The following is a 72,089-nucleotide window of genomic DNA, read 5'->3' as shown; positions in this document are numbered from 1 at the left end:
AACTAGTATCAGAGCCGAGGATCCCACACACCCCACTGCTAAGAAAGCCACCATTTTTTTGTTCCAACCACTGGTTTGATGGGATTGTGGTGGCGGAGCTAATTGTGGTGGCGGAGCTAATTGTGGTGGCGTAGCTAATGGTGGTGGTGAAGGAGAAGTTCCTCCCTCACAAGGCTTGCAGATAAATACTCCTTGACCACAAATGTCGGAAGACAAGCCCAGTATACCGCATGAGCATTTACTACTACATGGCCCTGGCACAACTTTGTCAAACACCATTAATTTTGAGTCAAGAATTTCATTACCCCAACAGAACAAGGAATAATTTGCTTTCACAACTCCACAGAAAACACTGCGCTTTGCTTCAATGGTGACGAAATAAGTCCCTTGCAAACGTTCTGGCAGGCTGAAATTATTTTTCCCCCAACAGACAACTGTTTCATTATGCCATAGAGCACAACTACGGTTTTCTCCTAAAGCCAACGATATGAACTTTCCCTGTGGTTTCTCACCCACCATCTCTCCCCAGCAATCCAAACTATTGTTTTCAGAGATAGCACAAGCATGCCTAAATCCGGCAGAGACCACAGAGTAATTCCCGCGAGGCTCTTTGCCGACAACATTAGTATTATTACCAACGCAGGAAATATTTCCAGTTTCTGATAACCCACATACAAAATTCTCACCCACAGCAACACTTGAAAAGTTATGATCCCTGCTTGGAGGAAATCTTTGCCACTGCCAGCACTCAAGCTGATTGGCCCCATTTACAAGGCCACAAATGTGAGAATTCCCAGCATCCAGATCTTTGATAGCTGCAGGGCCACCATAGATACGCTTGTAGAACATTCTAGTTCCATTGGTAGAGAATCTCCAGCAAACCATAATTGAAGAAGACGGTGAAATTAACCCACAAAGAAATCCGTTTCCAGCTACTATCCCAGAAAATGATGTATTGGGATTCACAGGAACTTGGATTCCTTGAGGGAAACTTGTACAGTTTAGGACAAAAGCTTGTTGGTTAGGGGGCTTAATCAAAGCACAGATTAGTGTATGATCATCAGTCTCTGAAATGGCTACAGTGGATAGTGAATGAACAAATGGAATACAAGAAAAGAAGGATAAGCATATAATAAAAAAGAGTAGGAGATGGGAGTTATTAGCCATAGAAATAATTTGTAGGATTTGATAATAATATCATGTTGGGATGAGAAAGAAGAAGGTGAAATGGGAAATGAGTTTTAAGATAGGTTTCTGGCCAATTTTAAAAGACTGTATAAGTTCCACAAAAGGGCCAAAGAGAAGGAAAACGCGGTTCAAGAGTGTTTTGGGAGGACCAAAGACCGAGTCCTTTGAATCGTTCTATTTTATAAAAGTGGGAGCGTGTAGTCAAGACTCAAGCTCTGAAAGCTACACACACTGCTAATCCTGACTCCTACCATTCATTCAAAAACTCGTTCAAGGCACTTCCAAAACGTAGGCCGAGTCACTAGAACATAATTGATGACATATTTCATTTTTTTGGGACAAAAAAATCACTTTCTATCCCTATATTAATGGTTTTTATTTTTATTTTTATTATTTTAGTCACCGTGTTTTCTCCAGTTTCAAATTTGGTTTTTTTTATTAAGACTCTTTTTATGTTCTTTCGTGTTGGCATGTTTGGTATATTAAGTAGAGATTATGATAGAAGTGGAAATATTTATTATTGCTAATAAAAATTTTTGTAATGTAATAACCAATAATATGTTTGGTTGTAAAGTTAGAATAAAATTAATTGTTATATGTGTATGAAAAGTTTTGCATTTGAAAAGAGAGATTATTTGTTTATGACTTTTTTATTTTTATAATTGTTACATGCATATTAAATGCTTTTGCATTTTTTTTTTTTGGAGAAGGAAATGTTTTTGCATTTGGAAAGAGATCTAAGATTATTTGTTTATAATTTTTTTTTAAATAATTGTTACATGCATATAGAAACTTTGTATTGATAGAAATATTTAATATTTGAAGTTATTATACCTAATAAGGAATAATTATTACAACACTTTTAATGAAAAATAACTATTCCTCAATTTAAATTATTGCTATTACTAACACTTCATTAGTTTTGACATTATCATTTTCTAAAAAATAAGTCATTTTTTAAAAAGTATTTTGTTTTGAAAACTATTCAGTTTTCCCATATTTGGTAATATCTTTTGAAAAAATGAGTCTATATTTGGTAGCGTTTTTAAAAATGAGATAGAGTTGTTTTCAATAATTTCCATATAGAAACTTTGTATTGATAGAAATATTTAATATTTGAAGTTATTATATCTAATAAGGAATAATTATTACAACACTTTTAATGAAAAATAACTATTCCTCAATTTAAATTATTGCTATTACTAACACTTCATTAGTTTTGACATTATCATTTTCTAAAAAATGAGTCATTTTTTTAAAAATTATTTTGTTTTGAAAACTATTCAGTTTTCCCATATTTGGTAATATCTTTTGAAAAAATGAGTCTATATTTGGTAGCATTTTTAAAAATGAGATAGAGTTGTTTTCAATAATTTCCATATTACCTCTTAATTTTCTCTATTTAATGTGGCATGAGATAGAGATGTTTTTCTGGAAAATTTAGCGGAAAACAATCTCTAAAAAATAAGTTATATTTTTAATAATATCTTTTGGTGACCAAAGATAGTTTTTTTACATTTTTTTTAAGCTACCAAAAAAAAAAAAAAAGCATAAAACTATCTTCACAAAGGTTTTCCATGAAAACAAATGAAGTGTAAGTAATAACTATTCCCAGTGAAGATGTAACAAATAACCTAAATATTAAATAGCTATTTCCCATGAATAATTATTCCTATACAGGATCTATTACAACGTACAAGATATGCCCTTACTAAATTAGATGATGTAGTTAATTGATTACTAACTTGACCATTGAAATTTTAAAAGTTAGGACATGTTTGGTAGATTGTAATAAATATTGTAATGTAACAGTTATTATTACAAATAATAATCATTTTTTATGAATAATTATTTTTTAAAATGTGAAATAACTATTCCTATCCAAAATGGTTGTTGATAAGTCCTTGGAAATCAGTGGGCTGAAAGGTCTTCGGGTGTTGATGATCTTGAAAGGTGAGTCCTGAAAAACCAAAAAAGATCAGAGAAGACCGATGGAGGCCGGTCTTGAATCTCTGATGGTAAAGTTAGTGAATTGAAGTAGAAAAGAAAGCACTTCAAAGACTTCACAAATCTTTTTTCAGAATCCAAAAAAGTGTCCATACCTCTGCGTAGAAGGGTCTTTATATAGTGTTAGCTTGACAGTTATTTTTCCTATCGTCGTAGAGTTTGGAGGATTCAGAGGTAACTTCCATAATTGTCATGGAAGTTATCTCATCGGGACTTGTGTTCAACGGTGAACAGATGGCTTGGTTCACAATAACGTGACCCTTGGCTTTTGGAAGAGTGTCATGACTCTTGGTGAACCTCGTCCGTCCATCATTAAGAACGGACGAGGTTCGTTGCTAGTACGTCCCCCATTGGACGAGTGAATGAAGGACGAGTGGTAAAGGACGGTAAGAGAGGGACGAGTGTAAGAGCCCCTCATTCTCCACTTTGAACGTTGTCATGGATGGTCATATGGACGAGAAATCAGCTTGGCATTTTTCTTGCACCATCAGTTGCCCCCTTGTCCATGGGTCGTCCAAGAAAATATAGTAATTTAATTCTCTGGACAGACGAGCTTTTTTCAACAATCGGAAATGCCACGTGTTACAATTTAAATGGTGGTTCATTTCGTCAATTCATTTTTTCGAAACGAAGACCACGTGTCATCATCTGGTTGGTTGTGTCGTTTCATGTGCTTAGGTCAGCCATCTATAAATAGTGGAATGCCTCCACTACCCTCCACACTTCTGAGATTTTCCTCCCTTGACATTCATCATCTAGAGCCTCGTCTAAGAGTTTCCTCGCGTCCATAGTTTCAGTTCGTCCTAGAGCCAAGTACTCCCTCTCTCCTCGTCTTTTAGGTTTTCAAAATTTTCTTTTCAAAAAATGTTAGCAATAACCATCTCCTCGTCTAGCGATAGTACAGAAAAAGCTATAGACGAGTATTACGACGAGAGTAGTGGTAACTCTAGTGATACCAATAGTAGTAGTAGGGGAAACACCACTGACGAGGAGTATGTCTCAGCGGTCCCTGGGCTTCCCTTAGAAGAAGTACAGAAACAACTTAGAAAAACTTTAGGGTCCCAGGCAGGCACCTCGTCTTCCATCCCTCCGTCTGGTCCTTTAACTGTATATAGTTGTGCTGTAGATATTCCTTCCAAGACGGATGAGGAAAGATTAAATAACCTTAGGGAATGGTACCAAATCCCAGACGAGTTCAATCCTAGATTACCCATCCGTGGAGAGTGGTGTTGTAATCCCCATTTTGGGATAGGTGTATATGAAGCCTACCTTCTTGGAGGTCTTAGGTTTCCTTTAAATGCTTTTACCAGAGAGCTATTAGTTAGGTTAGGTTTAGGAGTGTGTCAATTCAACCTAAATGCATGAAGATTAATTATCTCTATGCAAATTTTGTGGAGGGAAGTGTTTGGAGGGGACCGTCCTATTACTGTGGACAAGTTCCTCTACTGTTATAAACCCTCAGAGATTCATCAATCTCCTGGCTTTTATCAATTCACAGCCAGAAGTAAAGATTGTAGATTGGTGAAATCCTTGGCCTCGTCTGACAGAAAATGGAAGACGGAGTTTTTCTTCGTCTCTAGATTCTGGGCTGGAAATCCTATAGACGTTGGCTGGGATACCTTTGGTCGTTTTACCGGGGACCTAGGGAACCTTCGTCCTGAGGGTAAGTCCTTTAGCTTTCCCCCTCTTCTCTCTCTTTCCTTTTATTTATTATTATCATCATTTAACTTCAATTTATTCCATAACAGCTATTGGACGACCTGCCTTGAGCAAGTTGTACCGTGACCACGTCCACAGGGCTTGTCTACACACAGACAGGGATTTCCATTCCTTGGTTAATCTCAGACGACTAGCCAAGTGGGGGTTAGGCCCTAATTCATCTGACATAGCACTTGCACACGAGATTACTGTAAGAAAAAGTAAGTATTAAATTTCAGCATTCCTTGTATCTTTTATTTTCATTTTCCTATATGTCAAAGTGAATTCTCTTCGTTTCTTTATAGGAATGGCAACCATGAGAGGCAATAAGGGAAAGGAGGTAAGTGCTGAGGGGACCTGTCCTGAGCTTGATTGTCAAGCTCATCCTGTAGCTGGAGATAAGAGGAAGACCATATCCAAACACTTGGATTTGGAAAACCTCCCTAGCAGACGTGGCAAGAAGGTCAAGCATGGCTCGTCCCAAGTAGTCAAGCATACTCCGTCGTCCCATCAGCCAACCAAAGTCTATGATATTAACTCGTCTACTCCTGTTGAGTCCACCCCGTCCAAGACTCCACCGTCCAAAACTGTACCCACCTCGTCTCAACCGTCCCAAAAGGCCCCTTCAAATATTATTGAAAACGAGGATCTGGCCTAGGAACGTTTCAAGAACGCTGTTTTGGACGAGGATATAAACGTCTGCTACGATATGTCCCTCAAGGACTTTGAATATTCTGGTGTCCATGACTTTTTCAAGGTAACATTTATCTTCGTCTTGACCAAATGTTCATTTCCCTTCTTTCTTTTTTTTTTTTTTTTTTTTTAAACTTATATTTGTTGTTGACTTTTATAGGGCATGTCCAAGTTTATAGCAGCGTCCAGACAGGCCACAGGGTTGGACAAGAGGAGGATCTTGTTAGAGACAAGGATATAGGAGTTAAAGGAAGAAGCTAAACAATGGGCTGAGGTGGCTGCTAAGACGACGGATGAGGTGAGGGATCTAAAAGTTTTGGTTGAGGATTTGAAGGCTAGTGCTACAGAAAAAGATGCTCGTCTTGAAGACTTGCAGAAAAAGAGCGACGAGCACAGCAATCTCCTTTCCAAGGCTAAGGAAGATGCAGTGGCAGAATTCAAAGCATCTAAACAATATACTGATGCTTTGGACACCAACTATGCAGCAGGGTTTGAAGATTTTAGGATGGACGCTATTGAGAAGTTTCCTGATGTGGACTTTAGCTCCATCGTGCTTAATTTGAATGCTGCCACCACTAGCTCTCTCCTTCATCTCGACTCTGAGGACGCCAATATAGAGGACGATGCCACGACCCTACCTCAAGACGACCCCAACTTAGATGCCTCAGCTTAAAAAACATCTTGATGACTTAGGTTTTTTTTTTTTTTTTTTTTTTTTATATATATATATATATATGTATATGTAATTCAAGTACATTTAGCTCGTCCATGTTTAAGGACGAGTTTTGATAAAACAGTTTTGTAAGGGTGTTTAGGACGTTTCTCGTCCGCCCTTGAAACAATCGAATGAATACTGTTTCTCTTATATATGCATGGACGAGAGTGTTTATTTTTATATACAGGATTTCTTGTTTTGCTCGTCTACATTTCATATACATACTTAAACCATTTTTATTGGAATTCCACTTGTGTGATTTGTCCATGTGAAATGGTAAGTAAAAGCATTACTTGAAATGGCTAAGTAAAAGCATTACTCGTCCTCAGACTTGTCTGTGCATTTGTCTCGTCCTTAGACTTGTCTTTGCATTTTGCTTGTTTGTGGACAGTTTTTTAACAGGTGATTTAAACAAGTTCAAAACGGCCATGCTTTTCCTTGTCCATGGTATAGGTAGGTATTATGTTTTACCTTGCCCATTTAATGGACGAGCATGCCTTGGGCTCGTTTGTAATTTGATCTTAGGCATGGGCTTCATCTCGTCCTTTGCTTTGGACAAGCATGCCTTGATTTCACTTTCTAGGAAATCTTGATATTACATCTCCGCGTCCACAGAATTTTCTCGTGTTGAGCTTTTTAGCTTTTTTCAAGTTAATATGAACAAAAAGTGATACTAAAATCATGGATTCACACAACATTATGTACATTCCACAAATATTGTTCCCAACATAGATATTGTTCATAGACGAGGCATGTTCTTAAGAGATTAATGCTTGCCTTTAAAGAAAAACAAACACAAGCCAAACCATAATTTTGTCCTTAACATAATAATAAGACAAATATAAATAAACAAGTCTTTTATGTAGATAGACAGCCTCCAGACTCGTCCAAAGTTATGTTCATCTAGGCTGGCATTTTACTGGTAGTACCTCTTCAGGTGTTCAACATTCCAAGAATGCTCCAACTTCCTCTCGTCTAAGGCTTCTAAGTAATAGGATCCTTGTCTCTTGCAGTTGACAACTCTGTAGGGGCCTCCCCAATTAGGTCCCAACTTCCCATAAGCTGGGTTCTTTATGGCTAAGGAGACCTTTTTCAGGACGAGGTCGCCTATGTCAAACTGTCTTGGCTTTACCATTGCATCATATTGCCTAGCCATAAGGTTTTTGTATCTTGCCATCCTCTGCTCAGCGTCCATCCTCACCTCGTCTATCAGATCGAGGTTCAAGCGGAGTTGCTCCTCATTATCTTTGTCCTAATAGGCTGCCACCCTATGGTTGGCCACGTGCACTTCTGCAGGTATGACTGCTTCAGTCCCATAGGCTAGCTTGAAAGGAGTTTCTCCTGTAGAAGTTCTTACTGTCGTCCTATATGCCCACAGAACACCTGGTACTTCGTCTGGCCATACTCCCTTTGCTCCCTTAAGCCGAGTCTTGATTATTTTTAACAAGGATCGGTTTGCAACTTTAGCTTTTCCATTTGCTTGTGGGTGGGCGGGTGAGGAGTAGTGATTCTAAATCCCAAAGTGTATACAAAAATCTCTGAAAAGTGCATTGTCAAATTGTCGTCTGTTATCGGATACCAGCACCCTGGCATGCCAAACCTGCACACAATGTTCTTCCACACAAAGTTCTTGACATTTTGTTGTGTGATATTAGCTAAAGGTTCTGCTTCCACCCACTTGGTGAAATAGTCGATACCAACCGCAAGAAACTTCATTTGCCTTACACCTATTGGGAAAGGACCCAAGATGTCTAGTCCCCAATGCGCAAAGGGCCATGGGGCCATCACTAGGGTTAGGTACTCTGATGGTTGTCTGGGGACGTTACTAAACCGTTGACATTGATCGCGGACCTTGACATAGGCCTTAACATCAGCTTGCATGTTTGGCCAGTAATATCCTGCACTGACGACTTTGTGGATAAGTGATCTGGCTCCTGAGTGATTGCCACACGTTCCCTCATGAATTTCTCTGAGTATATAGTTCGCATCTTCCAGAGCTAGACACCGGAGATAAGGCTGGGAAAAACCTCTTTTGTACAGAACCTCGTCCATAAGAACGTACCTGGCTGACCTTACCCTCAGCTTTTTTGCTTCGTCTTTTTCTTTTGGAAGTCGTCCCTCTTTCAAGTATGATACAATGGGAGCCATCCAATTTCCTTCGCTCTGCACCTGTTGCACTTCTAGGATGTCTATACTTGGCATGTACTGAATCTCATCAAACTTGTCAATGGCCTCACTCGCCGACACTTCTTTCGCTAAGGTATCTGCTTTCATGTTATCCTCCCTTGGGATTTGAACAAAGTTTGTTTCCTCAAATTTTTTCATAAGTCGCATGACCCTGCTAAGATACTTCCTCATTCATTCTTCCTTAGCCTCGTACACCCCATTCACCTGGCCCATGATTAGCTGAGAATCTCCCAAGACGAGTATTGACTTAGCTTCCACAGACTTGGCCAATTTCAGCCCTTTGGAAAGAGCTTCATACTCAACTTCATTATTGGTTGCTTGGTACTGCAGGCGAACTTTGTATTTCAGTTTATCCCCTTCTGGAGATTGCAAAACCAAACCTATTCCTCCGGCGTGCTGCGTAGACGATCCATCTACATGGACGATCCATTTCTGGTTGCCTTCCATCTTACTTACATCATCATAACTTGGGGTGAACTCTACAATAAAGTCTGCCAGTGCTTGAGCTTTTATAGAATGTCTGGGTTGGTACTTTATGTCGAATTCACTAAGCTCGATAGCCCATTGAATCAATCGTCCTGCAGCCTCCAATTTGTTCATTGCTTTTTTAAGTGGGTGGTCCGTCATGACGTTAATGACATGAGCCTGGAAGTAATGCCTTAGTTTTCTGGAGGCTGTTATTAGTGCGAAAGCCAACTTCTCTATTAGGGGATATCGTTCTTTCGCTCCCGTCAGTGCTCTACTTGTATAATACACTGGCTTTTGTACTTTCCCTTCCTCTCTTATCAATGCCGAACTCACCGCATGCGGGGTTACTGCCAGGTATAAAAACAGCTCTTCTCCTGTCACGGACGGACTCAGTAACGGAGCCGTAACGAGGTACATTTTTAAGTCTTGGAAGGCTCTCTGGCATTTGTCCGTCCACTCAAATGCTTTCTTTAGAACCCTGAAAAATGGTAAGCACTTGTCAGTAGCTTTAAAAACAAACCTATTAAGGGTAGCAACTCATCCAGTAAGAGACTGGACTTCTTTGATACTCTGTGGAGGCTTCATATCTAGAATTGCTTTTATTTTTTTGGGGTTCGCCTCAATCCCTCTGTGCGAAACCATGAAACCAAGGAATTTCCCCGATGACACTCCAAAAGCACATTTGCTAGGGTTCAATTTCATGTGATACTGCCTTAGTGTGTTAAAAGTCTCCTGCAGGTCGTCTAGATGCCTTCCCTCGTCCTAAGTTTTCACCAGCATGTCATCCATATAAACTTCGACATTCCGCCCGATCTGTAGACGAAACATATGGTTAACTATCGTTGGTATGTCGCTCTAGCATTTTTCAAACCGAAGGGCATTACTTTATAACAGAATAATCCCTGATTAGTGACGAAGGATGTCTTCTCTTGATCGGCCTCATTCATCCTTATTTGGTTGTACCCTGAAAAAGCATCCATAAAACTGAGTAATCTATAGCCTGCAGTAGAATCTACCAGTTGGTCAATGCGCGGCAATGGATAACTATCCTTGGGGCAGGCTTTATTAAGATCAATAAAATCTACACACATCCTCCATTTGCCGTTCGCCTTTTTGACCATTACCACATTGGCCAACCAATCTGGATAGTATACTTCCCTTATAAATTTTGCCGTCATCAACTTCTGAACCTCGTCTCTAATAGCATCATCTCTCTCCGGGGCAAACACCCTTTTCTTTTGTCGCACTGGCTTTGAGGAAGGACATACATTTAGATAATGGGTGATGACACTAGGATCTATACCCGGCATATCCTCATGAGTCCAACCAAATACATCAGTGTTTTTCCTCAAAATTTGAACGAGGTCCTCCTTAATTTTTCCTTCTAGATCCGCCTCAATTTTGGTGCACCTCTCCGGGTTTGTCTCGTTTAAAGAAACATCTTCTAACACTTTAGTAGGTTCTGCCACGACTCTCTTTTCTTCAATATTCATGGCCTGGACTTGTTCGTCCATGGCCAACATTGCCAAGTAACACTCTCTTACTGCTAGTTGGTCTCCATGCACTTGTCCTACTCCTTGCTCTGTTGGAAACTTAACCGACAGGTGATAAGTGGATGTTACAGCCTTCCAACTATTTAAAGACGGCCTTCCAATTATAGCATTGTAGGAAGATGAACAATCTACCACAAGGAAGTTTACCTCCTTAGTAACTTGTTGCGGGTATGCCCTCACTGTCACTGGTAATGAAATACTACCCACAGGTTGTACCTTCATTCCACCAAAATCTACCAGGGGGGAGCTCGCTTGTCGGAGCCGATCTCGTCCTAACCTCATCTACTGAAAAGCTGGATAATACAAAATATCAGCCGAGCTTCCGTTATCTATCAACACCCTTCTAGTCTTGTAGTCAGCAATAAGGAGGGTGATGACAATAGCATCGTCATGAGGGTAATGAATTCTCTCTGCATCCTCGTCTGTGAAGGTGATTGCTTGCTCGTCTGTAGTCTTCTCGCTCGGTGATCATCCAGAGAGTTGAACGTTCTACACTGCTTTCAAGTATGCGTTCTTTGATTTGGACGACTGTCCTGTAGAACTTCCCCCTAGGATGATCCTTATTTCTCTGAGTGGTGGTCATGATGATTCCTCTACCTTCCCTTTCAATTTCTCGTCCTTGTGGTCTCGTCCAAGGAAATTTCTCAGCTTCCCTTGCATGATAAGATTCTCAATCTGCTGCTTCAAATCAAAGCATTTGTTCGTATCATGCCCATGATCTCTATGGAAGCAACAATATTTATTCCTATTGCGCTTGTTGGGATCTCCCTTTATCTTCTCTGGCCACTTCAAAGAAGGCTCGTCCTTGATTTGCATAAGGACTTGCTTAAGTGGCACGTTCAAAGGGGTGTATTATTGATTCTGCACTGAAGGACCTGCTTTCTTCTCTCGATCCTTCATATCTTCCGTTCGCCCCTTCTTAGGACGAGGTCCTTGTTCCGACTGACGCATTGGGTTGGCTTCGACTTTCTCAACTCTCTTCCTCTTCTTGGCTATGATAGCATCCTCCGCATTCATAAAGTTTTGGACTGAATGAACTAGTTCGGCCATGGTTTAAGGCGCCTGTTCATATAACTTGTGGATAAACAAATCAGAATGAACTCCATTATAAAATGCTGCCAGAAGGAGCTTATCATCCACCTCGTCCACCGCCAAGGCATCCCTGTTGAACCGCGTGATGAAGGACTGCAAACTTTCATTCTCCCCTTGCTCTATGGTTAGCAAGCTAGATGAAGAACGTTTGTGTCTCTGCCCTCCAATAAAATTGTTAACAAACAATTTGCTTAACTCTTCGAAGTATGTCACTGTGTTAGGAGGTATTTTGCTGAACCACACTCGTGCAGGTCCTTTGAGGGTAGTAGGAAAAGCTCTGCACATTATTTCATCTGGAACTCCTTGAAGGTGCATAGTAGTTTTGAAGGTGGCAATATGGTTAAAAGGATCTCGCGTCCTATCATACGAATCTAAAGGAGGCATCTTGAACTTAGGTGGCAAAGGGTGAGCATTGATGGAAGCCACAAAGGGGGAATCAGTCCTGTGAACTAAGTCTTCTACAGGGTTCGTTTTCCTCATATTCTCCCTCATCTCGTCCATAACTCTTCTCATTTGATCCATTTCCCTTTCCAAATAAGGTACCCTCCGTGAAGCGGTACCCCTTGACTGGTTTTCAGTTTCAACATTCCTTTCCTCTTCTTGACTTTGGGCCTGTTCTTCGGTGTTCCATTCATGACGCTGCTTCCTTAACTCAAGTTGTCTGACCAACTCCTGGTTCTGGCGAGTTAACTCCGCCATAGCAGCGGCCATGGATTACATGTGTTGGAATGAAAATGGTTGCATGGTGGTTGCTGATTGACAGTCGCGATGAGGGTTACTGGAAGCGTCCCTGCTTTGTTGAAGGCCTGGACTAGTAGTCCTAGATCTTGTCCGAACCATTTCAACCCTTTATTGGAGAGAGAAATTACAGAACTTACTAAACTAAGTTCAAAAGATAACAAATTTCTTACTCCCCACAGACGGTGCCAACTGATGAGTCCTTGGAAATCAGTGGGCTGAAAGGTCTTCGGGTGTTGATGATCTTAAAGGGTAAGTCCTGAAAAACCAAAGAAGATCAGAGAAGACCGGTGGAGGCCGGTCTTGAATCCTCCGATGGTAAAGTTAGTGGATTGAAGTAGAAAAGAAAGCACTTCAAAGACTTCACTATTCTTTTTTCAGAATCCAAAAAAGTGTCCATATCTCTGCGTAGAAGGGTCTTTATATAGTGTTAACTTGACAGTTATTTTTCCTATCGTCGTAGAGTTTAGAGGATTTAGAGGTAACTTCCATAACTGTCATGGAAGTTACCTCATCGGGATTTGTGTTCAACGGTGAACAGATGGCTTGGTTCGCAATAACGTGACTCTTGGCTTTTGGAAGAGTGTCATGACTCTTGGTGAACCTCGTCTGTCCATCATTAAGGACGGACGAAGTTCGCTGCTAGTACGTCCTCCATTGGACGAGTGAATGAAGGACGAGTGGTAAAGGACGGTAAGAGAGGGACGAGCGTAAGAGCCCTTTATTCTCCACTTTGTACGTTGTCATGGACGGCCATATGGACGAGAAATCAGCTTGGCATTTTTCTTACACCATCAGTTGTAATAGTTATTCCTTAATATGTGTAATAATTCCTAAAATAAATATATTTCAAATACATAAACTTTCCATATACAGATAACAATTACTCCTTTCGTCTCAAATTATTGGTCCTCTATTCCATTTTGGATTCCAAAATGAAGTCCTCTTTCCAAAATTAATAAATAAAATTCTTATCTTACCATTTACTTTATTTAAAAAGTCAATATCATTCTTTCTCTGTAGTTTAAAATAATAGTGGTAGTTTTAGAAATTTGTACAGTTTTACTCGATAGACAATGTATTAAATGATATTCTTTTAAAAAGTTGGATTTTCTAAGTAGGACCAATAATTTGGGATAGAGGGAGCATAAAACTAAAAAAATCATTAAAAAATACCATCTCTCTCACAATGACGGCTTTATGAATTCTATTTAGGATGGTCATTAAAAAACTTAAATTATACAAAATCTAATAAAAAGAAAATTTGAATATATCAACATCACAAAAAAATTGCAAATACATGATGTTTTAAATTTTCTTCTACAAATAAAATAAAAAATAAAAAAAGGGATGAATGAGAATGCTAAGATGTGAGTTATAAATAGAGAAAGAGCCCAAAATGATGATAGAGAAAAGAAAATTGGAGAAAGTGAGAGAGAGCAATGAATGATACATGTTGTGATTGCGAGCTAAGCCACTGAGGAGTAGAGCTCTCGACATCACCAAAGAGAATGAGTTACGAATTTGAATTATTAGGGGTTTTTATATTTAATTTTTGTGCTTTTGTTAAATATTTTGTTCATTTGTTATTATTTGGTCTAATCTTGTTTTTTTGTGCTCATTTTTATTGTTATTTGAACTTTTATTTATGATTTTATTTAAGGAGTTAAAGATTATGTTTGGAGTCCAATATTATTTTTGTGAGTAATACTAAGAATATAACATGTTTTACTAATTAAGTTCACTTTAGTGATAAGTTCAACAAGCTGCTGTTTATATATATATATATATACACACACACATACATACATACATACATATATATATATATATATATATAATTCAATAATATTTGTCTCTCTCATTCTATGGTTTTTTATAACTTTCTGTAATTACCTTATTAGGGACCGTTTGGATATAATTTATTTTGTTGAAAAATGAAAATACTGTATCAAAATAATTTTTAAATGTATGAATAGTGCCGTAGGACTTATTTTTAATGAAAAAATTGCTAAAAAGTGAAATTTGTGGGTTTCGAAAACAGTGCACGAGATCTATTGATAGGACTGAAAATGAGTTGAAAAGTGCTGCTACTGTTCATAAACAGTACATAAACAGTAACCACACCTTCAATTTTGCTAAGATAAATGCGTGCCAAAAAAAAAAAAAAAGTAAAACATGTACTTGCGCAAAACGTGAAACGTGGATCCAAACCCACAATTAATATAACCAATCACATAATTGAGTCTTCTCACTTCTTTACGCTTGCAAAATACAAGTGGGAGTTCGCTGAGACTTGCGAGTCGATTTACGTAAGTGCAAATGGCAACACTGATGACCATTCTAACCCCGTCACCTACTTCTACAGTATAATGGGAAGTGCAATACAAATTTATAGTACTTATCATCATAGGCGGAATGAATTATATGATTTATTATTCAGCTAAATAAATAAATAAAGTTAATGGTTTATTCACTTTAATAAACAGATATGGCCCTCAGATTAAATTAATGCAACTTTATGATACTGAGTCCGACATCTTGAGAACAATGGCGTGGAGAGACTTTGTCTATATATGATATATCCTCTAAATTTCAAAGATTTTGTAAACAACCCAATCAATCAAGAGTGATTTAGTTTGTTCTCTCTCTCAATTTTTGACTTTTTCTGTTGAATTAGGTTGAATGCATTCAACATGCTATTTATTATATCTAAAAAACCAGAAATATTGAAACTTTTGTCTCCGATCCAAGTATTTCCTTTTTCTATTTAGCGGCCACCCAAATGAGAGGGTGAGGGTAGGAGGAACTCAATTTATTTTATATATAGATTTAAAGTAGTTTAGAAATATATAATTACTAAATATACTTCACTCCAACCTTCCCAAGTCCCCCCATACCCCATGCACAATAGGGAGGTACCATCCAGACTAAAGAGTCTGGTGGTAAATCTATTTATTATATGAACAAAAAATAGGGGTTGGATTTCATTGGTATGTAATTTTTATATGATATCTTGGAAGCCCTGTTGTTCAGCTCTATCTACAATGCTAGAAAATCAGCTATGGAGGTAGGAAGTTATTGAAGGTCTCTCTCTCTTAAGACCAAACAAAAAAAAAAAAAAAAAAAAAAAGTAAAACATGTACTTGCGCAAAACGTGAAACGTGGATCCAAACCCACAATTAATATAACCAATCACATAATTGAGTCTTCTCACTTCTTTACGCTTGCAAAATACAAGTGGGAGTTCGCTGAGACTTGCGAGTCGATTTACGTAAGTGCAAATGGCAACACTGATGACCATTCTAACCCCGTCACCTACTTCTACAGTATAATGGGAAGTGCAATACAAATTTATAGTACTTATCATCATAGGCGGAATGAATTATATGATTTATTATTCAGCTAAATAAATAAATAAAGTTAATGGTTTATTCACTTTAATAAACAGATATGGCCCTCAGATTAAATTAATGCAACTTTATGATACTGAGTCCGACATCTTGAGAACAATGGCGTGGAGAGACTTTGTCTATATATGATATATCCTCTAAATTTCAAAGATTTTGTAAACAACCCAATCAATCAAGAGTGATTTAGTTTGTTCTCTCTCTCAATTTTTGACTTTTTCTGTTGAATTAGGTTGAATGCATTCAACATGCTATTTATTATATCTAAAAAACCAGAAATATTGAAACTTTTGTCTCCGATCCAAGTATTTCCTTTTTCTATTTAGCGGCCACCCAAATGAGAGGGTGAGGGTAGGAGGAACTCAATTTATTTTATATATAGATTTAAAGTAGTTTAGAAATATATAATTACTAAATATACTTCACTCCAACCTTCCCAAGTCCCCCCATACCCCATGCACAATAGGGAGGTACCATCCAGACTAAAGAGTCTGGTGGTAAATCTATTTATTATATGAACAAAAAATAGGGGTTGGATTTCATTGGTATGTAATTTTTATATGATATCTTGGAAGCCCTGTTGTTCAGCTCTATCTACAATGCTAGAAAATCAGCTATGGAGGTAGGAAGTTATTGAAGGTCTCTCTCTCTTAAGACCAAACAAAAAAAAAAAAAAAAAAAAAAACCTCTGATTTTGATAGTCACCAACTTAGCTCTCTCTTTTACAAGCAATGAAGGAAGTGACTAGCTAGTGAGGGGAAAAACAGAATTTTTTTGGCCCATAGATTTATGGAAGCCTCTTGTATGGCAGGTTTTCTGGGTATATTATGTGCCCTGTTTCAGTTTTTGAAGCATCAAGATTTTCTATCTAGCAGTTGATCGATCTGTTTGGAGACCTTAATGTGATTTTATTCACAGTGCATTAAATTTAAAAATTCATGTACTAGAAATTCGCGAGTATGGTACTCCAGGAATGACATTTTTAAGCAACTTAAACATGAATATGATTTAACATTTACAAATGTTAAAACTAAATCCATTGCAGCAAAAAAGGCAAAATAGGTAGATTTTATGCATAATTTCTACATTATTGTTCTGATTTTTAAATCCTAGAGAAAATAAATCTGATAACAGAATTCAAAATTATTGCATCATATCTGCTTGAAATGATGTAATCTAAACCAGAACAAAGTCGAAGTCTAAACAGTTTTGATCGTGCCATCTGTAGTCAATGTTGTTCCTGAACCAAAATCTAATGTGTACACAAAAATGGCAATAAATAAGCACCCATATCAGATTATAGCAATATGCTTTCTACAACACCATTCTCATATTTAGGTATATAACAATATTACATTCAATCATTAGCATTGGAATCTGATGATTTTTATATAACTACAGTTTGTTCACCAAATTTCGTCAACATGCATGGAAATACCAACATTTGCATCATGTGTTGAACCTTGAAAGTTTGACTATTACTAGGGGAAAAATATTGACTAGAGGAAAACCTTGACATTTTTGTCAGCATTGCTGTCCGGAGACTTGAAGATGGAAGGATCTGCATCAATAAGCATTTTAACAACCTCCCTCATAGAAGGACGCACAGATGGAAGCTTGGTAGTGCAAAGGATGGCAATCTTCAAGACCTTAAGCATGTCATCTTGGACAGAATCATTCACAACTTTATCATCAAGAACCCTGAGCACACTTTCACGGTCATTGAGATGATTTACAACCCAATAAACAATATCTTTTCCTTCTCCATATTCGTCTTCAATAGGTCTTCTACCAGAAACTAATTCTAGCAGCACCACACCAAAACTATACACATCACTCTTTTCTGTGACTTTAAGAGTATATGCCAGTTCTGCATTGGAAAATTGGGGTATATATGTTAATAAAAGTAAAGCGCACATTCAACTTTATATTGAAACATTTTGCAAGAGAGAATGAATTTTTATGAACATCTATTCATAGGTAAGAAAGGAAATCTTGGCCAAATATGTTTAGTAAGTTAAAATTACTCTTGTCATTTGTTTATTATGAATTTATGATTCATTTTCATTACTGGAAATACTAGGGAGAGGTGGAGACATAAGGATTGAACACATAAGAAATCAACACATTCTTTAAAACTAGCAAACTCTTATCTCAACAATTGGACCGGATGTCAGCAATAATATTCTACCATCAAACTTTAACATGGCCACAAATTTATTCATGGGTCAACAATTCAATTAACACCAATAGACTGCCAAATTGAAGTAGAGATTATTCATTACGGAGACAATATTTTCTTCGAACTTCTGGTAATATACTTCCTCAGATCCTTGTCCATGTATACTTCCCAGAAGATAATAAATTGACACAGATACAGCAGAATGTCATGAACATCACAAGTGAATTAGCCATATCCAGTTTGTATTTGTTGGTTGATTTGCAACTCATGATATAAATTTATTTAAAATCCTTTCACGTATGATCTAAATTATAAAGTACAAACACAAGGCTTAAGCATATCAACTGAAACCAGAAGATTAAACAACTATTGGTCCTTTAAGAGGATTGAATTAACATATTAATCATTAAGCAACCAAAGAGAAAATACTATCCTGTGGAACAAAAAATTCATCGCTGCATTGATTATGAACTTTTATAGTCCGCCTTGGGATAAGAAAAAAGAAGAAGATTCTTGAAGACCAGAATACATTTTGGATTAATTGAGAAATGAGAGATTACAGTGGGTCCTCATCTTAGCCCAAGTTTTGAGAGAGATGTGCCCTAAAACCTTTTGGGACTCAACTGCTACCCTCTGAGTCATAAATTGGGGACTCAAAAGGGCCAGATAAAATCATATTATAACCTTATCATCAATGACTAACCAAAAAATTACCAGGCTATATAAATAGTCAAGAAGCAACCATCAAAATTAACTTCTTTACAAAGAGCAGTCAATATAGATTTATCAATTGAAAGAGATGAAGAAGATAAATATTAGATCAGATGGATGAAGTTGAATGCTCAAGTGATTGAAATTAGGCACCTCAAATCATAAGATTCTGAAATTTGAATATAAGAAAATATTAATTGAATTTATAAGAAAAATATGTCCAGTGAACAGATAAAGCACCAGATTCAGAAAAAAGTATCGGCTGCAATTACAAATATAAGAAGTTAATGGATATCATTCATGAATTATTTTTTGATGCTTGAACAACATTATAAAAAAAATAAATAAATAAATAAAAAATTGTTCAAAAAAGTTGTGAAACTCACCAGGAGCAATATAACCATGAGTGCCAGCAAAACAGCTATATTCAGACTCCTTTTGACACTTCTCTGCAATCTTTGCTACCCCAAAGTCTGCAATTTTTGGCTCAAAATCCTCATCAAGTAAAATGTTACTTGATTTTATGTCCCGATGAATAATAGGTGGTGAACAGTCATGGTGGAGATAAGCAATTCCCTTTGCCGCTCCCAAAGCAATTTTATACCTCTGATGCCAATCCAGTTCTGGCAGGCCACCTTTCATCTGTCTGTGAAGAGCTTGAAACAGATTACCATTTCCCATGTACTCAAACACCAAAAAACTGGAGCCTCCTTTAAGTAAAGAAGCATAAAGCTTCAGTATATTTCTATGCCTTATTTTCCCTAGAATCTCCATTTCTGCTTCCAAAATCTTTACACCATCTCCTTTCCACAGTTGCTTTACGGCCACAGTACTACCGTTTTTCTTCAAATCCAATCGATAAACTTTTCCTGTAGCGCCACTTCCAATCAAATTCTCTTCCTCTAGATTACATATTTCATCTGCGTTAATATCTACATGGTTGAAAGAAGCAAATTTCCATTTCGGATCTACTTCCTTCTCCCCTTCCAAATCATTTTCTACACCAGCCACTCTAAGCTTGAAGTTCTTATAACTGACAAGCAGTAACCCAGCTAATAAGATAACCAAGGCAGATGCTATGACACAGAACAGGACAAAATTACCTGCAAAGATCCCACTTTGATGATGATTTGCAGGACAAATATTCATCCTAGAATTCATATGCATTTTAGAATTTTGGACAACACAGAGTCCCTCGTTTCCAAGAAATGCTTTGTCTCCACCCATGATCAAAAGATTAGATGGCACCCCTCCGGACAGCTGGTTTTCAGACAAATCTATGGAGCTTAACTTCAATTTCTTTAAATTTTCTGGAATCAGACCAGTGAGTTTATTTCCCGAAAGATTCAGAGAGTTCAGTGAGCTCATCAAAGAAAATGTTTCCGGTATATTACCAGTCAGAGAATTCAGAGCAAGATTCAAGTTTGCCAGCCTAGCACAGTTACCTAGTTCTGGCGGTATTGATCCAGTTAAAGAATTTTTTTGCAATTGTAATGATGATAATTGCTCCAGAGCACCAATTCCAGCAGGAATTTTACCAGTGAAGTTATTATTACTTAAATGAAGCCTCTCTAAGTTGGTCAGATTGCCAAGTTCTGATGGAAGCTCGCCTGAAAACCTATTGTTCTGCAAAACCAACTGACCCAAGCTCACTGAAGAGAGAATTTCCATGGATATTTCTCCACTAAAGTCGTTATCACCAAAATCAATCATTGTTACATCTGGAAGTGCCCAAACCCCATTAGGAATTTTCCCAGACAAGCGGTTCATATTAATTCTTAACCTTTCCAGAGATTTGCACTCAGCATAAGATTCTGGAAACTCCCCAGAAAAATTGTTTTCCAAAGCAAGCAAGAACTTTAGTTTTCTGTTTTCACACAAGAACTTGGGGAAACCACCTGAAAACTGATTCTCAGAAATGTCAATGCTGTTCAATTGTGAGAACCGCCCAAAATTCACGGGAAATTCCCCGGTAAAGGTGTTACCATAGATTGAGAACCCAGTAAGATTGTGCATATCTCCAAACCCTGCAGGAAGTTCTCCAGAAAAGCTGTTCTCATACAGCTGGAAAACCATCAAATTCTTCAGATTGCCAATTTCTTCAGGCAATTTCCCGTGCATTTTGTTTTGAGAAATATCAAATTCCCGCAGAAAGGTGAGGTTGGCAAGCTCTCGTGGGATTTCGCCAGTCAAACTATTACCATAAAGTTCAATCTTGTTAAGACTCTTCATTTTTGCAATGGACTTAGAGACATTCCCGGAAATATTGTTCTTCGAAATATCCAATGTCTGCAACAACTTGAGCTCGAAAATAGACTCCGGAATCTGTCCTTTCAAATTAGCACCTTGCAGATAGAGCCAAGTCAAGTTGTTCAAATTCCCAAGGCTCTCAGGAATTTCACCCTCATCAAATTGATTATGCGCTAGTCCTAAACAAACCAAGCCAGTCAAATTCCCCACCCAGCTTGGGAACAAACCCGAAAAATTATTCACCGAGAGATCAAGAATCTCCATGTTTCTCAGCCCAGAAAGATCCGGAATGGCTCCAACCATATTGTTTATGGTAAGATTCAACACTCTAAGATTAGTACAACTGCTCAGCTCTGATGGAAGCTCTCCAGAAATGTGATTAGACGGCAATGAAAGAGTTTTTAAACTCTTGAGTACAGAAATGGATGGAGAGATGACCCCTGATAGAGATTTATTGTCTAGTGAGATTTCAATCACTTTCCCAGACACAGAGTCGCATTTAATGCCTGAAAATTCACAGGGAGAGTCTGAATCTTTCCAGGAATGGAAAACATTGAAAGGGTCTTTGAACTGGCTTTTGAATTGAAGAAGAGCTTTGGTTTCGACCGTTAGAGGTGTACATGGCGGGAAAAAGGAAAAGCAAAAGAGCAACAGAAAATGGAGGGAGAGAAGTGGGTGTTTGGCCATTTGGGAAAAAGTTTGATGGCAAAATGGTCAATCCAAGAAGAGTGTGGATCTTGGTTTTTGAGCATACGATATATATCTTATCCAGCCATTATTGCCACTCCTGGAAACCGCTGAGCAGGAGACAAAACACTCATAAATCATTTCATTATTATTTATATATATTATAATAATGATTAATAAAAAAACAACTAGAAATAAATTATTCATGGTACTTTGTTTGTTTTTTAATAAAACTAAGCTGACGTTAAAACGTCAATTTTTGTTTGTAGTTGTGGATTGGTGTTACTGTAAAGAATCGTACTTGGAAGTCACTCTTATTACATCCGTGGGTTTAATTAGCTAGCAAGTCAAGAAAAGAGTTGTTCATAATGATAGCAAAGTAAGAGTTTTTACCAGAAATCAACAAAAGTAAAAAAAACATCATGTACAAATTATGAGTAAATCTGTGGATTCATCATTGAAAACTGGGCTATTGTGCTTTTTCAAGGGTTGGGTATGGCTGCCTTCAAGTATTCAAACCTAACCCAACTTTTGTAAATTAATTTTAAATTGTTATTTTAGTAACCCCACCATAAGGAAAACGTAAACACGAAAAAGTGAACGAAGGATTTTAAGGAAAAAAAAAAGGTAAAAAAAAAAAAAAAAAAAAAGAAAGAAAGAAAGAAAAAGAAACCTGAGAATTGAGCAGCTGAAATCTGATCTGCTACTTGCTCACCTCAGAAAGTAGCCTCTGCAACTGCTTAAGTTTCTGAATTTCTGACTACTAAAAGAGATTCCTCCTATGAATATAATCCCAATAAAAACCAGGAATTCTTCATGCAAAATGGCAATCATGAAAGGAAAACAGTGCTCTCTGATCTCTTATAATGACCATATGGATGCTTTTTCAAGCCAGAACCCAAATATCTTCGGAAAGTTTCTATAATAACTCAGAAAATGATTATGAAGAGAGGATATAGTGAAAGAAAGAGCACCTCTCACCATATCAGTGAGCATAGAGTAGAAGCATGTGAGCTAAGCCATTAGGTGTAGGCCATACAGATATATGAGTAGAGACAAACATGCTGTTGTAAAGTTTTTAAAACTTACCTCACATCACCTCACATCGATAACAGTGAGAAGTGAACAAAGCGTCCTTGTTTTGCTGTGATTCGTAAAATATGAAATGCGTTACTTCTAATCTTCAGTTAGCTCGGGATTTGGAGTGGTGTGCAGTTAAGGTATCTGAGAAATTTGTTAGAAAAATTATGACTTTCTGATTACAATTGTCATAAAAACTTTTGTGTCACGGTTATTGTCATAGTTTTAATATGGTCATCTAGAAGTAATGGAGAAAAAATAATGAGATTCAATACTTCATTTTTAATTACGTATAACGAAGTGAGTTTCATTTAGTTTAATAGATAAAATATTTGATATTGAATAAGAGATATGAAACTTAATTTCTGCTTATATAAAAAATTAATCAGTGTTTTGATCTAATAATAAATAGTTAATATTAAAAATAGACGTTATAGATTAAAACTCTCTAAAAATGAAAAGAAAGAAAAAAAAAACATAATGGGTTTCACTTGAAATTGATTATAGACCGCTCATAGTCAATTACTTTGATAAATTGTAACAAAAGTTGTGGTCGCTAAATGACTAGTTTACATTTTATCATGTTCCCTGTTTCTGTTTCTTCTACACTAATAACTTCTAGATTATGGCTTATGCAAAGGTTTAGAAGTGACTCAAAAAAATCGTGGTACGGTCGTTGTATCGTCCACTTTTTTGCTTCAAGTGTTAACCTACTACTCTGTCAATTGATTTAATCTTTTACTTCATCGAGAGCCCAATTCTTAAACCAACCTCTTGTTAAAACTATAATTTGTGGGAATTTGTGGAAAGCTCGAAACCTGAATTGATAATAATAAAAAAAGAAAAAGAAACGAATATTGAATAAATGAACAAAATCAAATCTTATTAGAATTTGGCTTAACAAGTCAAGATTGAGTAAACCAAAACTTGACTATTATGTTTGTGGATTGGATTTGACAGCTTAACCAGTTAACCTGGTTTAATATATATATATATATATATATTATGCACAGGCATCGACAGATATTAAGAATAATCATCAATAAATAAATAGTTTAGGGTCCAGCTAAAATAAAGGAATTTAAAATGAAGGTTGATGGGGTCTAAACTTCCACACGAAGAGGTAAACAAACAAAATTTTCTTAAACCCACAAGCATAGAAGGAGTTAGGCTCGATGTTTTGTCCTAGGGCCTATGAACGCGCTTTCTTCGCCAATGGTATGGAAAAATAAAATGAAGAGGTTAGCTGAAATTAGTGATGGAGCCAGAAATTTAACGACGGTCGAATAATAAAATCAGTTAATTTTTTATAAACTATGTATTTGTCTAAACTAATACCAAGAAACACAATTTAATATTCAATACAAGTTAAGTACTTTATATATAACTCAATAGTTTTTACTTTTTAACTTGGTCAAAGATCTAAATTTTCAAATTAAATTACAACTTACTAGGTATAAATAATTAGGATAAAAAAATTACTAATAGGTAAAAGATTGTTTTAAAATTAGACAATTTTTGAATGCATAATGTAGGGTATCAATTTGTGGGCTTGGAGTATGAGCCCAACGAACCCAAAACAATAAATTTGTAGAGAGTGGGTGAAAGAGCCAAATTGATAATGAATTAAACAACGCCTAATACTAATTCTCAAGGCTGAACAAGTAAAAAAAAAACACACTTGAAATTCAAATGAACAGTTGTCCAAAGAGATGAATTATTGTTTGAACGGCTAATACAATTCTTAGAGTTACAGTCAATCTTTCTTTTCTTATACCCCCCTCTTGTAAGAGGTCTTTTACACTTATATAGTTTTCTTTTAGACTATCTTGATCGTCTACTTGTTTTCATCTAAACGTTCACTTCAATATACGTCCCATCAGGCATCTTCGTCGATTCTTCATGAGTGGCGGTAGTTGAGATTGTACTGTTCAGAGGTCTTCTCCACATTAATGCGGCCAGAAAAATTGCTGCGGTGCATTTAATGCGGTGGTAGCAGTTTTTTCTTTAGATATTTCTCTATTCTTATCTTCTTCATACATGCTTGAAGTTTATCCTTATCATTAGGATTGCTAGGAAGGTCACTCGAACCTCTCAGGTACTTGCTTGACCGATAATTTTTATATCCGAGGAGAACAATCTCTTTGGATTACATTTCTCGATCATTTTCAGGTGTATCTTTCCCACTTGGGGTTTTTCTTAATCATTTTTTCCTTTTCGGACACACTTTAGCATTCAAATAGAGTCCTAGGCCCAATACATAATTTTGGGCTTTTATCCCTACACATAAAAAAAATCAAATAACCAATCAAAAATCACATTATTTTATTTATGTTATAGATTATATATTTTATCAAACTAATAATAATTTATTATATTTAGATGTAATATTAAATATTTATACACTTAAAAAAAATGAGGAATATAAGATGAAGAGTTCTGGGAAGTAGAGAAAAAACGTAGTTACTAATATTAACCTTGCAAAGTGTTACCTTCTTCAGTAAAAAAAAAAAAAAGCAAATAGGCTAGAGAAATATGGAATTAAAAGTGGGAGAGAGAGGAGAGAAGCTAAGAAAAGAGCAAAAATTTTGAAACTTTATGGGTGGTGTAATTTTTGGAGGATGAAGAAGAAGAGTACATAGAAACACGAGTGCCAACATAAGCAAGGGAGAAGTTTTATTTGACAAGAAAAGAAAAAAATTTTGAAACTTTATTTTTGAGATAAATGTTTCCTTTAATTAAAAATTTGAGATAATTATTAAAATAACTATATGATTATCATAAGTCGATGAATATCTAATTATTTTATCACTAATATAATTGTAACCTATTTAAATAAAAAATGCTACTTTAAAATATCTTATAATACTATCTATTATTTTAAAAAAAAATCAAGGGTCGCATAATTATTTTTAATAATCTAGAGTTTGAAAATTTTTAACCCTCTTTCCATTTTCAATAAACACCCTCCCCTTCATTTTTCACCCTTTTATCCTCTCACACACTCTTTCTAACATTCTTACTATCATTTTCTTCCCTCAACTTTCGTCACTCTCCGTCTCTCAGTTGCAGACACCATCAACATCCACCTATGCTAGCCACTAACACTACCCATCTCAATCGCTGCCAAATCATCTCTCTCTAGCCACTAACACTACCCACCTCAATTGCCACCAAATGATGTCTCTTTCTTATTGCAGTTGGTCAGTTTGTTTATTTATATTCAAGGAAATTACAATTTATCACCATAAATTATACCCTTAATAACACTTAGCATCATAAACTTTCAGAATGCACGATTACGACCCTAAACTATAGCATTTGCTTTACATTGAACCCCATCATGAAATTTTCCATTAACTTAGATGAAAAAGCATGGCATCACGTGAAAATATTCAATTGCTCATCTTCTTAATCTCTTAAAAATAAAAAAATAAAATTTACTTTTTACCACTCTAAACTATACTTTTAATTACATTTTGCATTCTAAACTTTGGTTTTCTATTCAAGATAACGGTAGAATTGATGGCAAGGTGTAAAGAGTAACATGAGGTATAGTTCAGGAAACTAATCGTGCATTCACAAAATTTATAATGCAAAGTGTAATTTTGGGTATAATTTAAGATGGTAAAATGTAATTACCATTTCATATTTATTTGTTTGTTTTGTGTTTTGCCGCTTTTGTATTTTTGTTAAGCTATTTGTTTTAATTTTTTTGGTCCCTTATATATATATATATATATATTGTAAAAATTAAATTTTTGGTCCCTATATTTTGTTCATGATTTCAATTTGGTGTTCAAGTTTTTATATAACTTTATTTTGTTCTATATATATTTTAAATTTGTTGTTATTTTGATCTCTGGTATCATCTCACTTACAAGGAAGGTCTATCTAATTAACGAACTGTATTGTTAGTCTAAAATTTTATTTTCTATAATTGAGATGATAACAAAAACAAAAATAATAGTGAGTTTGAAAATATAAAAACTAAAATGAAGTTATAAAATTTAATGATCAAATTGAAACATGACTAAAATATAAGAATCAAATGTATATATATAAAGACCCACAAACGGAATTTACCACAAGGATTTCTATTTTGATGGGTTGGACCTTGCCGACACAGCCCAAACGCCAACGTGGTCAAACGACATGCGCCGAAGATCAAACATGTTTAAATTGTCAAATTTTTGAGACCACTCGGTCCAATCGTCAATCATTTTCCCAGCTGTCTCCAACCGACACTCCTGTGCACTTGGCACCAAACCAATAGCATCCATTCGAAGTGGTTCACGCGCACGCCCGTGCCCATTTCTCTCTTTACGTCGCCTTCCAAAACAAATGCAAAAAATTACACTAATACACTTTCTTAAATTTCTCAATATTTATAATTTTTATTTAATTATTTAATTATATGGTTCAATTTAATTATTTTTTATTTTTATTGTATTGAATTATATTTAAATTCTAGATGGCTCCATTGAAAACTTTAGGGAGTGTTTATTCAACTACTAACTTTTGAGGAATTGAAATATTTAAATAACTGTATCTTAGTTTTTCTTAAGTGTATTGTCTATAAACAGAGAATAAAATAATTTTTAAAAAATTTAAAGATTAACCTAACCCAATAGCTAAAGTGTTTATTAGAACAATAATTGTAGATGCACAATTACTTTTCAATTGACATATTAATTGGTTTAATGGTGTATAATAAAAATTGTGCAAGTAATGGCTAATGGGTCAATATCAAAGTGATGTTGTTCAAATTGTAACTTATCATATGGTCTATTGTGAAAAATATCTCAGCATTACTATCATTAGAATCAGAGCTAAATGGGACACAGTTGCGTATTTGTTGAGGTGATATTACAAATTTACAACCCGTCTAGATCCATTGCTCTGTGACCCAAAAATTAAAGGTAAGGTACGGTGCTGTAATTCATCGTACAACATTGTGATATGTCTGATATATTACGTATCGAATTTAGAAGATAGAAAAATCGTTTTCTTTTCTCTTGCTACACATTCTAGTCCACACAATGAAAAGGGGCAAGAAAATGTGTTTGAAAACTTTGCGTGTCTAACAAATTTCATTGTAGCCGTAAATTATGTTGCATGATTGAAATATGACATATGGAGGAAACTGCTCACTTGAGTGTGCTCTGCTGTCTTCTTTGTCTCATAAGTCATAACCCCTTGAAGCCTAGTATTGGTGGGAAAACCGAAAAAGTTATAATTACACTATGGTAAATATACTATAATAATTTGTAATGTGTAATATAATATTAACATTTGATTGTAAGTTTGCGAGAGCTTTGTGGTTTGATAGCCGGTGGGGCATTAGAACAGAGTCCATTTAGCTGTAATCCTCAGTCCAGTTAATTTTGAGTCCCTATTAATTCCCCCCCAACAATAGAGCTCCAACTTGATGCAGTTCAAAAGGAATAATTTTTGTTATTTGATGCACATGTTCTAGATCTCATTTGGAAGGTTAGAAACCAAGCGATACATTAAGGCCTAATTCCGTCCCAAGAGGGAGCAATCAGGAAAATGCATTAGCTGTTTTTAGAGCATTGGAGACACTGAAGAAATTCAACTGCTAGCTACTCACCTAGGGAGATTAGGAGATGTCAGGATAAAGCCAGAACTTGAAATTAGGAGAAGCTCTACTGCTCATTATGTGCAGCAGCTATCATTCGACTCTACTACTTAACCATTACGGATTTTTGTTTAAAACTTTTTAAAGCATCAAGTTGTTTGTTTTGGATAAAATAGGGTGATTGGGTTTTTTTTTTTTTTTTTTGTTATTGGGCTAATTTTTTTGAGCTTGTAAATTTTTGTTTTAGATTCAATCTATTAATTTTTTATGACCTTTAAAAGGTGGAAAATGCTAAAACTACAAAGTTTTTACGAATTGGTAATGTGGTGAGTAGTTATTGGTAAATAAAAAGTGATGTAAGTGTACAAACCAATAAGAATTTGCTACCTTAATAATTTGTAAAAATATTGTAGAAAAATTTGTAGTTATAACATTACTCTTAAAAGAATTGATGGCATTGTTAAGAAGACAAAGTGTAATTTTATTGAACAAAATTACTAAAATTAGTACTTTTTTTTTAGAGAGTTTAAACTTATGGCGTCCGCTCTTGATGATAACTATTTATCATCAAACTAAGACACCAATCAATTTTTGGTGTAGGCGAGAATTGAACCCTGAATCTCTTATACAACTATCAGAGATTTTACCAATTGAGCTAATTGAAATCTACTAAATTAGTACCTATTAATATACTAATAAAAAAAATAAAAAATTTGAGGGGGCAATATCCACATATATAGCTCCGTCCATGGGAGATGGGTGAAACCAAATCAGGGAATTGTAAAAATTAATTCATAAATTTAATTGTGATGCGGCTATAGGAGCCAAATCAGCCTACATTGCAACAGTTGCTAGGGACCGAAGAGGGGCCTTGGTATTTGCTAGCTCGAAATGGATTAACACCAACATCTCTATCCAAGCGGAAGCAGAGGCAATCCGTTAGGCAATCAATGTGGCTAGTTGACTGAATATCCAAAAGGTTATTGTGGAAGGTGATTCCAAGTTTTGCATAATGCGATCAAGGCTCCCAAGAACAAAATTCCCCGGAGACTTTCTAACTTTGTTGATGAAATTCTATTAATAACAGAACATTTGAGTCAATTTCCTTTAATTGGATTAGTAGAGTAGGAAACATGGTTGCTCATGTAATGGCTAAGTAGTCTCTCAACTGTGGTGGGTTAATTTTTTTGATGTAATTTCTGCCGCCCATGTTTTGTTCATGTTATTCATGGGGACTACTTTGTGTTAATAAAAGTTTTTTCTTCATTAAAATTAAAAAAAAAAAACTTTTGAATATCAAATCTGAAGATTAACTACAATTTAATTACAGAGGCAAAAGTGAATCACATGGTCACTTCTATGGGTTTTAATATTTTTAGGACGATTTTTACTGTTTTCCTAGACAAAAAGTCAAAAAAATTTAGGGTCTATTTGGAATCTGTTTATTTTGCTGAAAGTACTATATATAGAGGTAAAAGTTAACTCAAAAAGTGTAGTGGAACCTATAAATAGTATAAAAAATAGGCTGAATAGTAAAATAAGCTGATTTTTTAATTTGTAGCCAAACGCACACTTAGGGCTTGTTTGAGATTTGCTTATTTTGTTGAAATTGAAATTTTTTTGCTAAAAATACTGTAAATAAAAATAAATGTTAGTTGAAATAGTATAGTAGGACTCATAAATAGTACCAAAAAGTGCAGTCAAACTCATGAATAGTAGCAAAAATAAGTTAAATAGTAAAATAAATTGACAAAAAATAAGTTAGCCAAACAAACACTTAAAAGGTATGTCTTGTTCAGTCACAAAGATTTATAAATGAAAAAGAAAAACCCTTGCAAGTTGCAACATGAAATCACATAAGGTTTTTGTTGTATCCCATTGATATGTTCAATCATGTTGAAATCAAATCAAATCAGCATCTTTTTTCTTCTTTTTAAAGCTGTATATAATTGTGAAGTTTATGATAGGACATTGTGCAAATTTTTCCTTAGGAAATATTTTAGTTTTCTTTTTTATTAATTGTTGTTGTAAATTAAGTACAATATTTATGTAAGAAAACATAAAATCCTAAATTAACAACAATAGGTTAAAGGAGCCAATTTTTAGGTTAATTTAATGACGTATAGAGTTAAAAGAGTTGTAATGAGTCACATAGTTCAATGACATTACCCATTCTAGCATATAAGAGAATATGAATTCAAATCTTCCCTCCCTTGTAAATATATGTGTGTGTGTGTGTGTGTTACCAAAACATAGTGGCTAAGAACTACAACTATTTTTTTTTTCTCGGTAGCAAGAAATCATTTACAATGAATGCGAGAGAGAATTGATGATATCAATAAGGAATGAAGGGCGGTCTTTCATCCAATTAGGGGTGGCAATTCGTGTTAGTATCGTGTAGGGATTGAGTATTCAAATACATGGCTCAACCCTATCCCAACCAATTTAAGAATCATGTCAAATCCCCTCAACCCAAACACAACCTATTAGTTAAGCGTGTTGACACAACATGACCAATTTCAACTCATTTAATATACAATCTAAAAAAAAGAAGTAAAAACATAGTTTTTTTTTTGGGATAAAATGGTTAGAGACTTTACAGTTTCAACGAAGAATTTATCAATATATGTATAACCATTAAAATTCTTTTAATTATTTAATTATATTTAGAATTCAAATTTATTTGAGAGAAAAATGACATGTATTTATATTAATTGGGTTATTTCGGGTTTTTATAGAGGATTTTACAATCAACGTAAAATATTTTATAAATTTGACTACATTTTACATGCAATCAAATACCTGAAAATGAGAAAATATATTTTGAGAAATATTTTATTATTAAAGCAAATGGAGCATAAGACATGAAAAAAAACAATAGAGGTTGTTGAGGGTTTTTTTATTTATTTTTTTAATATTTATTTTACTTTTTTCTTTTAAGCTTTTGTTTCATATTGGGCTAGAAAAATACATATAATAATTGGGTATAAAATAATGGGCCTAAACCAAACTTTTCTTCATAAGCAATTGGGCTATTTGGGCCTTCGGCCCATATTCTATTTGCTACATGGGTTGGATTTCAAGGCCCAGAAATACAAGCGAGTTCACCATCGAAGGAGCAGCTCCCACAAATGCTTGACAACTCATAAGCAGTGTGCCTAGCACAATTAAACAGATTTGATCACTTCATGCACATCTCCATCTCATTCTCCATTAAAACTTTATACTCATATTTCTTTTTTCTTTTTATTTTTTGAATTGAAATGTCGAAAACATTAATATCCGTCCAACTTACTAAAGTGATATTGTCTCTTGTCTTATTTAAAGCCAACTTAAGGATATGAAAACACATAAAATAGCAATATATAAAATACTTCAACAACAAATAAGCCTCCTACCAACCAAAAACAATGCTTAGAGTTTAGGCTGTCTCTTACAAAATATACCTCACCTGACAAATTCATGTGTAAAGTTAAATATACACAATTATATAATATTGGATTGACAAAGTTTGACTACAAAGTCGTATGAAGTTATTTTTTCCAACCCATTACGTGACGCGTTATAAGACTATTCATGTATATTATTTAAACAAATCATGTGAAGATACAAGTCATCACTCTTGGAATAACCCTTTCCTCACAACTGTCAGTGATTTATTTTTAGATGGAACAAAACTTTCTACCTGTGGGAAGCCGAAAGAATAAAACAAATACATGTAAGACCTTCTTGCTCTGAAGATGTGTTGATTTAGGCATCTACTCAGGATGGTAATTGCTAGGTTAAGTCTGCATACTAGATGCTTATATATACCAAACTGGATAGCTTACTTGGGACCTGTACTGCCATAAATCCAATGCTGTATGGAAAGGTTTTGGAACCTCAAGGTTTCCAACAAAATTCAGCATTTTATTTGGAGATTCTGTAATGACTCCCTCCCTACCGCACTCAATCTTTGTAAAAGAAGAGTTTTGGATGACCCTTATTGTTCACAATGTGAAGTTTAGATTGTAGGGAATATACACAAAATTCTCTGTGAAATGCAAAAATAGAAAGAAAAAAATATGCGCCAAAAAAAAAAAAAAAACACACATACACAAAACAATATTTACGTGGTTTGACAATTTGCTTATGTCCACGAAGTTGCAGTGATTTTACTTTTCACATGAAAAAATACAAAATGCAGCAATACAGTTTTTCCCTCTTTTAACAACACACCAAAAAACATTAATCTCCAAACAATAGTTTTTTCTATCCTGTGCATGAGATTCATAATTGGCTAAAAAATGAGCCAAAAACGTTCCTGGACTAAGTCTCACAATGTACCGTCCAATGGATCCAACCTTATGTCTTTTGGGGAAATTTGCGCAAATTTATTAGCCTCTAAAATTGGCTGATCCACATGGAGTCAATTCCTCTAAAATTGGCTGGTCCACATGGAGTCAATTCTAAAAGTTGATTTTTTCCAATCGTATACAATTGATATCTTACCATCCAGAGATGATCTTGTGATGTCATTTCTACCAAGACTTAGAAAATCGCTTCTACTTGAAGAAACTACCTACCGTTTATCCAATTTTCATGAGCCACCGAGAATTCACGCATAAAGAGGGCACCCAAATTGATTCAAATGGGTTTCACATAATTTGTCCTATTTTTACGACATTGCTTTCCGGCCTTTCCAACGTCTATATGGCTCAAATAAGGTGTTGTGGAAAGATCACGATGTCTAATTTCTAAAGCTATCCAATTTTTGTTCCAATTGTCATATTTGGAAAGCTAGATGCTTTAGAAAGTGATGTCAAAATCAATGTTTTTATTCTAAAGTTCCCATTTTAATATTTTTGTAAATTGATTTTGTTTTGATTGGATTTTTTGCTATCCAAGCATGCAAAACTGAAATTCATTGCTAGATATTTTCAATGATTCCTTAATTGGGCCAATCGGTGGTTATTTGATTATAATTCAATCAAGATTTAATAAAAATCAAGCTTATGAACTCTTGTCTCAAAATAGGGCGATTGGGTTTCTTTTTTTTTTTTTTAGATTTAATCTATTATTTTTTTTATGGTTTTTAAAAGGTGAAAAATGCTAAAAATACAAATTTTTTACAAATTGCTAATGTGGTGAGTAGTTATTAGTAAATAAAAAGTGATGTAAGTGTACAAACTAATAAGAATTTGCTACCTCAATAATTTGTAAAAATATTATAGAAAAGTTTGTGGCTATAACATTACTCTTAAAAGAATTGATGGCATTATTAAGGGGGCAAAATGTAATTTTATTTAACAAAATTATCAAAATTAGTACCTATTAATATATTAATATTTAAAAAAAATTTGAGGGGGCCATGTCCACATATAGCTCCATCCATGGGAGATTGGTGAAACCAAATCAGGGACCGGAGAGGGGCCTTGGTATTTGCTAGCTCGAAATGGATAAACACCAACATCTCTATCCGAGCAAAAGCAGAGGCAATCCGTTAGGCAATCAATGTGGCTAGTTGACTGAATATCCAAAAGGTTATTGTGGAAAGTGATTCCAAGTTTTGCATAAATGCGATCAAGGCTCCCAGGAACAATATTCCCCGGAGACTTTTTAACTTTGTTGATGAAATTCTATTAATAACAGAACATTTTGAGTCAATTTCCTTTAATTGGTTTAGTAGAGTAGGAAACATGGTAGCTCATGTATTGGCTAAGTGGTCTCTCAACAGTGGTGGGGTTCATTTTTTTGATGTAATTTCTGCCGCCCATGTTTTGTTCATGTTTTTCATGGGGACTACTTTGTGTTAATAAAAGTTTTTTCTTCATTAAAAATAAAAAATAAAAAATAAAACTTTTGAATATCATGTCTGAAGATTAATTACAATTTAATTACAGAGACCAAAAGTGAATCACATGGTCACTTCTATGGGTTTTAATATTTTTAGGACAATTTTAACTGTTTTCCTAGACAAAAAGTCAAAAAGATTTAGGGTGTATTTAGAATTTGGTTATTTTGCCGAAATTGAAAACTTTTTGCTGAAAGTACTACAAACAGAGTTAAAAGTTAGCTGAAATAGTACAATGGGATCCATGAATAATATCAAAAATTGTAGTGGGGCCTATGAATAGTAACAAAAATAAGTTGAATAGTAAAATAAGCAGGTTTTTAAATTTGTAGCCAAACGCACAGTTAGGGTCTGTTTGGGATTTGCTTATTTTGCTAAAACTGAAAATTTTTTATTGAAAGTACTGTAAATAATGATAAATATTAGTTGAAATAATATAGTGAAACCTATGAATAGTATCAAAAAGTGCAGTAAGACCTATGAATAGTAACAAAAATAATATGAATAGTAAAATAAATTGACAAAAAATAAGCTAGCTAAACAAACTCTTAAAAGGTAGGTCTTTTCCAGTCACAATGATTTATAAATGAAAAAGAGAAACCCTTGCAAGTTGCAACATGAAATCACATAAGGTTTTCGTTGTATCCCATTGATATGTTCAATCATGTTAAATCCGCATCTTTTTTCTTCTTTTTAAAGCTGTACAATTGTGAAGTTTATGATAGGACATTGTGCAAATTTTTCCTTAGGAAAGATTTTACTTTTCTTTTTTTATTAATTGTTGTTGTAAATTAAGTACAATATTTATGTAAGAAAACGTAAAATCCTAAATTAACAACAATAGGTTAAAGGAGCCAATTTTTAGATTAATTTAATGATGTATAGAGTTAAATAGTTGCAATGAGTCTCATAGTTCAATGACATTACCCATTCTAGCAAATAAGAGAATATGAATTCAAATCTTCCCTCCCTTGCAAATCTTACCTAAACATAGTGGCTTAGAACTACAACTATTTTTTTTTTCCGTTAGCAAGAAATCATTTACAATGAATGTGAGAGAGAATTGATGATATCAATAAGGAATGAAGGGCAGTCATTCATCTAGTTAGGGGTGGCAATTCGTGTTAGTATTGTGTAGAGGTTGAGTATTCAAATACATAGCTCAACCCTATCCAAACCTATTTAAGAATTATGTCAAATCCCCTCAATCCAAACAGAACCTGTAGGGTTCGATTTTTTTACGTAAACCCAAAGACAATTAATTTGTAGAGTATGGGTTGAAGAACTAGAGTTGACAAGGGATTCACAACAAAGGATTATCACTCTTTTTTACTATTCATTGATCAGTTTCCATACATTCCATGGTCTGTAACAAACCCTCTCCCTCTATTATATAGCCACTCTCATCCTCATCTCTACCGTCCACGTGCTCCCCATCCATGGATTTGCTCAAGTACCTGTCACGTCAGGCAGCTTCTTTTCATCTCTGTGTGAGTGGCGGTAGGTTATGGAGCACTGTTCAGAGGTCTTCTCCACATAAATGCGGCCAGAAAAGCTGTTACAGTGCATTGAATACGGTGGCAGCAGCCTTTCCCTCAGATATTTCCTCATCCTTATCGTTCCTGGATATGTTTTGAGCTTATCTTGATCAGGTGGAGTCCTCGNCAAATGCTTGACAACTCATAAGCAGTGCCTAGCACAATTAAACAGATTTGATCACTTCATGCATATCTCCATCTCATTCTCCATGAAAACTTTATACTCATATTGTTTTTTTTTTTTTTTTCGAATTGAAATGTCGAAAACATTAATATCCGTCTAACTTAGTAAAGTGAGATATTGTCTCTTATCTTATTTTAAAGCCAACTTAAGGATATGAAAACACATAAAATAGCAATATATAAAATACTTCAACAACAAATAAGTCTCTTACCAACAAAAAAATGCTTAAGTTTAGGCTGTCTCTTACAAAATATGCGTCACCTGACTGATTCATATGTAAAGTTAAATATACACTATAATATAATATTGGATTGACAAAGTTTGACTACAAAGCCGTCTGAAGCTATTTTTTCCAACCTATTACGTTGCACATTATAAGACTATTAATCTATATTATTTAAACAAATCATGTGAAGATACAAGTCATCACTCTTGGAATAACCCTTTCCTCACAACTGTCAGTGATTTATTTTTAGATGGAACAAGACTTTCTATCTGTGGGAAGCCGAAAGAAGAAAACAAATACATGTCATACCTTCTTACTCTGAAGATGTGTTCATTTAGGCATCTACTCAGGATGGTAATTGCTAGGTTAAGTTTGTATACTAGATGCTTATATATACCAAACTGGCTAGCTTACTTGGGACCTGTACTGCCATAAATCCAATGCTGTATGGAAAGGTTTTGGAACCTCATGGTTTCCAACAAAATTCAGCGATTTTTTTTTCTAAATAACAACAAATATTAAAAAATTTAGTTAGGTGTCACGTTTCAAAAGAATGTAGAAAACTAGCATCTCGAGTGTCTAAAACTCGAGTTCCAAGATAAAAATCGAGTTTTTAAATCTTGATTTGTAAGCGGATAAGTGTGATGTGGAAAAAATCCACGTGGAAATCGAGTTTTAAAGACTCGAGTTCCATAAACGCCGCTATAGGGCTTAAAAACGTCACTATAGGTCTCCCTGAACCTGGTATTGAACACTTATAAAATTTTTTTTGCAGGAAAACGCTGCTATAGGGCTTTAAAACGTCACCATAGGACTTAAAAACGCCACTATATGGGCGATCAAAATAAATTTTTTTTGCATGGAACTCGATTTTCAAAAACTCGAGATCCATGTGGCATTTTCAGTCCAACAACACTCGCAAAGCGAGTCTTTAAGACTCGAGTTTTAATATGGATCTCGAGTTTCTAAAACTCGAGATGCTATTTTTCTTAATTTTTCAAAATTTTGCCTAACTTACTATATACTTGGCCTTTACGTTGTTAGTCTGCCCATTCCTCCAAAATTCAGCATTTTATTTGGAGATTCTGTAATGACTCCCTCCCTACCGAACTCAATCTTTGTAAAAGAAGAGTTTTGGATGACCCATATTGTTCACAATGTGAAGTTTAGATTGTAGGGAATATACACAAAATTCTCAGAAATGTGAAATGCAAAAATAGAAAGAAAAAAAAATGCGCAAAAAAAAAAAATCACACAAAACAATATTTACATGATTTGGCAATTTGCTTATGTACACGGAGTTGCAGTGATTTTACATTTCACAAAGAAAAATACAAGATGCGGCAATACAGTTTTTCTCTCTTTAAATAACACGCCAAAAAACACTAATCTCCAAACAATAGTTTTTTCTATCCTGCGCATGAGATTTATAATTGGCTAAAAAATGAGCCAAAAACGCTCCTGGGCTGTCTCACAATGTACTGTCCAATGGATCCAACCTTATGTCTTTTGGGGAAATTTGCGCAAATTTATTTGACTCTAAAATTGGCTGGTCCACATGGAGTCAATTCTAAAAGTTGATTTTTTCCCAATCGTATACAAGTGATATCTTACCATCCAGAGATGATCTTGTGGTGCCATTTCTACCAAGACTTAGAAATCGCTTCTACTTGAAGAAACTACCTACCGCTTATCCAATTTTCATGAGCCACGGACAATTCACGCGTAAAGATTAAAGAGGGCACCCAAGTTGATTCAAATGGGTTTCACATAATTTGTCCTACAATTCACGCGTAAAGATTAAAGAGGGCACCCAAGTTGATTCAAATGGGTTTCACATAATTTGTCCTATTCTTACGGCATTGCTTTCCGGCCATTCCAACGTCTATTTGGCTCAAATAAGCTGTTGTGGAAAGATCACGATGTCTAATTTCTAAAGCTATCCATTTTTTGTTCCAATTGTCATATTTGAAAAGCTAGATGCTTTAGAAAGTGATGTCAAAATCAATGTTTTTATTCTAAAGTTCCCATTTCAATATTGATAAGGGGAATTTTTAATTGGAAAAATAAAAGTTTATCTCCAAAGACCCGTCAGCTCTATTAAGCATACTGAAGACATCATGTAAGATGAAGCCGTCAGTCTCTAAGCTAAAGACAGCAAGTTGAAGACAATAAGCTGAAGACAGTAAGCTGAAGGTAGTAAGCCAAAGGTAGTAAGCTGAAGAGTAAGCTGAAGAGAGTAAGTTGAAAACGCTAAGCTGAAGACAGTAAGCATAAGAGGAAGCTGATAAGAACAAGCTGAAGAGGGTAAGCAAACCTCCGTCAAGATCCATTAGTAAGTGACAATGTTAGGGAGTCCACGAAACTCACCGCATAGCCGACAAGTTGACCTTAGGCAATGAAAATGGGTAGCCTAATAAAGCTGAAGGGTGCAGGCGAAGCTGAAGACCCTAACGAGGTCGTAGGCGAAGCTGACGACCCTGACGAGGCAGTAGGCGAAACTGACGACCCTGACGAGGTCGTAGGCGAAAATGACTACCCTGACGAGGCAGTAGGCAAAACTAACGACCCTGACGAAGGAGTAGGCAAAGCTAACGACCCTAAAACTGACGGCTCCAATGTATTCTTGACTTGATCACCACGCATGAGTATGTAAGGAAATGTCTTGTATCCCACGCTTAGTGTTAGTCTCCTACAAGGAAATGATTCCGCAATATACGCTCATGAGGATTCCTGTAAGGAAAAGACTTCTAGCTTAAGGAAGAGAGGTCAACCCTCTACTACTATAAAAACCCCAATACCCTCACAAACCAAGGTACGCATAATTGACCACGCTCTAGCACTTTAGAGTTGTGAGAAGTTCTAACTTGACTTTCGAAGGGTATTTGGCCGATACCACACCGGTACTCCTCTTAAGGTCTTCAGCTTTTGTGTTGTGCAGGTACCGTTTCAAGTGTGCGAGAACCGTGTAGCTCACTGGTGATTTTTTTCGGCATCATCAGTTGGTGCCGTCTGTGGGAACGATTTTTAAGACTTGTAAGCCATATTATCGCTTCCCAGACAAAGAGTTACATGGTATTTACTCACTCGATGGCAACCACCAACAACGTTCAAGGAGACGAACCACGCCCAACTGCACTCGAGAGACAGGTGCAAACTCTCATTGCAGCCATGGAACGCCTCACTAAGCAAAACAACGATCTGGAGGAACAGTTACGCCAGAAAAATGCAAGTCACGACACTCAAGAGCAGGACCAAGAAGGCACCAGTGCCGATAGAAGAGAATGAGAAAGGCTGAAGGGCAGTAATGCTCCTAGTAGACCAGAGCGTCAAAATCTGAGCATGCCATCCCTCACGGATGCAACTCAACCACACATTGCCACAGAGATACAGGCAATAAATGAACAAATGGAGGTCATGATGAATGCCCTCAAAGGACGGGTATCCAGCGACCTTAACGATCTGGTAAATCGCATCGACTCGTCGTTCACTGCAGCTGTCAATTCCTTCCATCTACCACATAAATTTCGCATACCGCATATAGACAGTTATGACAGAGTGAAGGAACCTCTAGATCACCTAGAGACCTTCAAGACCTTGATGCACCTTCAAGGGGTAGCGGACGAAATCATGTGTAAGGCTTTCCCTATAACGCTGAAGGGCCCCACAAGGGTATGGTTTAGCCGACTGACGCCGAACTCCATCAGCACTTTCAAAGAGCTAAGTGCTCAATTCACTACACACTTTATTGGGGGACACAGGTATAAGAAGTCCACGGCATGCTTGATGAGTATCAAGTAACGAGAGGACGAGACGCTGAGATCCTACATAACGCGCTTCAATAAGGAAGCGCTATCGATTGACGAAGCCAACGACAAAATACTTGTAGTAGCCTTCACAAATGGGTTGCGAAAGGGTAAGTTTTTGTTTTCACTATACAAAAATGACCCCAAGACCATGTTGGAAGTACTCTACAGGGCCACCAAGTACAAGAATGCTGAAGACGCTCTTCTGACTCGAGAGAAGAGAGAAAGGTAGGAGGATACGAGACAGGACAGAGGGCGGAAGATGGCAAGAACTGGAGACGCTAGACGGACAGAAGCTACACCACCCATGGAACACCAAGTACCTACGGAAGTACTACCAGTAAAAAGGATGGCATGAAGAGTGGCACCTCTTTATTTCTAGTTTACCTTAGTGAATGTTAGTTATACTCCTCAGTTTTCCTATTTACTTTAGTTTTTGCTACAAAGCCCAAAGGGCAGGTCTTCGTTTTCTTTTTAAGAACTACTTTTTTTATGAATGCATGGTTTATTATAATAAGAGGAGTTTATTTAGACATGGCTAAGTCGCCTACGGGTAGATGCATGGCCAAAGTCGCCTATGGGTGGATGGTCACTATGCTAAGTCACCTGCGGGTAGACGTATGGCCAAAGTCGCCTACAAGTGGACGGTCACTAAACTAAGTCACCTACGGGTAGACGCATGGCCAAAGTCGCCTACGGGTGGACAGTCACTACGCTAAGTCACCTACAGGTAGACGGTCACTACGCTAAGCAACCTACGGGTAGACGCATGGTCAAAGTTGCCTACGGGTGAATAGTCATTACGTTAAGTCACTTACGGGTAGACGCATGACCGAAGTCAACTATGGGTAGATGATCACCATACTAAGTCGCCTACAAGTGGACAACCAAAATGGTGACGAGGTACCAACACTGCACCTCAATAAGTCCACAAAGTGGACGACCCTATTAAATCCACAAAGTGGATGACATTGATGAGTCCAAAGTGGACGACCTCACCCTCAAAAATGAATGAACTTATCCACAAAGTGGATGAATGTATGACTTGTCCCACAAGTGGATGAGTCCATCAAGTAAAAGCAAACTGACGCCATTATCCACAAATGGATGGATTCGTGAACAAATTCACCAGTCCACAAAAAGGACGCGTTCAAAGAAGAAGATGGTTTGAAATTGTTAAAAAAGACGTGTCTAAAAGACACCCTAAGCGGATGGATTCGCCTTAAAATTACCAAGTACGAGCGTATCCTAACATACATACAAATGCCAAGGATAGACACACATGCCAAATAAAAAGCAACGGACTTGGTAAGATCGTCACCTTCCTCAAAAATAGTGTTGCCCACAGGTGTTGATTGTAGAGGCTCATCCGAAAACAAAATCGATCAGTTTGCGCCACGTGCTCAAGCATTTAATAAAGGCGGCTCGAGGCATCACACATGAGTGACCTTTCTGACGATGTTAACTCCATAACCCGTTAGCTAAAGCTGACGAGGTTATGGAGTGGGGGGCAACTGATAAGGGGAATTTTTAATTGGAAAATTAAAAGTTTATCTCCAAAGACCTGTCAGCTCTATTATGCATACTAAAGACATTACGCAAGATGAAGCCATCAGTCTCTAAGCTGAAGGCAATAAGCTGAAGGTAGTAAGCTGAAGACAATAAGCTGAAGGTAGTAAGCTGAAGGTAGTAAGCTGAAAACAGTAAGCTGAAGGTAGTAAGCTGAAGGTAGTAAGCTGAAGACAGTAAGCTGAAGGTAGTAAGCTGAAGGTAGTAAACTGAAGGCAGTAAGCTGAAGAGTAAGCTGAAGAGAGTAAGTTGAAAACGGTAAGCTGAAGACAGTAAGCATAAGAGGAATCTGATAAGAACAAGCTGAAGAGGGTAAGCAAACCTTCGTCAGGATCCATTAGTAAGTGACAATGTTAGGGAGTCCATGAAACTCACCGCATAGCCGACAAGTTGACCTTAGGCAATGAAGATGGGTAGCCTAATAAAGCTGAAGGGTGCAGGCGAAGCTGACGACCCTAACGAGGTTGTAGGCAAAGCTGACGACCCTGACGAGGCAATAGGCAAAGCTGACAACCCTGACGAGGTCGTAGGCAAAGCTGACGACCCTGACGAGGCAGTAGGCAAAGCTGACGACCCCGACAAAGGAGTAGGCAAAGCTAACGACCCTAAAGCTGACGGCTCCAATGTATTCTTAACTTGATCACCACGCATGAGTATGTAAGGAAATGTCTTGTATCCCACGCTTAGTGTTAATCTCCTACAAGGAAAGGATTCCACAATATACACTCATGAGGATTCCTATAAGGAAAAGACTTCTAACCCAAGGAAGAGAGGTCAACCTTCTACTACTATAAAAACCCCAATACCCTCACAAACCAAGGTACGTATAATTGACTCCGTTCTAACACTTTAGAGTTGTGAGAAGTTCTAACTTGACCTTCAGAGGGTATTTGGCCGGTACCACACCGGTACTCCTCTCAAGGTCTTCAGCTTTTGGTGTTGTGCAGGTGCTGTTTCAAGTGTGCGAGAACCGTGTGGCTCACTAGTGATTTTTTCGGCATCATCAAATATTTTTGTAAATTGATTTTGTTTTGATTGGATTTTTTGCTATCCAATCATGCAAAACTGAAATTCATGTGCTAGATATTTCCAACGATTCCTTAATTGGGCCAATCGGTGGTTATTTGATTATAATTCAATCAAGATTTAATCAAAATCAAGCTTATGAACTCGTCTCAAAATTGGCCAAGTGTTATGCACTTTTTTACTTTTTTTTGCATTATATTGCTCATTTTAAGTCCGATTCAGGCCCGTAAGTAGTTATTTTAAAGGGAATTCAAACATATACAATATAGGCTCGAATTTATCGCAATCAAATGGTTGAAGTTTTGGTCAAATTAATGTCAAACCAAGGTTAATTGTGGTTAAACTTGTGAAACATGTTTGGAAATATGTATTTTGATGTAGAATGATGAAATTTTGACTTTGATCATCAATCAACTTGGTCAATAAAGGGATTTGGTCAATTTAGTTGTTGAATCATATAATTGGTCAATCCAACATTTGATCGGGACAAATTAAGTCATTTTCAACATTCCTATGATCACAATGTGAACATACAATTTTTGACATTTCTAAAGTAAATTAAAATTTTGTATGTAAAAAAAAAAGGCGAACAAAATACGATAGTGACATATGATACTTTACAAAACCCTAAAGAGAGAGAGAGAGAGAGAGAGAGAGAGAGAGAGAGAGAGAGAGAGAGAGAGAGATGTGAATCCATGTTTGTGCGAGATAATAATCTTTGAATGAAGATGGAAATTTTATTTGCTATTGCTTACGAAAACTAACATTAAGTGCCTGGAGGTTAAAGAGAAAAGGCATGGGTTCAAATTGTCAAGGCAATATATTATTTAGGGCATGTTTGGTTCAGCCATCATTATAACTCAGTTCAACTGTCTTCTTCCCTTACCAGTGTGACTCTACACAAAGAACATGAAACCTACACCTAATCCCAGCTCCATCACCACCACCATCGACAAACTCAAAATCCACCACCATCAACACCACCAACAGCCACACAAAAAATCCAAAATAATGCACAAGAAACCCATAACCACAACCAAAAATCCAAACCCACCAACTATCCTTAACCACAACCACAACCTCCCACAAAAAATCCAAACGAATGCACCAGCAACCTCCACCATAGCCCAAGCCTCAACAACCACAACCAAAAATCGAAACCCACGAACACACAAAAGCAAAGGAAACCTAAACCACAAACATAGCAAACCCAAGCTCAGAATTCTTAGATCAGAGACTCAAGTCATAAAATTAGACACAAGGACAAACTGATCTGGCAAAGGGGAGGAGAAAGAGAGAGAGAGAAAACGATCACCCAAACTCAAGAGATAGAAACTGATCCGGCAAAGGGAGGAGAGAGAGAGAGAACGAAGGCCCAATTTAGCCTGAGCTTAAGCCGATCTGATGATGGCTTGTGGTTGTGGCTTGTGGTAGCGATGACTGGTGGTCTGTAGAGGAGCAATGGAGGTCCAGTGAGGAAAGAGATCTTTGGTAAAAGAAAATATGAAGAAGGAGAAGAAAGAGAGCGGGTTGGAGTGGAGAGAAGGCCAAATTGATTTTTGGAGAGAGAATGTATGTGATAGGACAATTCATAAGGGTGAGTCCTATTATTAGATTAATTTTACAAAAATACCACTAAAAAATTCAATTCTCATCACTTGAAAACATCAAAAAATTGTTTTTAATTTCCATAACTTAGTGTGTGTTTAGATACCAACGAAAAATTAAAATTATTTTACTATTCAGCTTATTTTTGTTACTATTCATGAGTCTCACTGCACTTTTTGATACTATTTATGAGTCTCACTATACTATTTCAATTAACTTTTACCTTTATTTACAGTACTTTTAGCAATAAGTTTTCAGTTTCAGCAAAATAAACGGTATTCAAACAAATCTTCAAACTCAATTTTTTTAGTATTGAGTTATAAAAATTAAATTAAGAAACTGATAAAAAAAAAAAAAAGTTCGTGTGGGCCACAAAATTTAGAAAGTGAGTGATAAAATCCCATCAACCAAACACGCTCTAATCCAAAAAAGGACAAAAACAAAAAAATTGGAAGTTACATAATTATATGAATTTATGATGTACGAAAACACAATATCATTATCTTGGTTTCAATCCAGCCATTATTGATCTATGTTAAAACAGCTCAACAAAATGCTTCATTGCATCAAGGAGAAATCCATCTTGCTAATCAAATCAGCTCACAACTTCAAGTTGATTAAGGCATTGATCAAACAGTTGCTATGGTTATGATTGAAGCAATGCCTCACCATGATCAAGTACTGGACTCAATGCAGTAGATGACGCCACGTATGCAAGGATATTGGGAAGATGATTGAACATGTGAGCATGAGCTGGAATGTAGCTGCAACAGATTTTCCTTTATTTTAGGAAGTTAGTTATTTGACAGTTATACTTAATTGCTCTTAGTCTCTATATATAAGTATAAAATCAGGGCTTGTAAATCATTCGGTTGTATTCATTCAATCTTTGATCAATAAAGGTTCAATTTCTATTTAGATTGAGAGTACAAACCTTGTTATGGTATCAGAGCTTCAAGGTCCTGCAATGGCGTCCAATGAAGTAAACAATCAATCCACTTGTACATCCCCTGAGCCTGTCAATGATTAATCCATGCGCACAAACTCGAATTCACCAAATAATTCAGCCTCTGTTGCTCCTAATCCCTATTTCTTAAATTCCAATGAGAATCCAGGGAACATTCTCATTACACAGCCTTTGTTAGGAATGAGGAATTACCAATCCTGGTCAAAAGCTATAGTGCTTGCCCTCACTACGAAGAAGAAGATAGGTTTTGTAAATGGAAAGATTGAGAAACCAAATCTTGAATAAGCTCTACATGAAGATTGGGAGAGCTGCAATACTATGGTGCTCTCATGGATGATTAATTCTATGCATGTGGATGTCTCAAGCAATATCATGTATTGTGAAATAGCAAGGGAGATGTGGATTGAACTTCAGAATGTGTTCTCACAAGGAAATGGACCTAAAATCTACAATTTGCAAACTGAGATATCTCAAATCCTTCAAAATCAAATGTCTGTGACTGAGTTTTATACCAAATTCAAGCGATTATGGGATCAATTGCTGAATTATGAACCAATGCTAGAATGCTCATGTGGTGCTATGAAGACTTTGAATAATTCTCATAGTAAGGCTTATGTGATGAGATTTCTGATGGGACTAAATGATAGTTTTGACATTGTTCGAAGCCAAATTCTTATGATGGATCCTTTCCCCTCAATGAGCAAAGTCTATTCACTAATCTTACAAGAGGAATCTCACAAGAGTGCTGGTCATGGAGTTTCAGGTTCTTCTCAGTCAGATACAATGGCGATGTATGCAAATTCCAAGGGAAGCTTCAAAGGAAATGGGAGAAAGGAAAGGCCTTTCTGTACTCACTGTAATATGGCAGGGCATACTATTGAGAAATGCTACAAATTGCACGGCTATCCACTTGGTTACAAGCCAAAAGGCAAGCCAATAGCCAATGCAAATCAAGCATCTTTCAATTCTGGAGATGGTGCCTTGGTTGCTGGAAATCAGTGTCCCATTTCTAAAGCACAATGTGAAAAATTGCTAGCCACTGGGACAGGGACTGCTCTAGGTGATACACATCATGCTGCAAATACAAGCTTTTCTTGTATGGCTACTAGTGCAGGAGGAGTCTCTGGTGAGAATTCTGGATCAATAGAATCTTCTTCACAGTCACAGGTCAATCCCTATCCTGTTTTCAATCCCACACTCATGTCAGGTAATCACTCCAATTATTTCCTTCATCCTTCTTTTCAGCATTCCATTTTTTCTGCTAGAAAAGTTGATAGGACTGCGTTCAATGGATCTGATTGGGTAATTGATACAGGAGCCACAAATCATATGGTGCATTCTGTGTCTCGTTTTACCTCTATTACCGCTGTCTTAAACACATTTGTTAATCTTCCAAATGGAGAGTCAGCCTTAGTTACACACATAGGAACTGTTAAAATTTCAACAAAACTTGTTCTTTACAATGTTTTGTGTGTTCCTTCATTCACTTTCAATCTTCTCTCTGTCAGTAAATTGGCTAAGTCCATTTCTTGCTGTCTTATGTTCTTTGGAACTCTTTGCTTCATTCAGGATATGGCTCATTGGAGCACAATTGGTTTGGGTAAGGAGTACAACGGATTATATTTGCTAGAACAGAACAGCTCAGCTTCATCAAGTTGTTCTACTGATTTTAATTCTGTCAATAATGTTCATGCTGTCAATAATGTTCATGTGCAGCCACATGTTTGGCATTTCAGATTAGGACATTTGTCAAATGCTAAATTGACATTGTTAAAACATAATGATGTACCTTTTTTCAATGTTAATAAAATGGTTGATTGTGAAATTTGCCCTTTAGCTAAGCAAAAGAGATTACCTTTCACTTCTAGTTCTCACATCTCTAGTCATTGTTTTGATTTGATTCACTGTGACTTGTGGGGACCTTTTTCAACTTCTACCATTGATGGCTGCAAATATTTTTTAACCATTGTTGATGATTGTTCAAGATGTACTTGGGTTTATCTACTCAAACATAAATCCCAAACCCAAGCCATCTTGGAACAATTTTGCATCATGGAAGAAACACAATTTTCAAGGAAGGTTAAATGCATTAGAACATATAATGGGATTGAATTCATCATGTCTACCTTATTTTCAAAAAGGGGCATCTTGCATCACCTAAGTTGTGTTGAAACCCCTCAACAAAATGCAATAGTTGAGAGGAAACATCAACACCTCTTAAATGTTGCAAGAGCACTTAGATTTCAATCCAACTTACCTTTGCATTTGTGGGGGCATTGCATTCTTACTGCCACTTACTTGATAAATAGAACTCCATCTTCAGTTTTAGGTCATAAAACTCCTTTTGAAGTTCTTTTTGGTTAAGTCCCATCTTACTCTCATTTGAGAGTCTTTGGGTGCCTATGTTATGCCTCTACCCTCTCTCATAATAGAACTAAATTTGATCCAAGAGCATCTAAATGTGTTTTTTTGGGTTATCCTATTGGGGTTAAAGGTTATAGGGTAATGAATTTGTCTACCAAAACCATTTTTGTTTCTAGAGATGTGTATTTTCATGAAAATAAATTTCCTTTTGCTAATGATGTACAAGACCTTTCTAATCCTTTTGATGCTGAGGATGTTGCTTCTGTTTTTGCTATAGATTCGTTTGTCACTCCTATCAGCATACCAGATGTTCCTATTGAGTCTTGTCCTCCTTGTAATCCTTTGGTTTCATCTTCCCAACCTTCTTCCACTTCTTCACTCAGTCCTAATCCTCCTTGTGCACCTCTGGTTGCCTCTAACTCCATTGATACTGCTATTTCTGTCCCTAACATTCCTAGTGTAGATCCTCCACCAACCAGAAAGTCCACCAGAGCTCACAAAACTCCAGTATACTTACAGGACTATGCTTGCAATTCAGCTACCATTTCACCTTCAGCTGGTTCTTCTCATGACTCAGGGACTCCTTATGACATTGCAGATTGTCTCAATTACTGTCATTTGGATCCAAATTATCAGTCCTATCTCATGACTGTCAGTCATGGTCCTCAAGCACCTCAATACTTCTATCAGGCTGTTGCAGATCCCCTTTGGAGGGAGGCTATGGATAAGGAAATCCAAGCCTTAGAACACACTCACACTTGGGTGATTACCCCTTTACCACTAGGAAAAAGACCCATTGGATGTAAATGGGTCTATAGAGTGAAGCTCAATCCTAATGGCACTATGGAGAGGTACAAAGCAAGGTTGGTAGCTAAAGGGTACACTCAAAGGGAAGGGCTGGATTTCTTGGAGACTTTTAGTCCTGTTGCTAAGACTGTATCTGTGAGGGTTTTGATTGCCCTTGCTTCAGCCAAAGGCTGGCCTTTGCACCAGCTAGACATAAACAATGCATTTCTCTATGGTGATATTGATGAAGAGGTCTACATGGATTTGCTTCCTGGTTTTCACAATAAGGGGGAGCCTCTTAATTCCACTTCCACTTCCACTCCTTTAGTATGCAAGTTGGTGAAGTCTTTGTATGGTCTTAAACAAGCTTCAAGGCAATGGAATGCCAAGCTTTCTGCCACCATTATGCAGCTTGGTTTCAAACAATCTCAGGCAGATCATTCCTTGTTTGTCCATGCTAATGGTTCTTCTTTCACAGCATTATTAGTGTATGTAGACGATATGATAATTACAGGAAATGATCCAGCTTGTGTTGCCAAGCTGAAATCCTTATTAGACCAGAATTTTAGAATCAAAGACCTTGGATCACTCAAATACTTTTTGGGTTTGGAGATTGCAAGAAGTGCTAAAGGTATTAGCATTAACCAACGCAAATATGCTCTTGAGGTTTTACAAGAGGCAGGAATGCTTGGTTGCAAACCTGTCAAGTCACCAATGGAGCAACAACTGAAGCTATCCAAGATAGATGGGGAGTTACTTTAAGATGTAGGGCAGTACAGGAGGTTGATAGGGAAGTTGATGTACTTAACCTTGAGTAGACCTAATATAGCCTATGCAGTCCACAGACTTAGTTAGTTTTTGGCTCAACCTCGGATTCCACACATGAAGGCAGCTACTAGAATTCTTCAATACATCAAGAGCACACCAAGACAAGGAGTATTCTTCCCTGTTGACTCAGACCTGCAGCTAAAGGCATTTTGTGATGCGGATTGGGCAGGCTGCCCTGACACAAGAAAATCCTTAACGGGTTACTGTGTTTTCTTAGGAGAATCTTTAATTTCATGGAGTTCTAAGAAGTAGGACATAGTGTCCAGATCTTCTGCCGAAGCAGAGTACAGATCCATGGCCACCACCACATGTGAAGTTGCTTGGTTGCTCTACTTGTTAAGGGACTTGCATATACCACATGAGAGACCAGTGCTGATGTACTGTGATAACCCGACAGCTATACATATCTCTGCAAATCCTGTATTCCATGAGAGATCAAAACATATAGAAGCAGACTGTCACTTAGTCAGAAACAGAGTTTTGGATGGAACCATCAAGATGTTTTATGTCTCTTCAAGGAATCAATTGGCAGATATATTCACAAAAGCACTTGGTGTTGACCAATTTTCCAAATTGTTAGCAAAGCTGGGAGTTATTAACATTTTCACTTAGAAAATACAGTACCCCAGAATATCAAAAGCATAATCAAGAAACAAGAGCTTTGCTCTTGAGGGGGAGTGTTAAAATAGCTCAGCAAAATGCTTCATTGCATCAAGGAGAAATCCATCTTGCTAATCAAATCAGCTCACAACTTCAAGTTGATCAAGGCATTGATCAAACAGATGCTATGGTTATGATTGAAGCAATGCCTCACCATGATCAAGTACTGGACTCAATGCAGTAGATGATACCACGTATGCAAGGATATTGGGAAGATGATTGAACACGTGAGCATGAGCCGGAATGTAGCTGCAACAGATTTTCCTTTATTTTAGGAAGTTAGTTATTTGACAATTATACTTAATTGCTCTTAGTCTCTGTATATAAGTATAGAATCAGGGCTTGTAAATCATTCGGTTGTATTCATTCAATCTTTGATCAATAAAGGTTCAGTTTCTATTTAGATTGAGAGTACAAAACTTGTTAATCTAAGATTCTTTTACAACTCAGAAGTGGTAGGAAAGTCCAAAGAAAGAAAGACAAAGTATCACCATGGACACCCCACCTCTGATAGACACCGTGGATGGCGTCGTAGACCACAAAGGCCGCCCAGTCCTCCGATCCAACAAAGGCGGCTGGAGGTCCGCATATTTCATCATAGGTAACAATACCCCACTAATTTTTTGCTGAGAGAAGAGAGTGTGATTTTTTGTTTAAGTATATTAGTGATGTATATGAATAGGTGTGGAAGTGGCTGAGAGGTTCGCGTACTATGGGATAAGCTCGAACCTGATAACGTATTTGACTGGACCGCTGGGTCAGTCAACGGCCACTGCGGCGGAGAACGTGAACATATGGTCCGGCACCGCCACGTTGCTTCCTCTTTTGGGAGCTCTCGTGGCTGATTCTTTTCTGGGTCGCTACCGCACCATTGTCATTGCTTCTCTTATCTACATCCTCGTATGTGTCAATTTCCTTTTATACCTACCTTGTGCTTTGCTTTGATCTCACTCTGCTACCATCCAATTAAATACACTGCTTCTGCTTTAATGTCTTGTACATCACCAACTTATTCTTTTGTGCTCAGGAATTTATTATTCATTCAACTAAATTAAGTAATAGGTTTTTTTTTTTTTTGGTTCGGGTAACATCGACCTGGCTTGTGGCCAAAATTGGATGGGTGGTAATAATCCTGGTGGGTTTAGTGCACCAGAACACTTGACCAAATCTTTCCTTTGGGTAACATTTATTGAAGTAATAGCATTCAGTTTTCTGACCCCAAAAAAAAAAAAAAGCATTTGTTTAGCGTAATGTTTCATTGCATTGTAATGTTTAATTCTTAGAATCTTAAATTTATGGAATCTTATTATAACAATATAACGTTTGCTTCAATTTACCAAAAAAAAGTTTGCTTCATTTAGTTACTTTCTCATCACATTTCATTTGAATTTACCACACATTGTAACCCAGCTTGTGCCCTTGGATGCAAGCTTAAAAACAAATACCACGTGTCACAAAATCACTAGGCCACACCACAAATTACACAAACAAATTACAGAAATATTACCAAATTGTCCTTCTCCCAAAACAATGGATTTGTATCTTCAAGAAGAAAAACTTCACAAACGTAAAATTGGAAAAATTCTTAGGTAGTCCTGGAGTATAGTGAAATGGTACTCCCTCCTCTCACATTCATGATAGACTCCACCATGGATTTAATGAGTGGACCCCATCATGAATGTGAGAAGAATGAACACTATTCTCCGTATTCTAGGAGTACCTAAAAATTACTCATAAAACTGTGTATGGGAGACTGACCCACATGTGGGATAACGACAACTCCCAACCCTATAGCTATAGATTATGTTTTGGTTTGTGAAACTTGTCCCCCTTGAAAGAGCAAGTTAAACCCCTCCTCACCCCCTAATCTAATGCCTAAAATACATTTAAACATGTTTAACATCTCCAATATGGATATGGATCTTCTAAATTTCAAGTGAAATGGACAATTAGACCACGATTTAAAGTTGAATAAACTTAGGGTCTAGCTTGTAGGGATATATATGTAATGGGATTCAAATAGGCTAAAGCTATTTTGAACACAAATGTTACTCCAAATTGATTAATTGGGATTTTTTTTTTCTTGTCTATAGCCTATTTTGCCTTGAATGAGAATCTTGCAGAAAAGTTGATAAAAAAATTTCGAATATTAATTTCTTGGTCACTCAATTTGGTCCCTCAATTATTAATTATGTTAATATAGTCCCTCAACTTTCAATATAAATTTGATCTTTAGTTCTTCTCTACCTTTTAAGTTTTTACAAAATTAGTTAATGTGGCAAATTGAGCACAAATTATTATAGAAAATGAAAAAATTTCAAAAATCAAGTCACTTTCAACTACTAATTCTGTTAAAAGATAAATAGGTGGGAGACTAATTGATGACATTATCCTAGATTTGAAGGTTGTGAGACTAATTTTGTTTATTCTTTTTTATTTTATTTTTGTTTTGTTGATAGATATGGTAGAGTTAGTTGAGGGACTAATTGACACAATTTATGGTTGAGAGATCAAATTGAACCTTGTCAAATAATTAACTTTTCTTTATCTTGTTAATGAGTGTCCTAAGGGCACAAGTTAAAGATTAATAAATGATCAATTATGAGCTATAATACACACTTTTCAAAAAATGAAATACACATGTTAATGATTCATTGGTTTACACGCACAAATTTATGGTGGTTGTGTGTGTTTTTTCCATGCGTATAGTTTGACTTTATTTTTTGAAAAATGTATTAAAAAAAATTATTTAATAAAGCATAAAGTATGTTTTAACCACAGCTCTTAGAGGCATTTGTTAATTCCCATATATGGCATCTTATATGGTAGTATGGTATGGAAAATTTTTAGGTACTCTTAGAGCATGGAAAAATGATACTTCTTCCTCTCACATTTATAGTGGACCCCATCATGAATGTAAGAAGAGGGAACACCGTTCTCTCTGCTCCAAGAGTACCTAAGAATTACTCGTATGGTACAATGTTGACTGTCATGTGAGCATTCATACAAGCATTAATACAAGGTATGAATGCTCTTAAGATAGTCAACATTGTATATAAGTCCGTGGAAAGGTCCCATAATCCACTATTGTTGAAGGCTTAATATAGATTAAGAAAAAATTTTGGTTAGGAATTCCAATTGTCTTTCAGTGCTTGATGCTGCTAAGTCCAAGCAACTCTACATGGTGAAGCCTAGGGATTAGAATACTGTGGGTGGTGAAGCTTAGGGTTAATATATTTTTCTTGTTTATTTCATAAAAGTGTTCCCTTTGAAACTTTGTCCTGTATCAATTCTGATCCGGCTAAATGTGACAAATGACAGCAACCCAGCAATTCTGCAAACTCTTCCCCTTCAATTTCCTCACAACCGAAGCAAGCTTATCATCCGAAGAACCAACTGCCTATTAAATAAACACCACCTCAAAGCTTCCATCCGTATTCCATAACCTGTTAGAGAAAGTACTCAAAAATATGTAGTCAGGAGTTTCAAGCTACTACTACAGAAACACACAACATATCCCCTTTATAAACCCCAGCCAGCCAGCTTATCTCTGGTAGTCTAGCTATTTAATGTGTTATCCCTATAAATAAAAGACATGTTGAACCTTAATTTATACTTTATCTTGACTTTGAAGAAATGCCTTATTCAGCATTGTGTTTTAAGCTTCTGTCATATTTTTCTGATAATAATCTTTGACTTGGATTGGGATGAATCACAGGGACTAGGCTTGTTGACTCTGTCGGCTATGCTTCCTTCTCTACGCAGCACTTATGATTATATAGGCACCAACAATATCATCTTCCATTCTACTCGTCAGCTCCAAGTAATCTTATTCTTCTTTTCTCTATATCTAGTCGCAGTTGGTCAAGGTGGACACAAGCCTTGTGTTCAGGCTTTTGGAGCTGATCAGTTTGATGGACTGGATCCTGAGGAGTGCAAAGCCAAAAGCTCATTCTTCAACTGGTGGTATTTTGGTGTATGTGGGGGTGGTGCTGTAACAATTTTGGTCTTGTGCTATATACAAGAAAACCTTAGTTGGGGTCTGGGATTTGGAATCCCTTGTATTCTGATGGTTGTTGCATTGGGTGTTTTCCTGCTTGGTACCAGGACTTATCGATATAGTGTTAAAGGGGATGAGAAAAGCCCATTTCGGAGGATTGGTCAAGTGTTTGTTGCTGCAGTTAAAAATTGGCGGATTGCCCCTTTGGCAATAACTATTGAAGAGAAAGCTCATGCAACCCTGCCACACCATAGCTCTGAACAATTCAAGTAAGATTTGCATTTTATCATATGCTGATAAATTAAGAGGAAAAGAGAAAAGCAGCAATATAGGCCCAGTAACAAATTATGGTACATTTGAAGTCTAAGATAAGCTTTTATTTTAGTATACTCAGAATGTCCTTAACAATTTCAAAACTTGGTAATAGTAAAATTAATTTTTTCAAGTTCTCATGAGGCTTCTAAAAAGGACTCTTTTGTGCTTTTATAGGATTTCATTGAGAGTCAGTCATTGTCCTTGACATTCCTTCATAATAAGAGACCAAAAAATAAAAATAAAAATAAAAGAAGAAGAAAAAGAAAAAATGGGGGGGGGGGGGGGAGGGGGAGGTGCTACAAACCCTGCAAAGTGAGAGTTTTGTGCATTGGTACAACGTTTTATAGTTTATATTATCATATATATCCAGTTATTCGAATTTATCATTTGGGAGGTGGACAACACACTGTACCTGTAGCATACATATAATGCATATTGACCTGATTCTCCACATGCATTACCATGGGACTTTAGATAATTCCTTATAAAATGGTTACTCTGGAAGTTTACAACTATGCATTGATGTTATGTGGCTACTCACTAACCTAAAATTACATATACCACCTGACATTGGTTCCATATTAGAGAGTTCTTACATCTTTGAAGGATACAACTTTTTAGCATGACACAAGGAACTTCTATTATATTAAATATGAACAATAAGATTGCCATACTGTGATTTGCAGCTACTGGACAAGTCTTCCTCTTCTTTTCGATGAGTTAATGGAAGTTGACTTGCTAAAAAAACTTTTAATTGGTTATTTAGATTAGATAACGAGCCCACTTATGGAGCCATTTGGATCCTCCAATTTGGCAGGTTTCTCAACAAAGCCTTGCTGTCCCCAGATGGTTTGAATGAAGAAGGCAAGGTCTGTGCTGTCAGTGAGGTTGAAGAGGCAAAGGCTGTTCTTAGGCTTGTTCCAATATGGGTTACAAGCTTGGGATATGCTGTTGTGTATGCTCAGATCTCAACTTTTTTTACCAAGCAAGGCGCTACCATGGACAGAACAATTTTTTCAGGCTTTGAGATACCGGCTGCTTCACTACAGTCCTTTGTCGGCCTGTCCATTATTCTCGTCATTCCCATATATGATCGCATCTTTGTTCCTATAGCAAGAGCTTTTACTAGAAAGCCCTCAGGAATCACGATGTTGCAGAGAATTGGAACTGGGATGCTTTTCTCTGCCTTGTGCATGATAGTTGCAGCTCTAGTTGAAATGAAAAGGCTGAAAACTGCTGAAGAGTATAAGCTGGTTGATATGCCAGGTGTGACTATTCCAATGAGTGTGTGGTGGCTGCTTCCTCAATATATCCTGTCAGGAATTGCTGATGTTTTCACCATGGTTGGTCTACAAGAATTCTTCTATGATCAGGTCCCAATTGAATTAAGGAGTGTAGGTCTTGCCCTCTACCTTAGTATTTTTGGCGTGGGGAGCTTTATAAGCAGCTTTCTTGTCTCTGTCATTGAGGAAGTTACTGGCAGGGATGGCAAAGATAGTTGGTTTGCTGATAATCTTAATCGTGCACATCTTGATTACTTTTATTGGCTACTTGTAGGACTCAGTGCTGTAATATTGGCTGCATATGTATATTTTGCAAGATCTTACATTTATAATAGGCAAAGTACATCATAGCCGTACAGTCATCTTCAGGGGCATAGCCAGGAATTTTTACATGGGGCACCGATTCGAACCATGAATGTTGAAATCGACGACGATGAGTATCATCATTGTATGGATAGTCTATATTTTTAAGTTGATATGGACCTTCTATGAAATAAGCTCGTCGGATTTCATTTTGTTTGTTGATAGGAAATTTACATATTTGTTTACATGATCCTGGATCACGATCTATCTCTTCAGATTGAATTCTTGACCATTTGGAGGGGTCAAGGTGTTCATCAGGTATTGAAGTATCAACATTTGTTTTTACAGCCACAGATGTCCTAATTTCTGAATTGCTAACATATTTTTTCTTAAAAAATGCATCAATTGTTTTTCATTTGCTCATAATTCTTTTAACTTTAAGAATATGACTCAAAAATTAACCTGAAAAGAAGTTTAAAAAAAATAAAATTTTAATTAGAAATTTTTACTTAGTTATATGGATGTTATTCATACTCAAGAAAAAACAAAATTTCCACTATAATTTAAACATACAACCCATTTTTAATATGCCTTTAATTAATAATAACCCCTCAAATAAAAACAAAAATTAAACACACAAGTATTGGTATATAACATAAACCAAACAATTTAATAACACCTACAGCCACATCAACAACCACATGATATCTAACTAATCAAAAATAGGTAATAAATCAAAACAATTTTACCTTAAAAACTTTGTCTTCACAAAATGCAAAGATGGGTCACCCGTGTGGTAATGCCTACTGCCTCTGCCTGACTACCTCAAACTTTAAATCTTTCCTTCAAGACTCATTACAAACAATCTTCCCATTCCTTCAATCATGTATTTCTCTAAAAATCTATGAAAATATAAAGAGCATGTGAATATTTAGGTGTAGATAGTTTAGAAAAAAAAAAAAAAAAAAAAGATACTAAAAAGAGATGAATGTCTAATGCTTAAGAAAGAGAAGAAAACTCACCAGTCACCAAGTAGTCACCAAGTTCCAAAGCTAAAGCTGATGAATAAAGAAAAAATTGTTCAGGATTTTTTTTTTCCCCCCTCGAACTATGAGTATAGAGGACTGGAGTTTTGGGGGTTGGTAGGTAGGCAACGGTACCAGTGCAAATGAAAGTGTATCAAAGAAGACAAAACAAAAAAATAAGAAGTAAAGAAAGGGATTCTATGGATCAGTGGGCGGATTTTTTAAGATGAAGAGAAAGTGAAGTTTTGTTTTTAGTGTTTGGACTTGAGCAGGCCAGCTTATTTTATTTAGAGTACATAAGGTGATAAGGCCTAAAACTAAAGTTGGGCTTGGGAAAATATTTGAATTGAGCTTTGGAGAATAATTGAGAATTGGGCATGGGGGGCCGACTGTCCAATATTGGGGGGCCCAATTTTTTTTTTTTCTACCTACTCTAATGAAAAAAAAAAATAGAAATTGCAGGGGCCGGGGCCCCCCCAAGCCACTATGTGGCTCTGCCCCTGGTCATCTTACGTTCACTTCAATTTGTCGTAAGCTGTAAGCAAATATGGGAGGGCTAATACATAAAAGTGAAGTGTGCTCTCATAATGTTGCCGTATAATCATTATACATGGTAAGCAGCATATGGGATGTGAGGTTTGTCTAGACTAGTGTTGAGCCAAGTATATCTATTTGCAATATTTTATTCTTTTTCTAAATGTATTTGTAATATACTGCATAATCATCTATATCTATATACATCTAAAGAGTGAAGCGTAGTATTTATTGTTTCTACGTTCCAATTAAGCCACATCAGCACCATGTCATCATTTATTTTCTTATTTTATTTTTTATTTTTAGATTTATTGGTTGACATTTATTAATCACTTTTTTAAATTCAAGTGTTACTCTTTCTCCTATCTCCAATTCTATCATGTGTCTCTCCATTAACCTAAACTCTTCAAATGTCGCTATTATATGGAATTCTGATAGTTACCAATAGATTACAATCTCCTCTATCTATTGTAACTTCTTCCATTTATTAGGTATGATATGGCAATGTCCTTAGATTCAAGTGTTACTTTATCTCCAGTTTTATCATGTCTCTTCATTAACTCAAACTCTTCAAATGCCACTATTATATGGAATTCTGATAGTAATCAATAGATTTCAACCTCCTCACCTCCTCTATTTGTTGTAACTTCTTCCATTTATTAGGCATGATATGACAAATAATGCGATGTGGCGAACAATTATGGATACGTGTCAATCTTTTAAGCATTTGTCAACAATAAGCACTATAAGTTCCACCATTATAATTAGTATTTACTATAAACTTAAATGCTCCATCAAAATTTTTTTCCTTTTCTTTTTTCCCTTAGAATTTTTTTTTTAAGTAACCCAAAAGTCATATTTTACCATAACTAAATCACCCCAAACAAAATCTACGTTTCCTAAGAAAAAACAAAACCACTCTTTCCTTTTTTCTTTTTTCTTTTTTCTTTTTTTGGTTTTTCTACCCTCCATCCCTCCTAATACATAAATCTAATTATATATTATGAAATTTGGATTTAAAATAGTTTATGTTTTTATCCCCTTCCATAAACCTAAAAATCTATGCTATCTTTCCTTTTTTTTTTTTCCCCTATTACCATAATATCTATACTCTCTTCCTCTTCTTTCATTTTCCTATTACCACAATGATTCTTAACGTTTCAATTAAGCATATCTCTACACCTCTATGTCTCTCCTTCTTTATCAGCATATGAACCGATATTACCTTTTATTTTTTATTTCCATTTGAATGTTAAACTGCCAATATTTTTCTTTATTGTTTTCATTCAGCATTTATTCATATTTCCTATTGTGTTGCCATGATAGACTCCATTTACTTTTTTAAGTTTACTCTTTTTATAACCGTTATATTTTATGGGTTTATACAACCTTTCATATGTTGATATATAATTGTGACCAAAAAAATTAATAAATCTTCTACATCCTTTCCTCTTCTTTTGATAAAATAGTAAAAAAATTCAACTTTATATATTTCTTTTTTTTGGATTGTCTCTTTCAATCTCTCTAATACATTTTTCTCCCAAAAAAAAAAAATCTCTCTAATACATGAAATTTAGGGGTTGCAGTAGGGAAATTAACTTCACCATGGCAATAGTACCTCTCTCTCTCTCTCTCTCTCTCTCTCCTTATTCTTCATGTATTCCAAAGTTCTCAATTCACATATTTCCTTCTTCGTATTTAGAATTTGTGGTTGAATGGTTATTTTGTGACCAAATATTTATTTTTCCTAAAAGCTTGAAATGGTTGATATTATTTTAAGGTTAGTATTAAAGTTTTGAATCTTGGTGCTTGGATGGGTTTACTTTAGATTAATATTTGTATAACTTTGAGCATAAAATAGTTTTATAGGAATCAATTTGTTTGTACAATTTTACTTGTATCTTTAGTACAAAACTTATATTTGGTTGGTATTCTTCTTTGTATGACATGTAGTACTGTTTTAGGTCTTTGTTCCTATGATGCTGCATTGATAAAAAAAACATGTGAAATTTGGACGAGAAGCAATGTTCTATAAATACCTCTACTTCCGATGCACATAAAACACATGCAAACATACTTTTATTTTGAGTTATATATCAATTTTACCATGCATTAATTTTTTATTATAATGATTTGCATGTTGAGTATTCTTCTTATTTTGCGCATGTGTTATGTACTTTTTCCATATTTACAATCCACAACCTAATGCTTTAGTCTATTTGTTTGAATATTAAATTGAGAAAGTATATACAGTTTCAAGTGTAGCACAAATATATTTTGTTGGGTTTCGCAAAAAAATTCTTTATTTATTAATTTTTTGGGTTTTAGTATCTAGTAAATAACTATTTCGTTTGTTTGTTTAATTTCTAGGTTACATCGTTGTCTAACAAATGTGTTTTTTTAGTAGAGGTGAATCAACAATGTTCAGAAATATATGGGGAACTTTATCTTCAATACTTTCTTAAGTTTTTATTTCTCTCCTCTTTTGGATAATGATTCAAAGGATTATAATGAGTCCACAAGTTTCCATGTTTTCTTTACACATATATAATGAATTTAATTTAATTATTTTTAAAATTTTTAAAATTTATTTTTATTTTTATTTTTTTGCAGTAGTTAGAATTACAATAACAACCAGCTTTTTAATGCATTCTCAGCAAATTATATGAAAACAAACAAACAAAAGTGAGAATAATTAAAATTATAATATCCCATGCAAAATTTCCACGAATAGGATATTTCTAATCGAAAGACAATTTCTTTGTTTTTGCCTTATTAAATTGCAAAATAAATATATAAATTACTTGAATCAAAGCATCATACATATTTTTAATTTTTATATTTAAAAGCTGAAGTGTAGTTTGCTACACTCCAGTTAAGCCACATCAGCGTCATGTTATCATTTATTTTATTATTTTTTAGATTTACTGGTTGACATTTATTGATCATCTCCATAGATTAAAGTGTTACTCTATCTCCAACTCTACTGTATGTTTCTCCATTAACCCAAACTCTTTAAATACCGCCGTTATACGGAATTCTGACTGTCAACAATAGATTACAACCTCCTCACCCCCTCTATCTATCTATCTATAATCCATATATAATATAAAACTGAAGATTTTGACTTTTTGTTGACCTTTTAAAATTTTGACATATCATTTTTGCAAGCCTTACTGATTTGCACCTCATTATAATTTATTTTATTTTATAATTGGATTGCAATATTAGAGAGACTCATGTTAGGATTCAAAAAATAGATATTAAAAAAAAAAAAAAGACTCATGTTAGGATTAGAAAACAAAATAGAGAAACACGTAAAAAAAAAAAAAAAAAAAAAAATAAAAAAAAAAAAAGACTCATGTTAGGATTAGAAAACAAAATAGAGAAACACGTAAAAAAAAAAAAAAAAAAAAAAACACTGCTGTTAGGATGAAGAAAAAGAGAGAGAGACTTGCATTAGGACTCCTCTCTTCCCACCTCAAAACTGTTAAGGACATATTTTATATAATATCCTTTAACAAAATGCACTTTACTTGTAATTGGGTAGATCTAGGTTGGGTTTAGTACTTCAAGAAACAAGAGTTCAAATTAAGTATTAAAGCCACAAAGATTGGACCAAGAAATAAGTGAAGAAAAGCTGTTTATTAAAGCTCAATAGATACCTCGATAGAAACAGTATCTATCGAGATTTAAGAACGAAACTTAACAGAAGCTGAATTTGTTAAGATCTACGAAATCAGAATTTCCAGATCTGATTCTCACAACCCTAGACATATATAAAGTTTATTTTAAAGGTCGTTATATATGGAGAACACATGTAAAAAGTGACTTAGTGCCTTATTCTCTTTGTAAGAAGTTACTGCATCTTTTGCACCTTAGAGTTTTGTAACCAAGTACTTCTTGATCTTCATTGTTAATGAAGTAAAGAACTTTGCAGCCAACAACATATTCAAGTTGCTGGAGTTAGTCACATACTAGGATTCATGCGAAAGGGTGGCGTTCATATATTGAAGAATTCAGAAGTTCTGAAGCGGTAAAAAGTTTCTGCTGTAAGTTCATCTATGGGGATTGTAGAGTTTAGGGACAAAGGTTTTGTACTAGATCTGAAACTTCTCTTTACTATAGTGAATTGATTTTCGAGAAGGTTTCCCCTCTAGTTTTTTACTATGAAACTAATTTGTTTCATTGGTTTTCCTAGGTCATTATATTTTGTCTTATTTACTATTCCAATGTGCATAATATTGACATGATATTGATGTTTGTTTGTTTTAACAAGGTTTATTAATAATAAATCTAATTAAAAACTTGGGTTTAAAATTTGTTAATTTTGTTAACCGGGGTCTAAATTTCCCAACAAAAACCCTAGTAACTTATACCAACTCTAAACTTAACTTGTAAGGCAACATTCTTTCTTTTTTATTTTATACAGCAATTTCTGCTTTCATATGCACTTTAGATTTTCTTTCTTAATCTTCTTCTTTTGTTATGTTTAGAATTGATTTTCTTTAGAGTATTTGTTTGCTTTCTTAATTAAAGCTGTGGTTTTTGGTTGATTAAAATTATCATTCAATCTCACATATAATTGTTTGTATGGATTCAACATAAAAGATAATGGAATAAAGTGTTATAATTTTGATATTGTTCCATGTCTTGAATTGTCTATATTATTATTACCACAACTAATATTACTACTCAAATTTGAAGCTTGGTGTGTCCTCCTCATGCCATGGTCTTTGTTTGTATCTTTTCAATTTATGTTTTGAAAGGTTGTTGATGAGAAAATTAAGATTTGGTTGTACAATATATGTATGTGTTCAAATAGTTGTAGTTCTAAGTGTGTGTGTGTGTGTGTGTGTCTATATATATATATATATATAACTTTTGTTAGTTTTACTTTATTAATTTAAGAGTTGTGAATTATTTTGTAGGTTTGGCAACTAATCACTTGCAGTGAGTATTGACAACAGAAGCACATATGTTTGGTATTAACAGTTTATAAAATTTTGTCCTAGCAACCTAATAACGTTCTATGTTATACAACATTTCTAAACTACGGAAAAGCATCGAAATTAAATATTTCTTCCCATTGTATTTTATTTTATTATGACCATTCATTTTTTTTTTTTCAAAATACTATCTTGCAAAATGCCTATAATATGCATATTATTTATAAAAAAAAAAAAAAAAAAAAAAAAAAAAAAAAAAAAAAAAAACTCTTCTTCTCCTTATTAATTCACACACCTATTGTTACACTCCATTTCCTTTTTGCCTGTTTATCTCCCCACTTTTTTACCATTATACTTCCTTCCTCTTTTTTATATTTTGACTATTTTTCTATCCATTTTATTTTGTATAAATTTGATATCGTTTTCCCATTCAATCTATATTTTTCCCACACAAAACTGTGAGTACTCTCTCTCTCTCTCTCTGTGAATTTTTAGTTCTTTCTTATAACTCTAATTAAGGTTGATAGTTTTTTTTTTTTTTTTTAATATGTGTTTTGGTATTGTGTTTTTTTGTTTTTTAATATCCCATTAGAAAGTCTTCTCTTTCCCTTTTATAACTTTGGTTGTATTTTAGTTTGGGTTAATACTTAATTTTTTTGGAATTAGGAATTTGAATATGTCTACCAATTGTTTGAGTAATAAATTATTATAAGGCCTATTATTTATTCCTTTAGTTTCATTTCAATTTTGGCTAAGATAACATTGTAATTTTGTAATGAGTTTTGATTATTATGGTAATTTCCTTATTTCTTAAGAGATGAGAAATTTGAATAATAAATTTGAAACTTATAAAGTTTAGCTGTATATTAAGCAAATATAATACACTACAATAGAAGTTTGATGAATACGGTTCACCTAAAAAAAATAAAAAATAATAAAAAATAATAATAATAATAATTGGATATTGGGCCCAAGAGCTCATTATCTATATGTTTATTGGGCCTAAGGTCCAAGCCGAGGATTAGAGGTCGTCCGAGAAGGAGTAAACATTATCAAGGGAGTCCGTGTGTAGACTGAGGACAAATGTCTTCTTGGCTAGCCAAAGCTGAGGTCTGAATTGGTGGTCTGCTATCCAGGGGAACACTTCAAGGAGTTCTATTGGTATGGATAAGCATTACAGAAACATAGGACAATGGGGGATCCTAAAATATCTAAGGAGAAAACTGCTACCACCGCATTAAATGCTCTATAACTAACTCTCTAGCCGCATTAATGTGGAGGTAATATTTGAACAGTGGTTTTTAGCCTTACAGCTACTACATGAAGACTTTAGGAAGGTGCTGAAGGGACAAGTATCAAAAGCAACCATCTGGCTAGAATGTGGAAGGTATAGATGAAAGGGGAAGAGAGTATAAAAGGAGGAGGAAGCAATGGGAGAGGGAATTGAGAAATCAAGAAAGAAATACTATAGCAATCAAGAACCAAACTTGTAATCAAACTTAAAAGCAATATATAAGAATTGATCTCCTTGGATCGTGCCGATGACCTTTTTTTGTAGTTAAAACTTGTCCATCTTCTATTTCTTTTCATTTGAACCCATCTTATTTGTTGTCCAACTCATTCTAGCCTAGTTTTCCAACTCACTTTCTACAAATTCATTGTTTTGAGCTTTTTGGGCCTAGGTCCATCCACCTTTTGGGTTAGGGACTCAAATCTGATCCTTACAATAATAATAATAATAATAATAATAATAATAATAATAATAAATATAATAATGATAAATCTGTAGAGATAAAAATATATTTTTTTAAAATACTTGTAGAAGTTTATATATATATATATATATATAAAATAGACAATACTTGAAGTAATAGTTACTTTTTATATATTAACATAATATTTATATTCTCACGCATAGCATGGGTCTGCGGCTAGTTTTATATAATAATAGAAAATCAACAATTAATTTTGCCAATCTTTTGTTGTGCCATGGCAAGCACGTTTCCAATTAATGCCTTTTCAATTCTCAACTCTTGCATTCTTACTTTACCATTGCTCAACCTCCGACTATTTCTCTTTTTCTTTTTTTCTTTTTCCTTTTTCTCTTCATAATTTCTCACCTTATGGTTATAATGGTTACTCTTCTCCAACCATTTCCTTTATTTTATTTTATTTTTTACTATTCTTCTCCACATTATTCATACCTTCTGTGGGTGCCCAAGGACCAAAGAGGAAGTTGAAGGGTCGCAGTGATGATGCAAAGGTGTTGTAAGTCACGGGCCTAAGGGAAGAAGCCGCTTGAGGAGGGGAAGAAATGAATCATGGTACTTTGAGGCATTCTGAGGGGAAGTTAGGATCAAAAGAGAATGGAAGACAGTGGGCAGTAAGGAAGTTTTAGGACTGGTGTAGCCTGTTGTATCGCATTAATTGGAAGACAACAGCTTTATCAGCCGCATTAATGAGGAAGTGACTTGAATAGTGTAGGCCACAGCTAAGCAGATTCCTACCACCACCTTCTTTAGATGTGAAAGGTAACAAGTGTCAGGAAAGGAGGGGGGTAAGGTAGAAATGGATGGTGAAGATGCAATGAAAGAGAGCTATATAATGAAAGGAAAGAGCATTGGAAAAGGGATTGAGGGGAAGAGAAAGAAAAAGAAATAGAGAGGAGTGCATTGGAGAAGAAAAGGGAACAGTATCATTTTCTATGTGAATCTTGCCTCCTCGAGAGCCTTTGTGTAAAGCTTGATGCTCATTTATTTTTGAATACAAACCTATTTCTTCCCTATAATTGTCATTGGGTAGAGCTCATAGTTGTTGTTCTTTCCCATCTCTTACAAGTTTTCATTGATTTGGGCCAAGTCTGAAGGATATGACCCATTACTCTAAGTGGGCTTGGGCTACAAACTTTTTTGGTCCTTACAACTTCCATTTAATCCATTGATCTTTTAGTATCCCTTTTTCCCCATAAATTTGCTATTAGCCACTCTACACTTTCCTCTTTCATTCATTCTATGTTTTTCCCACAACAAAAAAGGTGATTGCTTCTTTCTTTGATTTTAGTCTTTCTTTTTGGTGTATTTTCTTTTTAATTATTAGTCGCTCTACACCTTCCTCTCCCATGCATTTCCTGTTTCCACACGTATTCTGCGAAGTTTTTTGATTAGCAACGGATCTTATCTACCATTGAAACAGGATTCTAACCTTTTTTTTTTTTTTTTTTTTTGCTTGTTAGTCCTGTTCTTGTACAACTTTTTATTTCTTAAGCGAAGTGATACACAGAGTTATAGCACTATGAGATGGTGTCAGCAGGGCCGGCTCAATGAATTTGGAGGCCCTAGGCGAAAGCTTTAAACGGGGCCTTTTATTATATTTAATTATAAATTCATATATTTTTTTCAATTAAAATTTATTTTCTTGCTTTTTGAGAGGCAAAAGTACTAATTAAATTTTTGCATTCAAGTTCCGCTAACATTTCTTTTTCAATTGATAATATAACTAATCCACTTAATCTTTCTTGTGACATAGTTGATCTTAAATAGGATTTTATTAATTTTAATTTTGAAAGAATTCTTTCCGCGGAAGCAACTGTAACAGGTATAGTTAGTAATATTCTGAGAGCAATACATGCATTTGGAAAAGATTCTAGCCTCTTTATATAATTTAGTACATCAATTGGAGAGTTATCATTTATTTGCAAAACTTCTTTTAAAACTTTTAGTTCTGAATATAAATCTAAACCATCAATATCGGAATGAGTTTCATGTGTAAGAAAACATTCAAGATTAAGACAATTTTTTTCAAACTATCATCATCTAGTGATTTTAGTTTTTCAAAATTAAATAAAAAACCAAAAATATTTTCATATATTTGAAATTGTTCAAACCTACTTTCAATTGAAGAAATAGCTTGATCTACTATATATAAAAAATAATTAATTCTAAAACATTCTTCAACGGATTGTGTTGCCTCATCATTGAAATTCTCATCAAACGTTTTTTCCTACGAATTATACGTTTTTCACGAAATATAGGCTCTATTTCCATTTTGGTTGCAATTTCTTTAGATGAATTCATAGCAGATGTAAATCCATCTTCTCTATATTTTTTTAAAAAAGACATGAGACCTTTTAATTGATCTATAGCAACATCAATATGCATGTCTTTCGATTGTAAATTTTTACTAACAATGTTAATAGCAAATAATATGTCATACCAAATAGTCATAGCTAGCAAAAACTCAAAACTTTCAATCTCATATGTTGCTAAACAATTAGCTTCACTTTTTGTTTTGGGATCTTCACTTGTTTTTGCCAATTGTAACAAAGCATCTCTTATTTCTAGAACTTGAAATTTTATTGCTTTCACACTTTCAATTCGACTTTCCCAACGGTTTGTGACAATGGCTTAAGAGTTAAATCTGTCACATTATCTTGTAAAATTTTCCATCGCTTTGTGGAAGAAGAAAATAGTGTGTATATACGTTGTACTACTCCAAAAAAAGATATAGCTTTAGGACAAGAATTAGCCATATCACATAGGACAAGGTTGAGATTATGACAACCACATGGTGTATAAAATGCTTTAGGATTTATATCAAGAATTCTTTTTTGTACCCCTTATTTTTTCCCTTTCATATTAGACCCATTATCATATCTTTGTCCACATACATCATTAATATCAAGTTCAAGAGTTTTTATTGCATTTATAATTTCATTGAAAAGACCTTTTCCAAAAGTATCATCTACGTTTAAAAATTCCAGAAAATGTTCATCTATTTTTATCAGACTTATTGAAATATCTACACATCTTAGTATAAGAGTCGTTTGTTCTTGATGACTTACATCGGGGGTACAATCAAGTATAATTGAAAAGTATTTTGCTTCTTTAATCTTTTTTATAATTTTACTTTTAATTTCATTTGCTAATAATTGTATCATTTCATTTTGTATATTATGTCCAAGATAATGATTATGGATTGCACCATGTTGAATACGTTGAACATGTTCTTGCATTACTAGATCAAATTCTGCAATCATTTCAATTATACTTAAAAAATTTCCATTATTTTCTTGATAGATCTTTTCGTTATTTCCTCGGAATGCCAAATTATTTTTACCAAGGTTTTTTACCACCGCTATTATTCTTAATTATACTTTTGTCCAATGATCTTTCTCTTTCTTAATTTGTTCTTGGACATTTTTATCAATTGTTTTATTCTTCAATAATTTTAGTTCTAAATCAATCCAAGTATTCATATTAGTAATATGCTCACTAGTTGTTTCGTGATTTTTAACAATAGAACTAATATTTTTCCAATCCTTAGTTCCTCCATTAGCTAGTTGATTTGTATTAGATTTTGAATTAAACAACCTGCAACAAAAACAAAATACTTTATCTAGGTCTTTCGAATACACTAACCATTTTCTATCATGTTTCTCCCCATTTGGTAATTTTTGAATATAATGCGTAGTAGAAAAATGTCTAGAGTTCTTATCTATAGGAAAGTTTAGATCATCAACTCTTATTGGACCATTTTCTATTAACAAATCTCTTAATTTTATATCAATAGTTTTCCATTGACTTGGATCAAAAATATTTGTAGGAATATAATTAGGTTGATCATTAATATTTTCACTCTCCTCTAAATTATTTTGAGCTTCATTATCAAGAATGGTGACATTACATGTTTGAACATTATCATGACCACTTTCGTTATTATCATTTTCTTGTATATTTTCATTATCTTCTAATTCTTTTTGATGAATTTCTTGTTCATTTATGAAACCTTCACTCAAATTTTTTGTAAGATTTTGTTTTTTACTAGTAATAAATTTGGCCATAGCTCCTTTTTGAGATTCAATTAGTTCTTCTATTTGTCTTTTTTTTTTTTTTTTTTCATATCCAGATATATATTTTCTAGTAGACATTTGTAATTAAAAAATATATATGAATAAATGAAACACAATTTATAATATAAAAAAATTACAATTTAACTAGAATAATATAAATTTAATGTATAAAACAATAGAACCTGTTTTATCAAAAGCACAATTGTAGCTTTACTTAATATGATCACTTTACACTTTAAACCTGCACAAAAAAAATTAAAATTAATATTAGTACAAAGTAAATTATAAACGTGTAAGACTATTGAACATTCAGACCATTCAAAACGTGTAAGACTATTAGAATTTAACTCTTTTCTCTTTATGGGTCTATTGACCACCTAAATTTGATTTCTTAAAAAAAAACACACACACACACACACACACACACACACACACAACGTGTAAGACTATTGACCATTCAAAATGTGTAAGGCTATTAGACTTAATTTAACTCTTTTCTCTTTATGGGTCTATTGTCTATTGACCATTCAAAAGCCAAAAGGTTCTAGAGAAATCTAAAAGAATCTAAAGAGTAGTTCAGCTTCAACCTTCAGCCAAAAAGAAAAAGAAAAAACCCAGACACTGGCACTGCTCACGCCTCTTCAAAAGATTTAAAAAAAAAAAAAAAAAAAAAAAACCCAGACCCGTGAGCAAACTCCTCTTCAAAAGAAAAAGAAAAAAACCCAGACACCCATGAAAAGAAAACTGAGAAACCCTCTTCAAAAAAAAAAAAAAAAAAAAAAACCCAGACACCCATGAAAAAAAAACCAAGACACCCAGCAGCATTGCAGCAAACATGAAGAAGACAAAAGAGAAAGGAAGAGAAAACAAAAAACGAACCTTCAGTGAACACAAAAGTCTATTGCCAACACAGACATAGTTGATGAGTAAGCCAACTAATGAGTGTTTTTTTTAGAATCAATCAATATAGAGAGAGTTAGAGAATGAGTTTTTTTTTTTTTTTTTTTTTTCTTTTTCTTTCTTCTCTTATTTGCCTCTTCTTTCTGCTTTTGTAATATTTTCTTCTGGCCGTTTGTAATCTTTTCTTATGCAAGCTAAAGATTTGGTGATGGTCTATCTGATAGTCTGATCTGATGGGATTAGCTTTCGTCACATTGTCACTTTAGCTTTCTTCTCTGTGATAAACGGGCCTATGTGAGAAACGGGCTTTCATGGCCTGATGAGATTTGGTGATGGCCATTAAATCTTTTTTGTTTTTTTGGCGAGAAACGGGCCTCTGTAAGAAANATTATTTTCTTGATAGATCTTTTCGTTATTTCCTCGGAATGCCAAATTATTTTTACCAAGGTTTTTTACCACCGCTATTATTCTTAATTATACTTTTGTCCAATGATCTTTCTCTTTCTTAATTTGTTCTTGGACATTTTTATCAATTGTTTTATTCTTCAATAATTTTAGTTCTAAATCAATCCAAGTATTCATATTAGTAATATGCTCACTAGTTGTTTCGTGATTTTTAACAATAGAACTAATATTTTTCCAATCCTTAGTTCCTCCATTAGCTAGTTGATTTGTATTAGATTTTGAATTAAACAACCTGCAACAAAAACAAAATACTTTATCTAGGTCTTTCGAATACACTAACCATTTTCTATCATGTTTCTCCCCATTTGGTAATTTTTGAATATAATGCGTAGTAGAAAAATGTCTAGAGTTCTTATCTATAGGAAAGTTTAGATCATCAACTCTTATTGGACCATTTTCTATTAACAAATCTCTTAATTTTATATCAATAGTTTTCCATTGACTTGGATCAAAAATATTTGTAGGAATATAATTAGGTTGATCATTAATATTTTCACTCTCCTCTAAATTATTTTGAGCTTCATTATCAAGAATGGTGACATTACATGTTTGAACATTATCATGACCACTTTCGTTATTATCATTTTCTTGTATATTTTCATTATCTTCTAATTCTTTTTGATGAATTTCTTGTTCATTTATGAAACCTTCACTCAAATTTTTTGTAAGATTTTGTTTTTTACTAGTAATAAATTTGGCCATAGCTCCTTTTTGAGATTCAATTAGTTCTTCTATTTGTCTTTTTTTTTTTTTTTTTTCATATCCAGATATATATTTTCTAGTAGACATTTGTAATTAAAAAATATATATGAATAAATGAAACACAATTTATAATATAAAAAAATTACAATTTAACTAGAATAATATAAATTTAATGTATAAAACAATAGAACCTGTTTTATCAAAAGCACAATTGTAGCTTTACTTAATATGATCACTTTACACTTTAAACCTGCACAAAAAAAATTAAAATTAATATTAGTACAAAGTAAATTATAAACGTGTAAGACTATTGAACATTCAGACCATTCAAAACGTGTAAGACTATTAGAATTTAACTCTTTTCTCTTTATGGGTCTATTGACCACCTAAATTTGATTTCTTAAAAAACACACACACACACACACACAACACACACACACACAAAACGTGTAAGACTATTGACCATTCAAAATGTGTAAGGCTATTAGACTTAATTTAACTCTTTTCTCTTTATGGGTCTATTGTCTATTGACCATTCAAAAGCCAAAAGGTTCTAGAGAAATCTAAAAGAATCTAAAGAGTAGTTCAGCTTCAACCTTCAGCCAAAAAGAAAAAGAAAAAACCCAGACACTGGCACTGCTCACGCCTCTTCAAAAGATTTAAAAAAAAAAAAAAAAAAAAAAACCCAGACCCGTGAGCAAACTCCTCTTCAAAAGAAAAAGAAAAAAACCCAGACACCCATGAAAAGAAAACTGAGAAACCCTCTTCAAAAAAAAAAAAAAAAAAAAAAACCCAGACACCCATGAAAAAAAAAAAGACACCCAGCAGCATTGCAGCAAACATGAAGAAGACAAAAGAGAAAGGAAGAGAAAACAAAAAACGAACCTTCAGTGAACACAAAAGTCTATTGCCAACACAGACATAGTTGATGAGTAAGCCAACTAATGAGTGTTTTTTTTAGAATCAATCAATATAGAGAGAGTTAGAGAATGAGTTTTTTTTTTTTTTTTTTTTTTTTTTTTTTTTTTTTTTTTTTTTTTTTTTTCTTTTTTCTTTCTTCTCTTATTTGCCTCTTCTTTCTGCTTTTGTAATATTTTCTTCTGGCCGTTTGTAATCTTTTCTTATGCAAGCTAAAGATTTGGTGATGGTCTAATCTGATAGTCTGATCTGATGGGATTAGCTTTCGTCACATTGTCACTTTAGCTTTCTTCTCTGTGATAAACGGGCCTATGTGAGAAACGGGCTTTCATGGCCTGATGAGATTTGGTGATGGCCATTAGAAATCTTTTTTGTTTTTTTGGCGAGAAACGGGCCTCTGTGAGAAACAAGCTTTTAAGGTGATGACCGTTTGTAATTTTTTTTTTCTCAGATGGAAAAATAATATTATATAATATATTATTATTATTATTATTTGGGGGCCCTGTTATAGGTGGGGGCCTTAGGCGGTTGCCTAAGTCGCCTATAGCTTCAGTCAGCCCTGGGTGTCAGCTTAAAGTTCTATGCAACCCATGAAATAGAAACATATATAGTTGCTATATGGATAGTCTAGCTAGTTTAATGTGAAACCGGTTTGTTTGGTTAGTAGAACAATGCAGATTGCAGAGTCCAAAGGCCCGATGAGTTCTTGAATTGGGATGACATTCAGAAGATGAAATATTCTTGGAATGTGGCATGTAAAGCAATGAGATTAGCACCACCTGCTATAGGAGCATTCAGTGTTCACAATCACAACTGACTTAACTTATGCAGGTTTTACAATTCCAAAGGGATGGAAGGTTTCTAAGAAACAAGCATATACAAGCTAAGTTAAGGTATTACACAATGGTGATGTATAGGCATGGTAGTAACCTTTCTCAATCTATTTTCTCAACACACAAAAATCCCAAATATTTTCCTGATCCAGAAAAAATTGATCCTTCGAGATTTGAAGGGAAGGGTCCTGCCTCATGCACATTTGTACCATTTGGAGGAGGAACTCAAGTGTGCCCGAGGATGGAATATGCATGTTTAGAAATTTTTACATTCATGCATAATGGGGTGACCAAATTCAAATTGGAAAAAGCAAACCCGGATGAAAAGATTGCATTCAATCCATAACCTATTCCAACC

The 72,089-nt window shown here is 35.0% G+C and overlaps 3 protein-coding genes across 5 annotated transcripts in view; 1 reads left to right on the top strand and 2 right to left on the bottom strand.

Moving 5' to 3' along the window:
- LOC111985065 (serine/threonine-protein kinase-like protein CCR4) overlaps nt 1-1,314 on the bottom strand; it is a 2,546-nt gene extending 1,232 nt beyond the window's left edge. The window contains exon 1 of the mRNA XM_024016693.2: nt 1-1,314. This exon is cut by the window's left edge and continues 1,232 nt beyond it. Coding sequence (XP_023872461.1) covers nt 1-1,167 — 1,167 coding nt within the window. The 5' untranslated portion in view covers nt 1,168-1,314.
- A 15,705-nt stretch (nt 1,315-17,019) lies between these two features.
- On the bottom strand, nt 17,020-22,828 carry LOC111985096 (receptor protein-tyrosine kinase CEPR2). 3 transcript variants are annotated; one of them, XM_024016733.2, is made up of 4 exons: nt 22,669-22,828; nt 22,253-22,358; nt 19,029-21,689; nt 17,020-17,619 (listed from the first exon to the last, which is right to left on the bottom strand). In XM_024016733.2, exons 3-4 carry the CDS (start codon nt 21,577-21,579, stop codon nt 17,249-17,251), a joined length of 2,922 nt encoding a protein of 973 aa, XP_023872501.1. In that variant the 5' UTR covers nt 21,580-21,689; nt 22,253-22,358; nt 22,669-22,828; the 3' UTR covers nt 17,020-17,248. The 3 variants fall into 3 exon arrangements, with proteins under 3 accessions (XP_023872501.1, XP_023872503.1, XP_023872502.1); XM_024016735.2 differs by having other exon boundaries at nt 22,295-22,358; XM_024016734.2 differs by lacking the exon at nt 22,669-22,828 and having other exon boundaries at nt 19,029-21,679; nt 22,253-22,659.
- Nucleotides 22,829-49,991: 27,163 nt separating this feature from the next.
- On the top strand, nt 49,992-55,882 carry LOC111983965 (protein NRT1/ PTR FAMILY 5.10). Its single transcript, XM_024015608.2, has 4 exons — nt 49,992-50,257; nt 50,339-50,556; nt 53,375-53,925; nt 54,789-55,882. Exons 1-4 carry the CDS (start codon nt 50,149-50,151, stop codon nt 55,603-55,605), a joined length of 1,695 nt encoding a protein of 564 aa, XP_023871376.1. The 5' UTR covers nt 49,992-50,148; the 3' UTR covers nt 55,606-55,882.
- The last annotated feature ends 16,207 nt before the right edge of the window (nt 55,883-72,089 follow it).

This window comes from Quercus suber, unplaced genomic scaffold, assembly GCF_002906115.3.
Source record: "Quercus suber isolate HL8 unplaced genomic scaffold, Cork oak 2.0 scaffold_289, whole genome shotgun sequence".
Classification (NCBI taxonomy): domain Eukaryota; kingdom Viridiplantae; phylum Streptophyta; class Magnoliopsida; order Fagales; family Fagaceae; genus Quercus; species Quercus suber.
This window is presented reverse-complemented; position numbering and strand designations above follow the sequence as displayed.

What these genes read in the sequence shown, in the direction of transcription:
- LOC111985096 (XM_024016733.2), bottom strand. Translation starts at nt 21,579, where the DNA reads ATGGCCAAACACCCACTTCTCTCCCTCCATTTTCTGTTGCTCTTTTGC. An exon ending in TCATGGTTATATTGCTCCTG is followed by an intron (nt 17,620 to 19,028) that starts GTGAGTTTCACA and finishes TTTCCAATGCAG; the next exon opens with AACTGGCATATACTCTTAAA.
- LOC111983965 (XM_024015608.2), top strand. Translation starts at nt 50,149, where the DNA reads ATGGACACCCCACCTCTGATAGACACCGTGGATGGCGTCGTAGACCAC. An exon ending in GTCCGCATATTTCATCATAG is followed by an intron (nt 50,258 to 50,338) that starts GTAACAATACCC and finishes GTATATGAATAG; the next exon opens with GTGTGGAAGTGGCTGAGAGG. An exon ending in CATAGCTCTGAACAATTCAA is followed by an intron (nt 53,926 to 54,788) that starts GTAAGATTTGCA and finishes CCAATTTGGCAG; the next exon opens with GTTTCTCAACAAAGCCTTGC.